This window comes from Pinus tabuliformis, chromosome 1_1 (genome assembly GCF_031772625.1).
Source record: "Pinus tabuliformis cultivar Carrire ecotype Pingquan chromosome 1_1, CPIR1, whole genome shotgun sequence".
In the NCBI taxonomy this organism is placed as follows: domain Eukaryota; kingdom Viridiplantae; phylum Streptophyta; class Pinopsida; order Pinales; family Pinaceae; genus Pinus; species Pinus tabuliformis.
Window position 1 is genome coordinate 490450583 of NC_142297.1, and position 72089 is coordinate 490522671.

At 39.2% G+C, this 72089-nt stretch overlaps 1 pseudogene; it reads right to left on the minus strand.

The window, feature by feature from the left end:
* Positions 1 to 18493: 18493 nt before the first annotated feature.
* On the minus strand, positions 18494 to 48960 carry LOC149213923 (protein DETOXIFICATION 16 pseudogene; annotated as a pseudogene).
* Between the last annotated feature and the right edge of the window lie 23129 nt (positions 48961 to 72089).

Consider the following 72089-nt stretch of genomic DNA (forward strand, 5'->3'; position numbering starts at 1 on the left):
GTTGACGTAGAGTTCAGCAGTTGACGCAAACAATGGTAGTTGATTACAGGCTCCCAAAGTAGGGTTTTGATTATTGATATGGTTGGATTCATCTCATGGATATTATTTATTTTATTTTTTTTGGATAAGTTTATGGTTGAAGATATGGATCATTGTACTCTCTCTTTGCTGAATAATTCAATGAAAATCTAATAAGAAAAATAATTTGAAAGGGTTTTCCCGATAATAAGTTTTCCCTTGGTCTCCAACCAATCCTAGTATCTCTATGTGTGAATTATTTTCTGCTATTGTTCCTTAATGTTTTTTTGCATTGATGATGATATTTTTCTTTCTACATAGTTGCATATGTTGTTGAATAATGATTTAAATCCGAATAAGGATATGATGCCATGGGGTGAATTTAGCTATGGAAATAATGAAATGAAATTATCAAAGCAAATAATAATATATCCCTAAGAAAAATTAACATGGAATCAAAGTTGACTTGAAGAAAAGTCATTGAAGATCGCCCTTAAGGAAACACCTTTGATGGAAGTAAAATAAGATGGAGGAGACCTAAGAGAATTCTAGGGTTTAAAGGAAACCCTAGGAAATTTGTGTATTAGGGTTTGATAGATATTATGAGGTTAGAATTTGAGAGAAACCCTAGTTTTTTGCAGTGACTTGAGATATGCAATCTAGAAATCCTAACATGATCAGTGTGAAGATGTTCTAACACTTATTGATGAAGTTGATGAATATATATTGAAGGAAACAAGTGTTATATGGAAAATTGATAATCACAAATCTTGAAGGTCGATTCAAGAGGGAGATGATCTCCTCTAATTAAAAGATAATTACTTTTCGATTTATGTTACTTCTTTACTTTTGTTTAGATTTATTGATTTGATCATTTATTATGCTTCTCACATGTATATTTCAGTATTTGATACTTCTAACCTCCTAATGAGATGTGATAAGAGGATCCTTATTGAGGTTCATATGAGATGTAGGAAAATATGGCTAGTGAAAAAGGAGAAGAGCTACAGTTTCCCATGACAAAGAAAATGACAAAGTGCTCCTGCTGCCAATGTCAAATAAGAAGGTGCACAGGTATCTAAATACCACAAGGTATGTATGGTGTATTTATTCAAATGAAATATTGGATGGAAAGGTAAGCCCTAAGGTATGGTGAGGATATCACTTCACAAATGGCTCATAAATTCATATGAAAGTAAGTTTGATTCATGGTACTTATGATGAGATGGTGCACTTGGTATTGGACAAGTATCTTACATTCTAGTCATGGTAAAGCTACATTGATTTTTGATATATTGGTATACTTGATATTTGGCATGCATCTTTCATTATAGACATGATGGATTTCATATAGAAGGCTAGCTCATTGATTCTTATATATGGTAGCTTGATACTATTGATAATGCTTGTGATAAGCATGACAACCTTGATGATAGAAGTGTAACAATAAGATTGATATTTAGGATCTTCTTGTTGACCTTGGTTAGCTTGGTAATTATGACATGTGGTAAAATTGGATGCCCTGACTTGATGGTTAATGATAAAGAAGTGATGAAGTGATCATAATCCTTGAAGTATGATAATACACTTGTCAGCTTCCCTAATCATATGACTCTAACCCTTGATGAAAGTTTGATGTGATGATGAAGTAGTTGATGCTGACATGCTATGACCATGATGGATATATGTTTTAGAATCTGATATAGCTTGATTTTATGATCTAACAATTTTGATACATGACAGTATTATAGACAGGTTGATGACTTGAATAATAATGGTTGAAGTAATATCATTATCATTTGAATTATATGTATACAAGATTCTTTATTATTGAAGTAATATTTTTGACATGAATAAACTAAATATCTAATGTTGATAGTCTGCAACAAGTTCTAGTATGAAAAGAGAGGTTTCCCTTAGTTTAAACCCCAACCACATGGAAGCAATCTTATTAGCTTGGCTATAAGCCTCACAACCACACAAAATAAAGCCTATGGGTGCAGTTATGCTTGCAGGTCACAAAATATGAAGCTTTATGCATAAAATCAGGAATGCACTAGGAGTATGACAATCCTATAGATATGGAACAGACAACAAAAATTTCTATGAGCAAGAAGTTTGAATGTTTGACTTACTATAATGTGAATATGTTGACTAAACTTGTGTTTGTATGTGACCGGCATATGAATATCAATATGTCATTATGATTTAACCATTGAGAATATTGTATGATAGCATATGATAGTAGTTGCAAGGGTTTAGCTAGATCTTTCTAATTGATATATATAATTATTGTTTGGAGTTTGATATGATGCTTTACAATTCATAGAGAGGCTTTAGAACTTTGATTTAATATGCTTTGGGTTATGTACTGGTTGAACTCACTATGCTAAAAAATTAGGATTTTGATTTGATAACTAATGGTTTACCTTGATGACATTGCTATGTGGGCATAATGACTTTCAGAGACTAACATTGGTATTCAATAATGATTTTGTATTGGCTTCATTATATTTTCCTCATTAATTGAAGTATACAATTGTGATTCGGTATGATAAATGGATGAAGCTTATATGACTTATCCTTGACTTATGCATTCATATTTAGTGACATAAATGATTCATGCTATGATAATAAGGATGGATTGATAAAGGTTGATTAGATAGTACTTGGTAAATAAAAGGTTGTCGTAACTTGGTATTTGGATGTAAGCTCTACTTGACATTTGGTCCAAAGAGTTTGTCACAATGATATTGGAAGAAACTATTATGACTTTGATATTAACTTTGATTTGGCATCTAAGGTTTGATAAGCTGACTTAATTGATTGATTTCATAGTATTAATTTGTGTAGGGCTAGGAATATTGGTTTTCTCAAGTGTTATGATTTCAAAAATATTTATATGAAGAAAGCTTCTCGAGCCTGGTATGTATGTATTAACAGTCATCTAGTGAAGCTAGGAAGATATGCCCATCCAAACCTCTACTTCAAAAGTGGTCCAAGGTATGACTTTGATTTTGGTTTTATGTACTAATGGTCTATTCTTGATACGTAATGAGCCTCTAATGATCAAAGTAAGAGGTAGATGGCCTATGAAGTTCAAAGTGAAGAATCATGGCATGATGAATTACATTCTGAAGTTGGGAAAATAAAAATATATATCATGAAGCTATTGAAGAGTTTTTGGAAAATGGAAATGCAAATCCTCAGACACTCTGATTGAATTTCAAGAATTTAGGAAGAGATGTTATTAAACCTAACTTGGCAACTGATAGTCGACTGAAGAATTAATGTCTTGTGTGAACACCCATCTGTATACATATGTTTAGCATAGAACAACCTGAGTGAATCCATGATTGAGTTGCTTCATACACATTGAGTTGTCTCTGAGCAAACTTCAAGATATTTGCATGGGATAATTAATTTTTGTTTTGCGATATTCTTCCTATGATATGCAACTACATGGATGTACGGATGTTGTTTGGGATCATTATTGATAAGATGAGAACATCTAGGTGTAGGCTTAATATGAGATCTGCCATGATATTTTGAAGTCCATAAAATCAAGCATCACTAAGGTTGAATACGATGATGACTGGCATGGCTAACTATGAGTCAGGTTGAAGAAGGGGATACATTGCAAAATAATGAGTGGGATCCAATTGGCAGAGAATCCCAAGATATATTTACTTGATGTTGGTGTATGATACAAGCTCAGGCTTGTGGTTGTTGCCTCTCTGAAAGGGAGGATGAATATATATTTGTTCTAATATGATATTTGATTTGATGATTTGCATGAACAAGAGATTGTTATTGAGACGTGATTATTACCAGATATGATCATGATAATATGTTTCTGAACTACAGAGAGTAGGACTTATCAAGAACATTGAGCCAACGCTTCCCCCATATCTAAGCTCCCAGGGTGAGGAATTGAGATGGAGGGTGGATGGAGGGCTCTTGGGGTTGAGGGATCTCTGGAGAATAGGATCATAGATGTTTCTTCCCTATATGTTGCCCATAGGGTTAGAGATGTTTCTCCCCTATATTGGTCTTTACATAGTATACCCCAGCTGGAATCATACCCACAAGTTGGGTTTGCTGGGAATACCACTTCCTATCTAACCAAAGTGTTGAGAGTGTACTTGAGGGTGTGCAATCCAAGTTTATTATGATGTTGATTTTCTACCACATGACTCTTAAGGGTCATTGTTAGGAAGATCAGTGGAAAATAGGATGGGTTGAGATGTGCTCCCCTATATCACCTATTGCTTGATATGGGGTTGTAGATGTTTAACTCCCCTGTGAGATTTTGGGTTGGGATGTTCTCCCCGATGTGATTTTTGGATTGATATATGGTCCCTTATATAGTTTTGGGTTGAGACTAAGCTCCCCGACATGGTTTCAAGTTGATATTGCTCCCTGATGTTTTTCTGGATCGGGCTAGGCACTTCGATGTTGATGTAGGTCATAGAATTGGTTCTTCAATGATGTTTCTCGGGTAGTAACATTAGGCTCCCCACTAGCAGTGATTCTGGGTGGTAGAAATATATAGGGTTGTAGAATGAGCTCCCCTCTAATATCAAATTATTATTCTTTTAGATTCAAGAATGTTCAGCATATGAACAGGGAAATCAAGAGATAAGTAGGAATAATCAAGAGATGAGCAAAGATGAGTAGTTATGACATTTGATGATGAGATACTTGAGATTGGATATGATTTCATGATAGGATATTTGCTATGATTACATGATGCAGTTGGAATTTCTCCCTAGATGAGAGGGAATGTTAATTTGGAAACTCAGTGAAAATTTCCAACCATGGGACAAGATTTCTCTTTTCGAGAGGACCAATTTTGACTATTGAAGAACTCAATTTGGACAAGGGGAAGTGTATTTTTGAATTAAAGCCCACATGTGCACATTTGATCATATCGGCCCTAAGGAAAATTGGACACTCTTGGAAAGCTATAAATACAAGTGACATCAACCTCATTTGGACATCATCGTGAGACATTATTCTATTCTCTTCCTTGGTTTAGCTCACATAGGTCTGAGGAAGGTTCATAGAAATTGGTTGGCACAAGTCTTAGATTATAGGATCTGAAGCTTGTGCATGTTTCTAGGGTTTTGGGTCACATTTGTATACTTGTCAAAGGCAATTTTTTACTATAGTCATAGGCTTGCAGACCCAAGGTAGCCACTGGAAGCTCTCATTCACTTGCATTCCTCTTCCTTCATGCAACTGGAATATAAAGTTTTATTTTTTTGGTTGACCGCGGAGTTTGAAAGTTGACCGCGACAATGGCAGTTGATTACAGGCTTGTGAATCAAGGTTTTGATTACTGGCATGGTTGGGTTCATCTCATGGATATTGTTTAGCTGATTTTTGCTAGATAGGTTTATGGTTGAAGATATGGATCATTATACTCTCTGTTTGTTGAATCATTCAATGAAAATCTAATAAGAAGAAGAATTTGAAAGGGTTTTCCCAATAGTGGGTTTTCCCTGGTCTCCGACCAATCCTAGTGTCTATATGTTTGAAGTTTTTTCTTCTATTGTTCCTTTATGTTCCACTGCATTGGTGATGATATTGTTCTTTCTACATAGTTGCATATCTTGGTTAATAATGATGTAAATCTGAATAAAGATATGATTCCATGGGGTGGATTTAAATATGGAAATAATGAAATGCAATTATCAAAGCAAAGAACAATATAGCCCTAAAAAAAATCAACAATAGTTTTAGGCAAACTGAAAGAATCAGGGATAATATAAAATATACTATTAAGAAATGGAGAGATAATTACACCAAGAATTAAGTGGTAAATTTCACCTGATTCCTAGTCCCTGATTTTATCATCCGAGTTGTATGGAAGGAATGGAACTAGCAAATTTTCAAAAATAAAAAGCTTCCAGCAGAATACATGGTTTCTGCTAAGCGGCCATCACCTCAATAGGTGAGAACCCTAAAATTATTTGAACTAGATAATTATAATTCGTAGATCACCTAACCAAGGATCCTTGAATCCCTCTGGGTTCACTAATTTGGATTCCTCCCCCAATGCTTCTTCAAGCTGAATTTTGATGGGGCCTCAAAAGGAAACCCTAGGAAAGGAGGTGCTAGAGGAGTTATACAAGGCTAGACATGGAAAATATGTAGGGTATACTTCATTAACTTGGGCCATGCTTCTAACAACAGAGTTGAATTCCATGCCCTAGAACAAGGGTTAGAAATTTTGGTACGGGAGATAATGGTCAATGTTACTATGGAGGGAGATTCAACGATAGCCATCCAAGCAAAGAGGAGGTCGCAATGTGGCTTGAAGTTAAGTAAGGTAATGAGACATTGCCATCTGGCACAATTAACCCTGTGCATTCAATAACACCTAGCCACTTTGATAACGATGGAATTCAACTTGGTCCAATGGACAACGAACATGGTGGCGGACAGGATGGCAAATGAAGGGGTTGCCAACTCACATATTTTTATAGATGTGGCATGGCCAGAACTCCAAGAGGGACAACTAAAGGAGGATTTACGAAAACTGGTGGAAAAGGACAACTCCACGCAGCCAACATTCAGTTTAATGCAATGGTGGGTGAGGGTGTTAGCTTGAGGGGGCTTAGACCCAAGTTCAGAGTTAGTTGTTCTAACTAACAAAAACCTACACTACCAGCCTATTGGGTTTGGAGCATGATTATCTTCTTTATTCAAAGGTATCACTGCATTGGACCCCAATTAGTAATGTGGCGACAACGCCACCCGTAATATTTGCACTGCAAGGGGGGTCCAGGGGGGGGCCAATGATCTTTAGGAGCCGCCCCCCCCCCCGGCAGGGGATCGGGGGCAGCACCCCCGAAGCTAAAAATATATCTAAAATTACGTTGTAAAATGTTGTAATTTCGTAGTCAATTTGGGCTGTTCATTAGGCGGAGATCTGATGATAGAAGTTATGTTTAATTTAGCGTTTTTTCCCTAGAAGGAAACCCCTTGCTATATATGAGGGAAATGTATTGTGTCTATGTAGATCTTTATTCTGAGTGAGAAAGAGAAAGGAGATTGTGTGAGAACGAAGAGGGAATTACAGCGGATCTGTTGTAGGTTGTATCTCTTCAGTTTGCTGGATAATATAAAAGGAAGGATTGGTTGTTTCCCATGGATGTAGCCCAAATTGGGTAAACCACATATATCTGTGCCTCTCTTGTTTTATGTGTTTATATTTCTGCAATATATTTTATTTGTTCCATTGCTCTGTGTTATATAATTTTCTAACAACTAGTATCAGAGCCGAAGGTCTATTTGGCTGATAAACATGCAGGAGATAAATGTTCCTGGTTCGAGTGGGAGCAATGGTGGAATATGGTAGGTTTAGGGTTGACAAATTTAATGGCCAAAGCTACTAGCAGTGGAATATGCAGATGGAAGATTATCTATATCAGAGAAATCTCTACCTATCATTGAGCAGAAAGACAAAGAAGCCAACGAGTATAACAAACACAGAATGGGATATTCTCGATAGAAAGGCACTCGGAACAATACGATTGTGCCTACAGGTGTTGGTAGCCTTTAATATTTCAAAGGAAATGACAAAATAGGTTTTAATGTCAGCATTAACAGAGCTATATGAAAAACCCTTGGCCTCAAATAAGGTATTTCTTATGAAGAATTTATTTAATATGAAGATTTCAGAAGGTGGATCTGTTGCTAAACATTTAAATTAATTTAATACAATTACCAGTCAATTAAGTTGTGTAGGGGTAACTTTTGATGATGAAGTTAGGGCTCTGTTATTTCTATTCTCATTGCCATAAAGTTGGAATGGTTTAGTTATGTCCATTAGTAACTCTCTCTCTAGATCTAGTACTTTAAAGTTTGATGATGTTGTCAGTGCAATCCTTAGGAAGGTGTTACACAGTAATTTGTCACTGTCTTCAATCTAGTATTCCTACTGTGTCATGTGTCCAAGTTGTACATGCTAATATTAGAAAAATGCTCTCTGATGTTGCCAAATGACCGACTTTTCCAAAGGTTTCTGCCTCATCGCGTCTGTTGGCTAAATAAATGCACTGAAGTGCACTCCAGAACAGCACATACGCGCTGTCGTCGCGGAAGTACACCTGATTCCTGCGACGGTCAGATTTTATGTGCCAGCGCAACTGTCGCTTGTAATATTCCACGATGACCTGACTAGCTGCGTTATTCAATAGCGATGTCAGCGCGGAAGGCCAGTTATGTGCCTGCGATGATCCAGATTGGGCGAATTTGTTCCAACAGTCGGCCTTCCAGATGACTCCAGACCTGGTTGTTGGCCTAGTTTATGTCGCCCTCCTTTCTCTTGTGTCGTTGTTCCATCATTTGTGCTACCTTCCTTGGAGATAATCTCATCTCTCCCACCTTTCATGGAGACTCCTTCTCCTATTTAAACTCTCACCATTGCTATGTGCTGCTAGTTTTTTTTGGAGTTCTTAGTCTTTGGAGTGGTTGCTGATAGTACTGTTAGCATTTGTGAGTTTTCTAGATAGCTGGTGTGAGTGTGACAAGTGTGGGATTGTTGATAGCTTGAGGAAGGTTTTGAAGTGCCTTTGATCTTGTGTAAAACTTGTGAGTGAGAGAGACTTGTATGTTGGGAGATCCATCTTCACAGAGTGAATGCTTGAGGAACATGCTGGTTGGATCCCTTCTGAGAAGGCTTGTGACGTCAAGACTTTGGTTGTAAGCTTACTCTTATTTTATAATTAAAGCAATCAATGATGTTTTCCTATGTCTTGTATGTAATGTACTTGATAGCTCATGACTTCTTGACTTCGTGAGTAAATAGATCATTGTTGTTCCAGTTACGTGCTTTGTTGTATTTCCTTTACATTGTTTCAGGTTTATCACTCGCTAGGAGAAGGAAGCGGAAGCTAGAGCAGCGCAATGGAACACCATCGACCACAAGTTGAGGTAGGCCTCCAACTATGACTATTTAAGGAAAGCTATTGTTGATCTGTCCTTGTTTGTGACTAGACCCACTCTAGGGCTAGAGGGGTTGCCTTTGTCCGCAGAGGGAACACTTTCCTGCATCACACAAGGAAATGCAACGGAAAAGCTCCAGTGAGACATTAGCTAATGCTTTGACTGAAGAGACTAACGGAAGAAAAATGGAAAGAGGAAAGAGCCTAGGATATCACAATAAGTCAAGGAAAGGCATATCCAAGTCCAGATCGAGATAGTGTGCTAGAAATGCGGGGAGAAAGGACAACTGAAGAAAGACTACAAGTCTCCAAAGGGAAAAGAAGGAGATGCGCAGTAAGAAAAGAATCATGAAGTGTATGTGGTAGGTGATGTGTTGCAAGATGCTTTGATTCTTTCTGTTATCACAAAACCAGTACTAGGGACTGCAACCAAGCAAGGTCTCATGTAACTGTTTCAGACCATACTTTAGATTAGGAATTAGCCTTCCTAATCAGAGAGGGCTCTCTCACGACTCTTGACAAAATCCTTCAAACACTAGAGGGCTAACTCTTCACACATTTATAAAAATATAGCTGGTTGGACATACATCAAATTGGTCTTCATTGGGCTATGGAGTCTCTCACAGTTAATAAACCAAATCACAGTCATCTCATAGAGGCCAAGGCTCTTTGCATCATCAGATGTTCAAACATAATTTACCTAAATCAAAGCCTGCTGAACATACAGGAAGTCAGAGCATTAAAAAATGAATTCTGAGTGATGTTCAAACATGCTTCACCAAAACCCACAGCTTATCAAGCACACAGGAAGTCAGAGCATATAATATGAATTCTGAGGGATTGTGCCATAACAAGGCTGTAAAAAGAACATTAAGAAACTAAACCATCATCACATTTGAACAAAAAGATGCATTGAGAATCTTGGGAAGAAAAAAAAACCCTGTTTGCCATTACTGTAACAGTCCTTTCATAAGCTCTAGAAAACTCTGTTTTTGTATATACAATCCAACCCCTTCTACATCTAACCTTGGCCCATATATAGGCAAGCATACTAAAACACCTCGAGCATCCTCCTCCAGCATGAGGGGAGCCTCGAAGGTGGTTATTAATTATTCCTACATGCTACTCACTAATGCATTAATTACAAATATGCTGAACTATAATTACACACTATCCTAATCAAAATAAAATACTAATTTCATTCTCCTCGTATGCTTGATGCTTTCTTGAATGCTTTGACAGCTGTCCTCCTCCAATTAATCTGATATGGCTGAGCTACAGGTGCAATGGATGCTGATTTAGGATGCTTAAGAGCGCTGATAGCTCATTAATTGACCAGAAGAGATGCTCCTATCTTAACGGTCTCTGTCTCCCAACATTCTCCTAAAGTATAGCAGCATGTTCCCAAATCTTTTAATAACTCTAGGTATGGAACGATGCCAGGTTTCTGATGTGCTGTAGGTGGTCTTGATAAACAGCTGTTCCTTTTCCTCAACTCCTGCTCACCGTGTCAGACTAGCTGCTCTGCGCTTTTAAAATCATCACCTACAGCAGTTTCGTAGCGCGCTACGAAACTGCTGTGTGATTCCAAAAAATACACTCTTCCTCTCTGGTTTTCTAAATAATCATCAGTGTTCATGGCTTAAGCACTTGATTGTTTTGAAAAGGTTTGCTTGCAACAAATATCTCTCCTGAGGAAAAACTTGTCTCCTCTGTTAAAGGACTCTTGGAACCTCCCACAACATCCATGTAAGGTAATTTACTGCGTACTGGACCATCCACAGAAGATGAGTAATAATGTCTTGATCCTTCTGTGGGTATAACCCTTTGCTCAAGATACTCCTCACACCTGAAGGAGATAGACCATAGATCGTTTCCAGTTTGTTTGAGTTTTCCATCCTCATACCATTTAGCGCAGCTAAGGCCTTCGACTTACTGTATACAAAATAGCCCTTTCCAACTCTAAAAATCATCTTCACCTGAAACTGTAATATGAATTTAAATAAAAAGAATCATAACTGGCGCAGAAAGGAAAACATTTAAAGAGTATACTCCGGTCACCACTATTTGGCAAAGTGCTCCAGTTTCTCTGATATAAATTGCACAGCCTCTGACTATTCGTGCAGCACCATGGCATTCGACTGCTGGATGTATGAATTCTCCCAGCAACAAGGTATTGTAAGTAACAGAGGAAATATAGTTCTTCATAGGCAAACTTATATTCTGCTTCTTGAGACTCTGTTTTTTAGGCCATGAAGCACTTGGTTAATTTAATTCTCAAATTTCAGAGCTGTGATATGAACCGGTGAATTAAGTAAAGCCGAGGATCCATCTGTTTCTTCTGGAAGCAACCTAGATCTTCTCTGTAATATATTATGAACAAATGAACTCCCTTTCTGAGAAAACACATCAGATAAAGTATTTACTGCTTGGAAGATATCATGAGGTTAGGCACGAGTTGCAAACGAACCGCCAGATGGAAATTCACTGGTTTTGTTGTCTGCTACTTAAATTCTCCGCCATCCAATTGTCTCGATTCTGTAGGCTCCGGAGAAATAAATTGTAGGCCCTTTCTTATGCGCCCCTTAACATCATTCACGGTCATGAGGATTCGATTTAGCATGATACCGAGGACGTGGACGTATATAGATCAGCCAAAAGGCTAAACCTAACTCCTTCAGCGCCATCTGTATTATGACTCACGTCGGTGCCAAACCAATGACCTAAAATTTCGTTCTTGTTTAAAAGTGCATGATGTCCACATTAAATTACATTTAACTTTTATCCTCAGATTGCTCAGATAGTTTACGAGGATAGAACGGAAGTCTTGAACGAAAAGAACCCTGTTCGGATGGCACAGGTGTATATAGTAACATCTTCATTACCTTTTTTTGAAGGTCGAATCAACGAACCATTTGAGAATTAATGCATTTACATTACCCCTTTGGAGGTTCATTCAATTGAAGAAAAAAAAACAATTAATGACCAGATCAAGTATTCAAGGATGTCACTCAATTAGCGACAACCAAATCATTGATACTATTGCGTTCATACTATTCCAGTGATCTCATGTTGCAGACATTGCACTTGGACTCTTTCAGAACTGCATTTTTCATATCTACCTTCGCCTCCTCCATATGGATATTGTCGGACAAAAAGATACAAGTAATGCAGCGGCCTTAGCTCTTGGAAATCCCATTGTCCTTCTACAACTTTTCGCTCTGTTTGCCTTTGATAACGCGAGTTCAATCCTCCATAATAGTGTAAGAGGCTCGAAAAGATATGATAAGCCAGAAGATTGGCCACTAAACCATAGACACTGTGATCATCTTCATAAACTGGTTTTTTCCACAAAAGGCTTGATAATTCGCTATGCATGGTTTTGAACAAAATCCCTTACTCCACAAAGTAGTTCAACTCTTAATAGGGGTAATCTCTGTTCACAAGTGCATACCTTGGAGTATGAATGCGAAATTTTTGAAGGCACTCATATTTAACCAAAACCTGATCAACTTCTTTTGGGTGCTCCCATATATCCTTTTCTGTGCAGCAGTGATAAATTTTTGATAAGATTTTCCTTTGTTAGCGCAATGTTCTTAGCAACAGAACAAGTGCTCAAATGCCGAAGGTCCCCTGCCGCCAGCATGCAGTGCAAAGGCTAAAATGACAGCTATAGGCATGCCAACCACATAGTATGCCCCAAGGTTTGCATAGGCACCCAACGTTTGCCATCCACATCCTCTAGCAATACCTGATAGAACACCTTGGATGGCATCCATAAATGTTGAGGGTACAAGCAGTGGCATCATGGTTGAAATGCATTCAACTACCTCTACTTCATTTCTATAAACATAGCCCCATACATTTCTGATAGAGAATAAAATATATCTTATCATAAGAGCCTCATTGACTGCCATACAAACCCCGACACACACTGATAACTGTGCAGTGCGTGAGCGTCCATCTCCTAGTTCATTGGAAACTCATGTACTTACAGCAACACCCACGCCAAAGGGGATCATATATGCAACTGCATCAGTGCTAAGACAGATGGAGAGAACTGATATCTCAAGTTCAGGCTTAGGTAACAAACCGGAGAATAGAACAAGCATTTCAAAAGACCAGTATTCCAAGCAACGCATTACTGCAGATAGAATAGTAAGCTTAAGAAAATTTGTAATGTCATATAAAGCTTCCCTTGAGAAAGATGTCCATGTCTTCTTGCATGCAGGGGAAGATTTAACATAAATTGATAGAAGTGCCACATTTAGCCAATTGGAAATGCTATTTGCAAGCGCAGCCCCTTTATTACCTAATCCAACTTTGAACACCAATACCCAACAAACGGGAACATGAACTTTATCATAAATATTTTTCAAATCTTTCAATCCATTGTGGCGCCCTGCTTTGTGAAAGAAGTTACAGATTGTGAAAAGACAATCCCAAATATCAAACACTCTATGACTTATAAAATTTAATAGATTCTTTGTCTAGAGGATTCAACACAAAATCTCCTGCAAGTCTCCCACATTAGTATGTACATCTTTCACAATCACCCATGAGCCAGAATTCAGAGATAACTCCCTTAATGTATTTGATGGCAATCCTACAATAGCTGCATCATCATAAGGTGTCTCCTTGAACATACTGCCACTGCTCTCATCAACATTCCTGAAAGAAGAACTCTGTACAATAAGCATGCTAGGATTTGGACCTTCACTGAAAACTCAAACAAATCCCCAGTTTCGTAGCACGCTACGAAACCACTCAAACAGGTAGCGCTGCGAAACTGCTAAAAAGAATTCTGGCGCTGCGAAAACACCCACTCTTTAAGCCAGGCTAAAAAAATTTTAACTACAGCATTTTCAGTGATAACAGTGGCTCCACTAGGGATAGTGTGCCCTTGTGGTGCGCTAAGAACATGCAGCTCCAGTGCCTTATCCATTCGTGACAAACAAAAATTTGCTTGACAAGCATGACTGTAGGAGAAAGAAACTACTGCTACTGAAAAATAAATGCTCAGCCAACTTTGAGCTTATTTTGCATTTACCTCTACCTACCTACCCTATCAGCTGCAAACTCCACTTGTAGCTCAAGCAACATGATATTTCCAATGTAGCCAATCATTCATCTTATCTGACATTTGAGTCCTTTGGCTGTGCTTGAAACAAAAATAAATCAGATACTGAAGTAACTGAGGCGGCATGAGGTGTAACTGTTCTTCAACATGAAAATATAACTGGAAGCCGCCTGAACAGTAAATCTTATCCATGTATTCAGCTATAGGGTCAAAAAACACATGGTTAGTTTGCTGATTCTCAAAACTTTCTGTATCTTTAGACAACTTATCTTCAGCCACACCAAATTTATTTGATATACTATCCAACTGCCTATCTGAATGATGCTCACAAACAATGTAATTTTCCTCACTACTATGATCATTATTTGAAGTAAGCTGCTGTAAGGAATTACAAAATTGAGCAAGCTTTTCCTCTGCCTGAGGGTCATAGAAAATTTCCTCCAATATCTCTTCTTGCTGGGTGCAATCAATTTCACCTTCATCATGATCTGAAGCCAGACCAATCTGCTGCATCTCTACATCAATATCAAAGGATGAAACATGGGTTTCACAACTAAACCCCTGCTGCTCCTCATGCTGTGCTTCATGGAGTATTATACCTTCTCCTTGATGCTGAAAAACATTGCTATGAAGAGCCTCTAAAATTTCTTCATCTGTAAATTCATCATCATCATAACAATCCTCCAAGTACTGAATAAGATTCAAAGAATGCCTACAGCAATCTTTGAGCAGCAACAAAGAAGGATAACATTCTTTATACATTTCACAGAACGCATCATGGAAATCAGCAAGAGAAGATAATGAATCATTTTCCAAACTTTTATACCAAGACCATGCTTCTTCTTCTAAAGTAGCCATAAACATCCTCATGAGACAATCTTCAGGGAAATGAACCTTAAGACTGCGTACATGTATGTGAAACTTAACCAAATGGAGAGCAGCATCATCCTTCTTTTCATCTTTGAATATTGGAAGATCATCCAACCAATCAACCTTTGGCATAGGATTTGGAAAACCAGGGATATGAGACCGATTCATAGGAGCATACCTGGCATTCTTTCTTGCAGTGGAATCCATCTTGAAACTTCATCAAGCTACTGATCTTCTAGCAGTGGAGTCACCTTCTAATTTGTTCTTTGATGTGTGGAGTCGCCAAGGTAGTTTTGCAGCCTTGAAAATCATTTGAACTCCTGCTACCTTCAGAAATTCAATCTTAAGCTCCCGGCAGACGCACCAAAATGTTATCACAAAACCAGTACTAGGGACTGCAACCAAGCAAGGTCTCATGTAACTGTTTCAGACCATACTTTAGATTAGGAATTAGCCTTCCTAATCAGAGAGGGCTCTCTCACGACTCTTGACAAAATCCTTCAAACACTAGAGGGCTAACTCTTCACACATTTATAAAAATATAGCTGGTTGGACATACATCAAATTGGTCTTCATTGGGCTATGGAGTCTCTCACAGTTAATAAACCAAATCACAGTCATCTCATAGAAGCCAAGGCTCTTTGCATCATCAGATGTTCAAACATAATTTACCTAAATCAAAGCCTGCTGAACATACAGGAAGTCAGAGCATTAAAAAATGAATTCTGAGTGATGTTCAAACATGCTTCACCAAAACCCACAGCTTATCAAGCACACAGGAAGTCAGAGCATATAATATGAATTCTGAGGGATTGTGCCATAACAAGGCTGTAAAAAGAACATTAAGAAACTAAACCATCATCACATTTGAACAAAAAGATGCATTGAGAATCTTGGGAAGAAAAAAAAACCCTGTTTGCCATTACTGTAACAGTCCTTTCATAAGCTCTAGAAAACTCTGTTTTTGTATATACAATCCAACCCCTTCTACATCTAACCTTGGCCCATATATAGGCAAGCATACTAAAACACCTCGAGCATCCTCCTCCAGCATGAGGGGAGCCTCGAAGGTGGTTATTAATTATTCCTACATGCTACTCACTAATGCATTAATTACAAATATGTTGAACTATAATTACACACTATCCTAATCAAAATAAAATACTAATTTCATTCTCCTCGTATGCTTGATGCTTTCTTGAATGCTTTGACAGCTGTCCTCCTCCAATTAATCTGATATGGCTGAGCTACAGGTGCAATGGATGCTGATTTAGGATGCTTAAGAGCGCTGATAGCTCATTAATTGACCAGAAGAGATGCTCCTATCTTAACGGTCTCTGTCTCCCAACATTCTCCTAAAGTATAGCAGCATGTTCCCAAATCTTTTAATAACTCTAGGTATGGAACGATGCCAGGTTTCTGATGTGCTGTAGGTGGTCTTGATAAACAGCTGTTCCTTTTCCTCAACTCCTGCTCACCGTGTCAGACTAGCTGCTCTGCGCTTTTAAAATCATCACCTACAGCAGTTTCGTAGCGCGCTACGAAACTGCTGTGTGATTCCAAAAAATACACTCTTCCTCTCTGGTTTTCTAAATAATCATCAGTGTTCATGGCTTAAGCACTTGATTGTTTTGAAAAGGTTTGCTTGCAACAAATATCTCTCCTGAGGAAAAACTTGTCTCCTCTGTTAAAGGACTCTTGGAACCTCCCACAACATCCATGTAAGGTAATTTACTGCGTACTGGACCATCCACAGAAGATGAGTAATAATGTCTTGATCCTTCTGTGGGTATAACCCTTTGCTCAAGATACTCCTCACACCTGAAGGAGATAGACCATAGATCGTTTCCAGTTTGTTTGAGTTTTCCATCCTCATACCATTTAGCGCAGCTAAGGCCTTCGACTTACTGTATACAAAATAGCCCTTTCCAACTCTAAAAATCATCTTCACCTGAAACTGTAATATGAATTTAAATAAAAAGAATCATAACTGGCGTAGAAAGGAAAACATTTAAAGAGTATACTCCGGTCACCACTATTTGGCAAAGTGCTCCAGTTTCTCTGATATAAATTGCACAGCCTCTGACTATTCGTGCAGCACCATGGCATTCGACTGCTGGATGTATGAATTCTCCCAGCAACAAGGTATTGTAAGTAACAGAGGAAATATAGTTCTTCATAGGCAAACTTATATTCTGCTTCTTGAGACTCTGTTTTTTAGGCCATGAAGCACTTGGTTAATTTAATTCTCAAATTTCAGAGCTGTGATATGAACCGGTGAATTAAGTAAAGCCGAGGATCCATCTGTTTCTTCTGGAAGCAACCTAGATCTTCTCTGTAATATATTATGAACAAATGAACTCCCTTTCTGAGAAAACACATCAGATAAAGTATTTACTGCTTGGAAGATATCATGAGGTTAGGCACGAGTTGCAAACGAACCGCCAGATGGAAATTCACTGGTTTTGTTGTCTGCTACTTAAATTCTCCGCCATCCAATTGTCTCGATTCTGTAGGCTCCGGAGAAATAAATTGTAGGCCCTTTCTTATGCGCCCCTTAACATCATTCACGGTCATGAGGATTCGATTTAGCATGATACCGAGGACGTGGACGTATATAGATCAGCCAAAAGGCTAAACCTAACTCCTTCAGCGCCATCTGTATTATGACTCACGTCGGTGCCAAACCAATGACCTAAAATTTCATTCTTGTTTAAAAGTGCATGATGTCCACATTAAATTACATTTAACTTTTATCCTCAGATTGCTCAGATAGTTTACGAGGATAGAACGGAAGTCTTGAACGAAAAGAACCCTGTTCGGATGGCGCAGGTGTATATAGTAACATCTTCATTACCTTTTTTTGAAGGTCGAATCAACGAACCATTTGAGAATTAATGCATTTACATTACCCCTTTGGAGGTTCATTCAATTGAAGAAAAAAAAACAATTAATGACCAGATCAAGTATTCAAGGATGTCACTCAATTAGCGACAACCAAATCATTGATACTATTGCATTCATACTATTCCAGTGATCTCATGTTGCAGACATTGCACTTGGACTCTTTCAGAACTGCATTTTTCATATCTGCCTTCGCCTCCTCCATATGGATATTGTCGGACAAAAAGATACAAGTAATGCAGCGGCCTTAGCTCTTGGAAATCCCATTGTCCTTCTACAACTTTTCGCTCTGTTTGCCTTTGATAACGCGAGTTCAATCCTCCATAATAGTGTAAGAGGCTCGAAAACATATGATAAGCCAGAAGATTGGCCACTAAACCATAGACACTGTGATCATCTTCATAAACTGGTTTTTTCCACAAAAGGCTTGATAATTCGCTATGCATGGTTTTGAACAAAATCCCTTACTCCACAAAGTAGTTCAACTCTTAATAGGGGTAATCTCTGTTCACAAGTGCATACCTTGGAGTATGAATGCGAAATTTTTGAAGGCGCTCATATTTAACCAAAACCTGATCAACTTCTTTTGGGTGCTCCCATATATCCTTTTCTGTGCAGCAGTGATAAATTTTTGATAAGATTTTCCTTTGTTAGCGCAATGTTCTTAGCAACAGAACAGGTGCTCAAATGCCGAAGGTCCCCTGCCGCCAGCATGCAATGCAAAGGCTAAAATGACAGCTATAGGCATGCCAACCACATAGTATGCCCCAAGGTTTGCATAGGCACCCAACGTTTGCCATCCACATCCTCTAGCAATACCTGATAGAACACCTTGGATGGCATCCATAAATGTTGAGGGTACAAGCAGTGGCATCATGGTTGAAATGCATTCAACTACCTCTACTTCATTTCTATAAACATAGCCCCATACATTTCTGATAGAGAATAAAATATATCTTATCATAAGAGCCTCATTGACTGCCATACAAACCCCGACACACACTGATAACTGTGCAGTGCGTGAGCGTCCAGCTCCTAGTTCATTGGAAACTCGTGTACTTACAGCAACACCCACGCCAAAGGGGATCATATATGCAACTGCATCAGTGCTAAGACAGATGGAGAGAACTGATATCTCAAGTTCAGGCTTAGGTAACAAACCGGAGAATAGAACAAGCATTTCAAAAGACCAGTATTCCAAGCAACGCATTACTGCAGATAGAATAGTAAGCTTAAGAAAATTTGTAATGTCATATAAAGCTTCCCTTGAGAAAGATGTCCATGTCTTCTTGCATGCAGGGGAAGATTTAACATAAATTGATAGAAGTACCACATTTAGCCAATTGGAAATGCTATTTGCAAGCGCAGCCCCTTTATTACCTAATCCAACTTTGAACACCAATACCCAACAAACGGGAACATGAACTTTATCATAAATATTTTTCAAATCTTTCAATCCATTATGGCGCCCTGCTTTGTGAAAGAAGTTACAGATTGTGAAAAGACAATCCCAAATATCAAACACTCTATGACTTATAAAATTTAATAGATTCTTTGTCTAGAGGATTCAACACAAAATCTCCTGCAAGTCTCCCACATTAGTATGTACATCTTTCACAATCACCCATGAGCCAGAATTCAGAGATAACTCCCTTAATGTATTTGATGGCAATCCTACAATAGCTGCATCATCATAAGGTGTCTCCTTGAACATACTGCCACTGCTCTCATCAACATTCCTGAAAGAAGAACTCTGTACAATAAGCATGCTAGGATTTGGACCTTCACTGAAAACTCAAACAAATCCCCAGTTTCGTAGCACGCTACGAAACCACTCAAACAGGTAGCGCTGCGAAACTGCTAAAAAGAATTCTGGCGCTGCGAAAACACCCACTCTTTAAGCCAGGCTAAAAAAATTTTAACTACAGCATTTTCAGTGATAACACTTTCATTAGAAAATAATATTGATGTCTGGGTGGTAGATTTAGGGGCCTCATTCCATGCCACACTTGATAGGAAACATTTTCATGATTATGTTCAAGGATATTTTGGACAGGTTCGATTGGGTGATGATAAACCCTATAAAATCATTGGAATGGGTACAGTTTTCATAAAACATAAGAATGGAAATCAATTTCTATTGAAGGAGGTAAGGCATGTTCCAGATCTGAAGAAAAATTTAATTTCAATAGGGCAGTTGGGAGGTGAAGGTTGTGTGACTACTTTTACAGATAAAACCTGGAAGGTCACTAAAGGATCCTTGGTAACATCAAAAGGAGGAAAGGTTGGTACAGTGTATTTATGCAATGGTATTTATAATTATGTTAATGCTTTAAATTCTACAGGAGAAGGTACAACATTGTGGCATCATAGACTAGGGTACATGAGTGAGAAGGGGATGCAGATTCTTCACTCAAGAAATTTGTTGCCAGTTTTGAAGCATGTTGATTTAAAAATTTTTGAGAATTGTGTTTATGGAAAACAGAAGAGAGTCAAATTCCTCAGAGTTGGGAAAGAAAAGAAGAGTGAAAAATTAGAGCTTGTGCATACATATGTATGGGGACCTGCTCAAGTATCATCTCTCATTGGCTCTCGTTATTATGTTACTTTTATTGATGATGCAACTAGAAAGACTGGGATTTATTGTATTCTAAATAAGTATGATGTATTTGATACTTTCAAGAAATGGAAAACTTTGGTTGAAAATGAGACAAGAAAAAGGTTGAAGTGTCTCAAATTAGACAATGGAGGTGAATATTGCAGCAAAGAGTTTGATAGGTATTTTTCAGAAATGGAATTTGTAGAGAGAAGACAGTTCCAGGAATACCACAAGAAAATGGTGTGTCAGAAAGGATGAATAGGACAATCATGGAGTGTTCAAGGTGCATGAGATTGCATGCAGGATTGCCTTTACAATTTTGGGAAGATGTTGTAGATACTATTGTTTATCTAATAAACATAGGGCCTTCAAGTTCCTTGGATGGTGGTATTCCAGTGGAGGCATGGACATGTAAAAAGGTAAACTATGCATTTTTAAATACTTTTGGTTGTGAAGCCTTTGTCCACATTAATAAAGAAAATAGAACAAAGCTTGAGGCAAAATCAAAGAAATGTACCTTTATTGGATATGGTGTTAATGATTTTGGTTATCTCTTTTATGATTATGAAAAACACAAAATCATTAGGAGCGGAGATGTCATATTCAATGAAAAGGTTTTGTATAAGGATCAACTGCAGGAAAAGAAATAGGAAAAATAAAAAAAAGAATACACAGTTCTTAATGAGATCATAGAATAAGCGCTAGTGCCTAAAAATCATAATGATCAACAACTAGAACAACAAAATCAACAAGCACCTCAAATGCCTGAAAGTGGCCTTAGAAGATCTACCAGGATAAGTAGACGCCCTGAACGATACTCTCCTTCATTATATTTGTTGGCATTATGACTCAGGTTTGGTGCTATGGCACAGGTGTTATCCTTGATGGCAACTCACTCAAGTGGAAAATCTCTATTCAGGCTCTCAAAATAATAGAAAATGTGATACCCGCAGGTGCCCTGAACACGAAGTGCAGGCATACCCGCAAGTTCTCCAAACAAAAGGTACGGACATCAAATTCACTCACTTGCATGCAGAGAAGCGTGCGCACGTGGGAATTTTTATGACTGGTCCATGGTCTCTAGTCCAACATGTGTGATCCTATGGTTTTGGTCCGTGGTATTGCATCTAAAATATTGAACCCCGGTTTTTGGGTCCCTTGTATTAGCTTTCTATGGTTTTGATCCATGGTTTGAGTAAGGGCCTGCCTATAAAAAGGAAAGGAGATCAATTGGCTAAGAACTTTTTATATGTTGAATATCTTAAGAGGAACAAGATCTGAAAAAATTATAATCGGTTGGTGAGTTAGAGTTGAACCTGAGCATGAGAAGACAGATCAATTGAGGGGTCATGATCTCTTTGGCGCATGATCAGATCTGTGGATATAACAGTCTGTGGCACATTGGAGGATTGATAACTTGGCTCTATTCGGAGGTCCATAGGCAATCCACAGCGCAGGTGCGGTGGTACACAGCTCAGCGACAAGAGCAGGTGTGGAGGTATGCAGTCCAGTAGAAGGCGCAAGTGCGGAGGTGCACAGTCCAGCAGAAGGCACAGGTGCGGAGGTGTGCAGTCCAGAAGAAGCCGCAGGTGCGAAGGTGCGCAGTCCAAAAGAAGCGGCAGGTGTGGAGGTACGCAGTCCAGTAGAAGGCGCAGGTGCGGAGGTGCGCAGTCCAGAAGAAGTCGTAGGTGCGGAGGTGTGCAGTCCAGCAGACGGATCACGTGTGGAGATCTCCAGTCCAGTGAACAGAGTAGGTGCAGAGGTGCGCAGTTCAGTAAACAGAGCAGGTGCGGAACTACGCAGGGTAGACAAAGAAGAACTACGGATATTCGCAGGTTTCTATTGGTGAAGTTGCGGACTTTTCTTGAAATATTTGTTAGATGCCTTTTGTCTATTGCTACTGAATTCTGGGTTTAGATTACTGGTATTGCTTGTCTGGTTACTGCATTCTGAGAGGCTCATTAGTTGATTGTAAAAGGATATTGGTTGATTCACATGTACTTGATGATGATTTGATGTTCATGGATCCAGTCTGAAAAATAATGAAACGTGGTCCTTGGAAGAAAAGAAGTAGGTCAGCACCTACGTACTAGTAGCTCAATTAGTACAAGAGCTAAGAGGGTTGTAGCTCCCTTCCAGGAGATACTGGAAAACGAGAGAGGGTTGTAGCTCTCTGCAGGTTGCAGCCTGCGTACCAATAAAGGACTACACCAATGCAGAATCATTGTAAAAGAAATTTCTAATTGAAAGAAGATAGAGACACATTGCGGCAGGTGGTTTTCACCCACATTGGGTTTCCACCTTATATCTGGTGTTCTTTGGTGTGATTGTCTGTTTTTCTTATTCCTGTTCATTATTATATGGTACTGACATTCAAATTAATGGTCAACATCTGAAGAATAATTTAAATTATAAATCTAGAGGGAATATTGAAAATAATTTGATAATACTGATTCACCCCCCCCCCAAGTATTATTTCTAACAATTGGTATCAGATCAGGTCCTTCAAAAGAAGCTTGATTGCTTGAAGGAAGATCTATCATCATGAGCAACTATGAGAGAGAAGCATCGATCAGGCCACCAATTTTTGATGGGACAAACTTCGTATATTGGAAGGTAAGAGTCACTGCCTATCTTCAATCTCTTGGTACAAAAGTCTGGGATATCATAGATATAGGGTACACTTTTCCGTTAGCGACACCTATAGATCCGGCGGGTAAGAAGCAATATGAAACAAATGCAAAAGCTGTTAATACTCTATTAGGATGTCTATCTCAATCAGAATTCATCAAGGTTATGCAGTATAAATCCGCAAAAGAAATATGGGACAAGATTGTTCTGAGCTATGAAGGATATGAACAGGTAAAACGAGCACGTGCGTTGTCAAGTAAACAGAGCAGGTGCGGAGCTACGCAGGGTAGACAAAGAAGAACTACGGATATTCGCAAGTTTCTATTGGTGAAGTTGCGGACTTTTCTTGAAATATTTGTTGGCTGCCTTTTGTCTATTGCTGCTGAATTCTAGGTTTAGATTACTAGTATTGCTTGTCTGGTTACTGCATTATTTCCAAAAATTGGTATCAGATCAGGTCCTTCAGAAGAAGCTTGATCGCTTGAAGGAAGATCTATCATCATGAGCAACTATGAGAGAGAAGCATCGATCAGGCCACCAATTTTTGGTGGGACAAACTTCGTATATTGGAAGGTAAGAGTCACTGCCTATCTTCAATCTCTTGGTACAAAAGTCTGGGATATCATAGATATAGGGTACACTTTTCCGTTAGCGACACCTATAGATCCGGCGGGTAAGAAGCAATATGAAACAAATGCAAAAGCTGTTAATACTCTATTATGATGTTTATCTCAATCAGAATTCGTCAAGGTTGTGCAGTATAAATCCGCAAAAGAAATATGGGACAAGATTGTTCTGAGCTATGAAGGATATGAACAGGTAAAACGAGCAAGTGCGCTATCAAGTAAATAGAGCAGGTGCAGAGCTACGCAGGGTAGACAAAGAAGAACTGCGGATATTCGCAAGTTTCTATTGGTGAAGTTGCGGACTTTTCTTGAAATATTTGTTGGCTGCCTTTTGTCTATTGCTGCTGAATTCTGGGTTTAGATTACTGGTATTGCTTGTCTGGTTACTGCATTATTTCCAACAATTGGTATCAGATCAGGTCCTTCAGAAGAAGCTTGATCGCTTGAAGGAAGATCTATCATCATGAGCAACTATGAGAGAGAAGCATCGATCAGGCCACCAATTTTTGATGGGACAAACTTCGTATATTGGAAGGTAAGAGTCACTGCCTATCTTCAATCTCTTGGTACAAAAGTCTGGGGTATCATAGATATAGGGTACACTTTTCCGTTAGCGACACCTATAGATCCGACGGGTAAGAAGCAATATGAAACAAATGCAAAAGCTGTTAATACTCTATTAGGATGTCTATCTCAATCAGAATTCGTCAAGGTTATGCAGTATAAATCCGCAAAAGAAATATGGGACAAGATTGTTCTGAGCTATGAAGGATATGAACAGGTAAAACGAGCAAAACTTCAAACCCTCAGAATTCAGTATGAAAATCTCAGAATGCGCAATGATGAAAGTGTGGCTAACTATTTCCTTCGTGTAGATGAGATTGTTAATTGTATGAAAAATTTGGGTGAAGAAGTAAAAGAGGTTGTTGTGGTTGAAAAGGTTCTAAGATCCTTGTCCCCTAAATTTGAATCTAAAGTCTCTGCAATAGAAGAAAAGGAGAATCTACAAAATCTCACTATGTCATAGTTGCATAGAATTCTGACTGCTTACGAAATGAGGAAAGGAGGACCATCAGATAGAAGAGAAGTTGCATTCAAGGCTTCAGGAAAAGGAGATTACTATGAGTCAGGACATCTATCAGAAGAAGACGAAGAATCAAATTTTTTCAAGAACCTTCAACAGGGTGCTGGAAGATTCAGAGGTAAGTTACCTTTCAAATGCTTTGCTTGTGGAAGAGTCAGTCACTATGCTGCAAAGTGTCCTCATAAAGACAAGCTTGATAAATGTAAGGAACCTATCAGATGGAACAAGAAACAGAATGTTAATAAGAAAATCCATTACACTCATGAAGACAGTGATGGACTTTCAAATAGTGACGAAGATGAACAAGGTAACAATTATAGACTCTTAATGGCCTTTGAAGATGATGATTTCATGGATGCTATAGATGAAGAAGGTTTGTATGAAGAGATTTCTAAACTCAAAATTTGTTTAGAAGAGAAAAATATGATTATTGATACTCTGCAATTCCAACTGGCTGAAAAAGAAAAACTTCATGAAAAGTTAGAATGTGAAATTTTTGGTCTTAGAAAAGAGATTGAGAAAACAAAAGCTCTTAATCTTAAATTTGTTAAAGGATCTGAAACTCTGGATGAGATTATCAATGTGCAGCATTCTCCACTAATCAAGACATGTCGGGGATATAATGAAGAATCATCTCAAGCATCGACCTCCAAAAGTTATCTTGATGCAGCAAGGAGGAGCAAGCAAAGGCCTAATAGAAATCATCAGTTACATCAGGGATAGTTTACCTCAAGAATGAACAAAGACTATCAGGTAAATTGGGGACAATCTACTTTAAGGACAAACAGAAGCTACAACCAACCTCAGGTAAAACCTTCTCAATTTGCCTCAAGAATGGATGTCAATAGAAACTACAATCATTTGGCCAGTAGATTTGATAATCATAGGAGTTTCTTCAATGGCCAATGTTTCTCTTGTCATAACTTTGTCCACAAAGCAGCTCAATGTGTTGCCTATAAGACAATCATGAATAGAGAAGCTCAAAAACAAAGGAGCATGACTGGGATCGTGAAAAGAACCTACAATAACTTTTCTACTCTTGAAAATGAAATAGAATGCTCTATTTGTAACAACTTCGGTCATGAAGATTCTGAATGCAGGAGCAGGTTTCGGCAGACAACTCAGAAGGAGCAAGCCTCAAGTGTCAAAACATGGAGAATGAAGGAACCACAACCAGAGAGATGTGGTATAGCTTTATATGCAGAAGGGCAAGAAAATCAATGGTACATTGACAGTGGCTGTTCGAAACACATGACAGGTGATAAGGAAAAACTCCAGTCATATAGTGCCTTAGAGAAGGAGAAGAAGGTCTCTTTTGGAAATGACACCCCTGCGCTCATAAAAGGTAAAGGTTCTGTTCAGTTGAAAGAAAAGGTCAAAGCTGGAAATGTTATGTATGTTGATGGGTTAAAGCATAATTTTTTCAGTGTCAGTCAGATGTGTGATCAAGGAACAGAGGTAATATTTCGATCAAATGGATGTAATGTTCGTGATCTTGATAAAGGAAAAACAATGATCAAAGGCATAAGGACTCCAAATAATTTATACATATTCAAAGAAGGACAACATCAATGCTATCTAAGTAAGAACGATGAACACTGGTTATGGCACAGAAGATTGGGGCATCTTAGCTTCTCACAGATAAGGAAAGCATGTAAATACCAGGCAGTTCGTGGTCTTGCAGACATCAGAATTCCAGACAATACAATTTGCAAATCGTTTCAGTTTGGTAAGCAAACCAGAACTAACTTTCCTAAGAAGGAAGGATCAGCTAGCAAGCCACTTGAACTTGTCCATACTGATGTATGTGGCCCATCTAGGAAAAGGTCACCTCGAGGAGAAGAATATTTCATATTATTCATTGACAACTTTTCCAGGATGTGTTGGATAGGACTTATGAAGCACAAAGACGAAGCCTTTGAAAGTTCAAATCATTCAAAGACTTGGTGGAGAACGAATCAGATCACAAAATCAAATGCCTTAGGTCTGATAGAGGTGGGGAGTTTACCTCGAATGAATTTTTCGACTTTTGTGAAGAACATGGAATAAGAAGGGAATTCTCTACAGCTAGTACTCCCCAGCAAAATGGAGTGGTGGAAAGGATGAACAGAACGGTTCAATAAATGGCTCGGGCTATGCTTGATGAGTCTGGAACTCCCGCAACCTTCTGGGGTGAAGCCGCATTTGCTGCAGTTGTTATTCTCAACAAGACAAATATTCGAGTGAACAGCACTCAAACTCCTCATGAGCTCTGGTATGGTGAGACTCCTTCGGCAAAACATTTCAAAATTTTTGGAAGCAAATGCTATATTAAAAATAATGATGAAAATCTTGGCAAGTTTGAACCTAGAGCAGATGAAGCCATTCTCATTGGTTATTCTCCTCACAGCAAAGCTTACAAATGTTATAATAAAAGGCTTGGAAGAATTGTCGACAGCATTGATGTAGTGGTGGATGAAAAAGAAAACACTCCCGTGCAGGTAAGATCTGAAGGCTTCAAAGATGATGAGGACTATCCATCAACATCAAATCAGATTCATAATGAAGAAGAAACCCATGAGGCACCAGAGGAACAGATAAGGATAGAAGAAAAGACTCCATCCAGGTATGTTCAAAAGAATCATCCAGAATCTCAAATTTTGGGGCAAAAAGAGGCAGGCATACAAACAAGAAGAACAATTGCAGAAGCTTCAAGCTATTTGGCATTACTTTCCTCCACTAGACCACAAAATGTAAGAGAGGCATGCAAAGATGAATGCTGGGTCAAGGCAATGAATGAAGAACTTGAATAGATTGAAAGGAATAACACTTGGGAATTGGTTCCAAGACCAAAAGATAAGAATGTCATAGGGACAAAGTGGATTTTCAAAAATAAACTAAATGAAAATGGAGATGTGGTTAGAAACAAGGCAAGACTTGTTTGTAAAGGATATGCGCAACAAGAGGGCATAGACTTTGAAGAAACCTTTGCACCAGTTACTAGACTTGAGGCTATAACAATGTTTCTTGCTCTCTCTAGCTTTCAAAAGTTCAAAGTATTTCAGATGGACGTAAAATCTGCCTTTCTGAATGGAGACTTGAATGAAGAAGTGTACATTGAACAACCAGATGGGTTCATCCTCGGAAATGATCCAAATCTTGTATGCAGGCTCAAAAAGGCTCTCTATGGTCTTAAATAGGCTCTTAGGGCATGGTATTATCGGTTGGATAAATATCTTCATCAAAAAGGTTTTATAAAAGGATCAACTGACAGCAATCTATATATAAAGGTTGATAACGAAAAGTTGCTAATACTTGTTGTGTATGTAGATGATATCATCTTTGGTAGCAATGAAGAAGACATGAGTCAAAATTTTGCCTTGGTGATGCAAAAGGAGTTTGAAATGTCCATGCTTGGTGAGCTCACATATTTCCTTGGTTTGCAAGTCCAACAAAACAAAGACGGTATTTTTCTATCACAAACCAGGTATCTCAAGTAGATCTTGAAGAAATATGGGATGGAGGATTTGAAACCAGTATGTACCCCTATGGTGACAGGATGCAGCCTCAGCGTGAATGATGAGTCGGCAACAGTACATCAACCAACCTATAGATCCATGATTCGAAGTCTGCTTTATTTGACAGGTACCTGACCAGACATCATGCATGCAGTGGGAATTGTTGGAAGATTTCAGGCAAATCCAAAGGAAACTCATCTTCGGGCAGTTAAGAGAATCTTTAAGTACCTTCAAGGAACTCAAAACTATGGCTTATGGTATCCTAGAGTTATAGATCTCACACTTCATGCTTATACAGATGCAGATTGGGCCGGAAGCGTGGATGACAGGAAAAGCACTAGTGGTGGTGCATTCTTCATGGGTCCTAGATTAGTATCTTGGTTCAGTAAGAAACAAAGCTCTATTGCATTACCTACAGCTGAAGCAGAATATGTAGCTACTGCATCTTGCTGCACACAACTCCTTTGGATGATGCAAATCACTTGTACTCCACCTATCTCCATCTTCTATGATAATACAAGTGCAATCAGTATTTCAAAGAATCCTGTCATTCATTCAAAGACCAAGCACATTCCAATCAACTATCATTTTCTTCGGGAACAAGTGCTTGAACAAAAGGTCAAGTTGGAATATGTTCCCTATAAGGAACAAATTGCAAATACACTCACCAAACCGCTGCCCAAGGAGACCTTTGAATACCTCAGGCAAAAGCTAGGGGTAGTTGATGCATCATCTTGCTGTTGAATCTTGTCTGTTTCATAGATTGTTGGTTGTACGCGAGTTTCATGTGAGGTATATGCGTACATTCGCTAGTTTATGGATTGGTCGAAGAACGAATGGCACAGGTTCAGGGGGAGCATATATTCTTCTAATAATGCACTGTTGGCATTATTGTAGAAGATCTTGGAGGAGCATGTACAGAAGGAGTACATATTGCTGCTAATGTTTTGTCTCTATGTCTTATACTTCTTTTGTCAAGGTCATGTAACGGCCTATGTCCGGGATGAATGATGTAATGTACTTGGTTGTCATATGTAAATTTCTGATGTAAACCCACTTGGTTCGGAGGATGGTCCCCACTTGGTTGGGTGATGAATGTATGTACAGAATCTTTTGGTGATAGGAAGGTCATTTGGTGTATGGTGGTTTATGGTTCTTCTTGAAGAGAATTTCTTTTGCAGATCTGGTCTACAGTCAGGGGGAGCACTATCAGCACAGCATGATCTTAGGGGGAGCATAACCCTTTTCCCTTGATGACAAAGGGGGAGAATGACTTTGAGGATCTTGGGGTTGCCATCAAGTCCAAAGGGGGAGATTGTTGGCATTATGACTCAGGTTTGGTGCTATGGCACAGGTGTTGTCCTTGATGGCAACTCACTCAAGTGGCAAATCTCTGTTCAGGCTCTCAAAATAATAGAAAATGTGATACCCGCAGGTGAGCCTAACAAAAGTTGCGGACCCGCAGGTGCCCTGAACAAGAAGTGTGGGCATACCTGCAGGTTCTCCGAACAAAAGGTGCGGATGTCAAATTCACTCACTTTCATGCAGAGAAGCGCGTGCACGTGGGAATTTTTATGACTGGTCCATGGTATCTAGTCCGACGTGTGTGATCCTATGGTTTTGGTCCGTGGTATTGCATCTAAAATATTGAACCCCGGTTTTTGGGTCCCTTGTATTGGCTTTCTATGGTTTTGATCCATGGTTTGAGTAAGGGCTTGCCTATAAAAAGGAAAGGAGATCAATTGGCTAAGCACTTTTTATATGTTGAATATCCTAAGAGGTACAAGATCTGAAAAAATTATAATCGATTAGTGAGTTAGAGTTGAACCAGAGCATGAGAAGACAGATCAATTGAGGGGTCGTGATCTCTTTGGCGCATGATCAGATCTGTGGATCTGATAGTCTGTGGCACATTGGAGGACTGATAATTTGGCTCTATTCGGAGGTCCGCAGGTGATCCATAGCGCAGGTGCGGTGGTATGTAGCTCAGTGACAAGAGCAGGTGCGGAGGTATGCAGTCCAGTAGAACACATAGGTGCGGAGGTGCACAGTCTAGAAGAAGGCGCAGGTGCGGAGGTACGCAGTCCAGTAGAAGGCACAGGTGTGAGGTGCGCAGTCTAGAAGAAGGCACAGGTGCAGAGGTGCACAGTCCAGAAGAAGCCGCAGGTGCGGAGGTGCGCAGTCCAGAAGAAGCCGCAGGTGTAGAGGTACGCAGTCTAGTAGAAGGCGCAGGTGTGGAGATGCGCAGTCCAGAAGAAGCCGCAGGTGCGGAGGTGCGCAGTCCAGCAGACGGATCACGTGCAGAGATCCGCAGTCCAGTGAACGGAGTAGGTGCAAAGGTGTGCAGTTCAGCAGACGGATCAGGTGCAGAGGTACGCTATCAAGTAAACGGAGTAGGTGCAGAGCTACGCAGGGTAGACAAAGAAGAACTGCGGATATTCGTAGGTTTCTATTGGTGAAGTTGCGGAATTTTCTTGAAATATTTGTTGGCTGCCTTTTGTCTATTGTTGCTAAATTCTGGGTTTAGATTAGTGGTATTGCTTGTCTGGTTACTGCATTCTGAGAGGCTCATTAGTTGATTGTAAAAGGAGATTGGTTGATTCACATGTACTTGATGATGATTTGATGTTCATGGATCCAGTCTGAAAATTAATGAAATGTGGTCCTTGGAAGAAAAGAAGTAGGTCAGCACGTACGTACTCGTAGCTCAGTTAGTACAAGAACTAAGGGGGTTGTATCTCCCTTCCAGGAGAGACTGGAAACCGAGAGAGGGTTGTAGCTCTCTACATGTTGCAGCCTGCGTATTGGTAAAGGACTGCACCAGTACAGAATCATTGTAAAAGAAGTTTCTAATTGAAAGAACATAGAGACACATTGCAGAAGGTGGTTTTCACCCACATTGAGTTTCCACCTTATATCTGGTGTTCTTTGGTGTGATTGTCTGTTTTTCTTGTTCCTTTTCATTATTATATGGTACTGACATTCAAATTAATGGTCAACATCTGAAGAATAATTTAAATTATAAATCTAGAGGGAATATTGAAAAGAATTTGATAATATTGATTCACCCCCCCCCCCCCTCTCAGTATTATTTCCAACAATATTATGTGTTGTTGACTGATTCTGGTGAACCAGAATGTTATGAAGAAGTAGTGTAGGTAGAAACTAGGAATAAGTAGGAGCAAGCCATGAAAGAAGAGATGGACTCCTTAGCACATAACCAGACTTTGGACTTAGTCAGGTTTCTTGCAGGTAAAGCAACATTGTAGAATAAATGGGTTTACAGGTTGAAGGAAGAAGATGGAGGTAGAAAAAGGTATAAAGCTAGACTTGTGGTGAAGGGGTTTGCACAGAAAAAGGGTATAGATTTTTATGAGATATTTTCTCCTCTTGTAAAAATTACCTCAATCAAAATTATTTTAAGTCTAGTAGCAACTGAAGATTTGCACCTTGAGTAGTTAGATGTAAAGACAACCTTTCTGTTGGAAATAATGCTGAGAGGGGGGGGTGAATCAGTATTATCACTTTTTCATTTTCATACTCAGATATGTATACACTACTTCAGTTAAAGGAACCTGCGTGTACACGCAACTGTGTCTAATGCAACTAGCATATATCCAGTAAACTTATGATTCAGATAATCCATTAAATGTTGATCTTTAGTTAGTGCATCAGAACTTTAGTAACCATATGAACAGTAAATAGGTGTAGTAAAATAGAATAGATCATCACACACAAGAAGCACACATGAACACCATGATGTAAGGTGGAAACCCAATGTGGGTGAAAACCACCTGCTACAATTCGTCTTCTATCTTCCTTTAATAAGAAACTTCTTTTTACAATATTTCTGTATTGGTGCAGTCTTATACCAGTATGCAGGCTTCCACCTATAGAAGGCTACTACCTTTTCTCGTTCTCCATCTTCTCTTGGAAGGGAGCTACAACCCCCTTAGCTCTTGTACTAGCCGATCCTTTTACTAGTACGTAGGCGCCGGCCTACTGAATGCTCCAACTTTCACTTGTTTTCCATCCACTACTGGAAGGGAGCTACAACCCCCTTAGCTCTTGTACTAGTTAATGTACTAGTATGTAGGTGCTGACCTACAAAAGGCTACAACCTTCTCTTTCTTCCTCTAGGTACCACGTTTCATAAATTTTTAGACTGGATACTCCTGAAGCACAAAACCATAATCTGAAGGCCATGTTTCATCCAATTTTCATACTGGACCCATCAATATCATTAAAGCACAAAAAAAATCACCACATGCATCATCAATCTCTCAATCACCAAATACTGAATCACTGAACCCTGTCAACAAAAATGCAGTCACCAGAACACAGAGCAGAACGCAAAACTCTGCAACAATGTCCAGATCCAATTGTATCATCAAAATCATGCATTAGAGTGCATACTCTACTTGGAAGAGCCGAACCAGCGTGTATACTCAACTTCACCAAAGCGAACCAGTGTATATGTCATTAATTACTTACTTATAAATTCGCTGCACTTCCTAACTTCAGACATACCCAGATCATTACATATACAAGGATACTACATGTGTTAGCAACCAGATCTAGTCCATCAGATCACATAAAGATAAGTCATTATGATTAGATAAACACTGAAGCTAAACCCATTCAACCAGTCTGAATATGCAGAATACTAACACCAGTAAACAGTCACCAGAACTCAGACTTTGCATCATCAACCAGAACCACCTGTAACTTCAAATATCATAGTTTATATGGTATACGCTATTCAGATGTATCTAACCTACATATGTACGCGCTTTTATCAGATTCAACCAGCGTGTACTTCTGTAAATATTCATTCATGATTTGCAGCTATTCCAAACTTGAGTTATACCCAGATTATAATAAGCATGGTCAAACCGTATAGAGATGATTCATTCCAAGCCATTAGATCCCAATCTATCCTTAGATCTTGTTCTCCATCAACCGCTGAGATTCCTCCTTAGCTCAGATCAAGAAAAGCATCATGAACCCATAACCTGCATACTGGATCTCATACTTCATTAGATATTCAAGATTTTATGAATGCCTTTTCCTAATGATCTTCTTCTCCTTTTATAGTCTTAGGTCTTACCTAATACCATGGTCCAAAACCATTTAGAACCAATACTAGGGACCCAATACCTGGGTTCAACACTTTGGACGCAATAAGAAGGACCAAATCCCAAAATACCATAGACCAAATACCACGAACCCAAAACTTAGTTTTCCGAAATGTACGCACCTTTCCTTGCATGAAAGTGTGTGTGTATGATATACGCGCCTTTGTATATAGTGATCCTGCGTGTATACACTACTTGGTATATAGCGAACTTGCGTATATACGCGACTTGGTATATAGTGAACCTGCATGTGTACACAACTTGGTATATAGTGAACCTGCGTATGTACGCGACTTGGTATATAGTGAACCTGCGTATATACTTTTCTTTCTTCATTCTTTGTAGTCTGATCATCAATTCTTTGCTACTGACCTACTGCACTATGATCTGTCATCTGTGAGAGTTGCCATCAACGACAACACTTGTATCATAATGCCAACAATCTCCCCCTTTGGACTTTATGGCAAAGCTAACTTGTCATACCGAGAACTATCATCTTAATGAGTTGTCATTTTTCATTACATTTGAACTGATTCCTTTGAGTTGTCCTACATCCCATGTATTTTGTCACATCTTATATATCTTCTGTAGATTCATCTATTTATATATACGTGAGTTGTTCTTCTACGTGTGGGTTTCCACTAAGTACAACACATGCATCATAATGCCAACAATCTCCCCCTTTGGACTTGATGGCAACAACACCAAATCACTCTCCCCCTTTGACATCAAGGGCAAAGGGTGGACCAAGATATTCTCTTTCCTTGATAAACATTCCGTTTTCCATACTCCCCCTGAGTACCTGCTAAAATCTCTGAATGAGCTCCCCCTTTGTATATTCCAAGGTGTACCAATCTGTCCATGCTCCCTATGAGTACATGCTGAAATCTCTGCTCTGCTAAAGTGTGATGTTCATGCTCCCCTTGACTATAAGCAAGGTCTGCAAAAAGATGTTCTACAAGAAGAACATAACTCTATCATAAATGACCTTCCTATCACCAAAGACTCATACATACATCCATCTCCCAACCCAGTGGGGATATAACAATATTGACTCATCCACCCAACCAAGTGGGGATACGCCAGATACCAAATGTCTGTACATGACTGAAATATTACATCATCCTTCCCATGCATAGTGGGGGTACAAATTACATCATATGACCAAAAGGGATTCATCAAATGACTACAATAGATAGAGACAAACTATTACATCATGAGTCATGATATGACCTTTACATGACATTTATAACAGATACCAAACATCTAAATAAGATCATGATAGTCATCAGCAACTATCATACACAATGTATGATCTGCTCCATAAGCATCTGTCAACAGCATCTAGACCAACAACTTGTATATGTTCATTAATGTATAAGTCATCAACCTATAACAAGGCATGTTTGCATCAACTCATCCTTTTGAACAGAATTCTGCATATGACATACAGAATCATTCACATTATATCATATATGAAACACACCATAGCCATCTCATCAACATCAAGATCTGTATGATCCAAGTATCATCACTTGGGAACATCTACATCAATCAACATATGTAAGTATCAACCTATCATCATATAGGTAAGAACTCATCATCATCATGTCTCCAACAATGAAACTTTGAGTAATCATCCATGTATCCAGCACTATGTATCTTGAGCTCAAGATCATTTGTCAAGACTTCTTGATATCATCAACAGCAATAATCCTCATCCACATGAGTGCCAAGAACTATAGGAATCCTACATCATAATTGTATTATATGATATTTATGCATATGACGATAGCAAAATATGAGTGACTCATCATCAAGTGATGAAGTTGTGTATTCAAACTTTGTACTTCTCCTTATCCTTATGAAGATCACCATGTAAGCACCATATATGCGTCATCACAAATCTGATCTGAACATCAACTATGTAACCCCAAGAATCATATGATATTTTTTCATGGACAACTCATAACCATATCATAGCAAGATATATCATTTAGCCATATAGGCATCATCACCAAGGACTACTAACCATAATGCCAACAATGCATTATTAAAAGCATATGCTCCCCCTGAACCTGTGCCATCTTTCTTACTGTCAGATCTGATCATGCATATATCAGCAAGAAGTATCAAGGCATCATCATCATTAATTTAGGATCAAAACACTTTTAAACATCTTACAAGTGTCAAGACATTTCCACACATCATCAGCAGATTGTAACCATTATCAAACAAAGCAAATAATGGACTGAATCATATCAGACCCTTTTTCCTGAGCCTGTCCCTACTGCTTTTCCTCAAACTAACATATACGCGACTATGCAGTAACTAACTCGCGTATATACACGACCTCCCTTTATGAAACTTGCATATGAGATTTATGACACTGAAGTTTTACACTTTCAGCTCCCTCTGAGTCTGTTATGTCTGTATATTGTGATGTGCCACATCTTTCTGACTGTACTTCCTCCTTCTTCCATATCTTCAAGTGTGATGATGTTTTCTCCTTTTGGTATGGTGCATGTACTTTGCTCCTGCATTCCTTTGTTGTATGTCCAAGAGTGTTACATGCATAACATCTTACATGTTTCATATTCCTTCTGTGGAAATCAACAGCTCTGTGACCAAACATATTGCAAGCAAAGCAATATCCCTTAAATTACCTGGAACGTGATGATCTTTCTGTGTGATGGTCTTGAATCATTCTTCTTCTGCATCTGGCTGCAACATGTCCAATATTATGACATACATAACATTCAACATTATTCATCGAAGGAGTAAAATATTTTCTTTGAAGAATTTCTATCCTTGGATGTTGATGGGGTTGTCCTCTCATCTCCTTGTTGATTATTTTAGGTTTCTCACTAGAGTTCCTTGCCTCTTCTTGTGAGCTAGATTCATCTTCAACATATTCATAAAAACCAAGGCTAGTTTTGATAGCAGGAGACCTTTGACTACTAATAATATCATCCAAGATCTTAGTACTATCTTGAAATCGTAAGAGCTTATCCTTTTCTTCTAAGTTATCTTTGAGAATATTTACCTCAACCTGATGTTGCTCCTCCTTTTCATGATACTGCTTCTTCATGTTTTCTTTAGATTTTCTTCCTTCTTCCAACTGATGTCTTAGTTCAAGAACTTTGTTTTATTGTTTTTCAAGAGCTTGGAGTAGTTCTTTATTCTGCTTATTTGATTCTTCAAGATCTTCTTTTAGCGAGAGGATCGTAGCTTCAAGACTTTCGTAGTAACTGGATCTATCTCTGAGTTTCTTGATTGTTGTGCTCCTTTCATTGACTTCATTTCTTAATGATGTCACTTCATCATGCAACTTTTGACATTGATCTTCCTTGTCCTTGAATAACTTCCTTACCTTGTTTCCTTCCTCTAGTTGAGCTTTTAGGTTGGTAGCTTCTTCTTTGAAGGCACATTCCCTTTTGTTCAATAGATCTTGTTGATCTCTAATTTTGTCTGTAAGCCTTTTAAATTCTACCTCTATTTGATATCTTTCTTGCTCACCCATAAGAGAAAATTCAGTTGTTTCTCTATCACTTTCATCATCTTCAAATGGATGGATAAATGTATCACCAGAGGGTAACAAATTCATACCTGATAGTTCTTTTGCTTGTTCATCTCCATTCTGAAGTGATTATGAATCTGAAGTGCTTCTTCCACATATTCCCCAATCGATTCTCCCACTGTCATAGCTCTTCTAAGATGTATTCTTCTTCTTAGGCACTTTCTTCTTAAGCTTCTTTCCCATTGTTCTACGGATCTCCTTCAAGCGATCAAGCTTCTACCAAAGGACCTACTCTGATACCAATTGTTGGAAATAATACTAAGAGGGGGCAGGTGAGTTAGTATTATCACTTTTTCATTTTCATACTTAGATATGTATATGCTACTTCAGTTAAGGGAACCTGCGTTTACACGCAACTGTGTCTAATGCAACTAGCGTATATCCAGTAAACTTATGATTCAGTTAATCCATTAAATGTTGATCTTTAGTTAGTGCATCAGAACTTTATTAACCATATGAACAGTAAACAGGTGCAGTAAAATAGAACAGATCATCACACACAAGAAGCACACATGAACACCATGATGTAAGGTGGAAACCCAATGTGGGTGAAAACCACCTGCTACAATTCGTCTTCTATCTTCCTTTAATAAGAAACTTATTTTTACAATATTTTTGTACTGGTGCAGTCTTATACCAGTACGCAGGCTTCTACCTGTAGAAGGCTACTACCTTCTCTCGTTCTCCAGCTTCTCCTGGAAGGGAGCTACAACCCCCTTAGCTCTTGTACTAGCCGATCCTTATACTAGTACGTAGGCGCCGGCCTACTGAATGCTCCAACTTTCACTTGTTTTCCAGCCACTACTAGAAGGTAGCTACAACCCCCTTAGCTCTTGTACTAGCTGATGTACTAGTACGTAGGTTTCGACCTACAGAAGGCTAAAACCTTCTCTTTCTTCCTCCAGGTACCACGTTTCATGAATTTTTAGACTGGATACTCCTGAAGCACAACACCATAATCTAAAGGTCATGTTTCATCCAATTTTGATACTGGACCCATCAACATCATTGAAGCACAAAAAAAATCACCACTTGCATCATCAATCTCTCAATCACCCAATACTGAATCACTGAACCCTGTCAACAAAAATGCAGTCACCAGAACTCAGAGAAGAACACAAAACTCTGAAACAATGTCCAGATCCAACTGTATCATCAAAATCATGCATCAGAGTGCATACACTACTTGGAAGATCCAAACCAGCATGTATACACAACTTCACCAAAGCGAACCAGCATATATGTCATTAATTACTTACTTATAACTTCGCTACACTTCCTGACTTCAGACATACCCAAATCATTACATATACAAGGATAATATGTGTGTTAGCAACTAGATCTAGTCCATCAGATCACATAAAGATAAGTCATTATGATTATATCAACACTGAAGCTAAACCCATTCAACCAATCTGAATATGCAGAATACTAACACCAGTGAACAGTCACCAGAACTCAAACTTTGCATCATCAACCAGAACCACCTATAACTTCAAATATCATAGTTTATATGGTATATGCTATTTAGATGTATCTAACATGTGTATGTACATGCTTTTATCAGAGTCAACCAGTGTATACTTCTGTAAATATTCATTCATGATTTGTAGCTATTCGAAACTTGAGTTATACCTAGATTATAATATTTACAGAACATTTGATCTGAATTTGAAACTACTTGTAAATGGTTTGCAAGGTATTCAATTCAGTAATATACATGTTTAACAGATGTCCATGTCTTTCAGAAAAAAAAAAAAAAAAAAAAAAAAAAAAAAAAAAAAAAAAAAAAAAAACAACAACAACAACAACAAATGAAATTTTTAGTTGTTCATGACCCATTTAATTATAGCAGATTTATTTCCTTTTAGTATTTAACACACTAAAACAAATTTGTTCTGCAAAATAAATCAACCACAGATGCAAAAGAAGTTGATAAAGCAGTTCACCCTCCTGGGCTACGTCTGCTAGGTCCAAGGCTCCCAAATGGGCCTGTCCTCGTTTTAATTAAATGCTCAAAATGAATATACAGCTGAATAAAAGTCTCTACAGGTGGAATAGACTGTAAAAACGGATTCAGAACACTTGAATCCTTCAGGATTGACTACTGGTTCACCTCCAATGGGTACCTACAACTCTATACAGCTCTCACGATACTGGGCCCTGATGGCTCCTAGAACTTCCACAACGCCAAAACCTCTGCAAATGACCTCGAATGGCTATAAAACCTGTGCCAATGGCTTCAGAAGGTCGAAGAGACCCAAAATAATAAAAAAATTCGTCCAAAACCGCCTTTCCTAGCCAAAGTTATGGCCATTTACTCCCAACTGCCAGCCGGTCCTAAAAAGACTCTAGCTAACTTTAGTTGGAGTCCAGTTAACTCCGCCAATTATGGCGGGTCCACCAAATTTGGCGGTCTGCAAGAATCCCGCCAAACAAATAGTTATGGTTTAATGCAACTGGAGTTTGGGTTAAATGCATGTGATCAGTTCGTTGGCGGTTTTAGCTACATTGGAGTCCGCGCCATGACCTTCGGGTTAACTACCCGTTAAGTGTTGATTAGCCCGCTTTAAACTGAAATGTGACCACGTATAACATCCATATGCGGTGACTGTTAAACAACAACCGCGCAGTTTCAGCGTTAAGGCCCAAGGTTTTGGGGCTGCGGTCATGTGTTATGGGGGCTGGCCCCCTTCTTTTCCCGCCCCAAATGATTTTCAAACCTTAACTATAGTTCAGTGCACCCACATAACAAGAACCACTGTTGTGACCCAACGGTAAGACGGACTGCTAATACATACGAGGTTGTGGGTTCAATCCTCCATCCTCCCACAAAATTTTGAAATGCGCCACAAATATATACTGACGTCACCCTGGGCCACGTGGTGGCCTCTGGGCTTACCACGTGGTTGCCTGCCATTGATTGCCCAAAACGGAATATTCCAATGAATATCTTGTGGAATATTCTCTTTTTAAATTTTTTTTGAAAAAATTCAAAATTTCAATGTTATTAGGCAATTCTTCTTTTTGGCATAACTTTCTCATACGGCGATCGTTTTCTGAACCGTTCATGGCGCCAGAATCAGGAATACGAGCTCTATCCTATCGTTCAATTTTGAACCATTTCTAAGCACTTTCATTTTTGAGCATTTTATGACACTTGGGACATGAGCACTTGATCAACATTACATGCGTCAGTATACAGATCTAGAATAAGCATGATCAAACCGTATAGAGATGATTCATTCCAAGCCATTAGATCCCAATCTATCCTTAGATCTTGTTCTCCATCAACTGTTGAGATTCCTCCTTAGCTCAGATCAAGCAAAGCATCATGAACCCATAACCTGCATACTGGATCTCATACTTCAACAGATATTCAAGATTTTCTTAATGCCTTTGCCTAATGATCTTCTTCTCCTTTTATAGCCTTAGGCCTTACTTAATACCATGGTCCAGTACCATTTAGAACCAATACTAGGGACCCAATACCTGGGTTCAACACTTTGGATGCAATACCAAGGACCAAATCCCAAAATACCATGGACCAAATACCACGGACCCAAAACTTAGTTTTCTGACATGTACGTACCTTTCCTTGCATGAAAGTGCATGTATACGATATACGCACCTTTGTATATAGTGATCCTGCGTGTATACACTACTTGGTATATAGCGAACCTGTGTATATACGTGACTTAGTATATAGTGAACCTGCGTGTGTACACAACTTGGTATATAGTGAACCTGCATATGTACGTGACCATGTATATAGTGAACCTACGTATATACTTTTCTTTCTTCATTCTTTGTAGTCTGATCATCAATTCTTTTCTACTGACCTGCTGCACTATGATCTGTCATCTGTGAGAGTTGCCATGAAGGACAACACTTGTATCATAATGCCAACAATCTCCCCCTTTAAACTTGATGGAAAAGCTAACTTGTCATACTGAGAACTGTCATCTTAATGAGTTTTCATTGTTCATTACATCTGAACTGATTCCTTTGAGCTGTCCTGCATCCCATGTATTCTATCACATCTGATATCTCTTCTGTAGATTCATCTAGTTATATATAAGTGAGTTGTTCTTCTACGAGTGGGTTGCCATCAAGTACAACACATGCATCATAATGCCAACACTTCCCCAGAGGGATTTGGAGGAAGAGAAATATTTGTAGTAGCCACAAGGATATGTGGTAAAGAGAAGGAAAAAATAGTGTGTAGGTTGAAGAAGAGCTTGTATGGCTTAAAAAAGCTCCAAGGCAGTGGTATCTAAAATTTTACAGGTTTATGTCTGAACAAGATTATACTAGATGTCACTCCGGTCATTATGTTTATTTCAAAAGGCAAAATGACGGCAGTTATATTATATTGTTATTGTATGTAATTGACATGCTTGTTGAAGGTTCTAACATGCAGGAAATAAATGTGCTCAAAAGAAAATTGGTGAACTCATTTGCAATGAAGGATTTGGGTGCTACAAAGCAAATCCTTGGTATGATAATAACTAGAGACAAGAAGAATAAAAAATTAACATTGTCTCAGAGTGAGTACATAGAAAAGGTGTTGAAAAGATTTAATATCCAGAATGAAAAACTAGTTAGTATACCCTTGGCTAGCCATTTCAAACTAAGTAAGGAGGTGTCTCCCAAGACTCAGGAAGAAATGGTTTATATGTCTAAAGTTCCATATGCATCAACAATTGGAAGCTTAATGTATGCAATGGTTTGCACAAGGCCTGATATTGCACATGAAGTGGGAGTTATCGGTAGGTACATGTACAATCCAGGGAAAGAACATTGGATGGCGGTGAAGTGGATTCTCAGGTATTTGAGAGGTAGCACAAATCAAGCATTATGCTTTGGTGGTTCAGACATTTCTCTACGGGGATATGTTGATGCAGATATGGCGGGTGATAGAGATAACATGAGGAGCACAACAGGGTATGTGTTTACTATAGGTGGAACAACTATCAGTTGGGTTTCAAAACTACAAAGTGTATTGTTGCACTCTCAATAATAGAAGCAGAGTATGTTGCTACTACAGAGGCTAGTAAAGAAATGATTTGGTTACAAAGGTTTCTAGATGAATTGGGTAAGAAGCAGGAGTTGGGAAGGTTATATAGTGACAGCCAGAGTGCCACACATCTTGCAAAGAACTCTTCATTTCATTCCAAGACAAAACATATACAAATCAAGTATCATTTCATACGATTAGTGTTGGAAGAGGGACAGTTGAAGTTGGAAAAGATACACACTAGCCAAAATCCTACAAATATGTTAACAAAAGTTGTAACCAGGGAGAAACTGAGATTTTTCTCGGTTTCAGTTGGTCTTCAAGTATCATGATGAAGATGAGAAATAGCCAGGTCCAAAGTGGAGTCATTGTCCAGCAAATGAAACAGCGATGTTGTTGCTATAATTAGCCTCCAAGTGGGAGATTGTTGGGTGTGGAGCCTGATTATCTTCTTTATTCATAGGTATCACCACATTCAACCCCAGTTCGTTATGTGGCGACAACGTTGTCTATAATATTTGCGCTACAAGGGACGTCCAGGGGGGCGACAATGATCTTTAGGAGCCCCCCTGGTGGGGGACCAGGGGCGGCAACGACCTTTAGGATCCCCCCCTGGCAGGGGATCAGGGGTAGCACCCCCAAAACTAAAAATAGATGTAAAATTGCCTTGTAAAATGTTGTAATTTCATAGTCAATCATGGTCATTCATTAGGTGGAGATTTGACGATAGAAGGCAACCCCTCGCTATATATGAGGGAATTGCATTGCGTCTATGCAGATCTATATTCTGACTAAGAAAGAGAGAGGAGATTGTGTGAGAGCGAAGAGGGAATTACAACGGATCTGTTGTAGGTTGTATCTCTTAAGTTTGTTGGATAATATAAAAGGAACGATTGGTTGTTTCCCATGGACGTAGCCCAAATTGGGTGACCAACGTATATCTGTGTCTCTCTTGTTTTATGTGTTTTCTGTGTTTATATTTCTGCAATATAATTAATGTGTTCCATTGCTCTGTAATATATAATTTTCTAACACAACCCTTTCAGCAACAACCCACATAGCGCAAGCTGCAGTCTCACCTGAGGCAGTGTTGGGGGATGCTAGAACCAGGCTTTTGCATCCAAAGGACTATGTGATGTGTTTCTATTAGATTTAGGGCTTTTCCTAACCTTCGTAAACCCTAACCCTTAAAACCTGGAACTTACAGTAACTAACAGATAACAGATTCAAACGCCTTGTCAAATTTTCTAAACATCCATAACATCCAATAAATAAATAGATCTACTCCTTTCGTGCATCTATTAAGTAATTTTCATGATAAATTGCATAAATATATCAATAATACAGTAAATTCAGAGATACGCAATAATACACAAATATGCAAATAATGCTCCAAAACAACCTTTATTATGCTTAGATCTTCAATTACAGAATCTTTCAACCCTGCGCACACAACTGTAGGGGCTCGCACACTTAGTTGCGCACTTACCAAGGTCTTCATGCACACAGCTGCAAGAGCCTTCCCCTTCGCCTAAGTATAGAATAGACAAAACAGACCCAAAACTTGCCTATCTATTCTCTTCACTATCTCCTTATGACTCTTATATGGCTTCTTTTTATGATACTTCATTACAATACCATGGTCCGTGAACCATGGGAGGGTCACAAAATAGCTTAACTCTTAACAAACTAAGGGGCTTTGACCTTCCTAAAGCCCCTTTTGACTCCTATCGACCTTCGCTCTCCGCTCAAAATGTGAATACTCTACAATTTAACAAAATGTTTATAAAATTTAACCCCAGGGGACCTTGTCCCAACAGGCCCCCAACACAAATCCGTGACTCGTCCTAAATCACTCTGCTAGTGTTTCCTCGATCTTTGCCAGAAAACCACTGTATTTTGTCTAAAATTCTTGAAGATATGTTGTTCCCTACGTGGCGGCCTAATGAACCTCCTCAACCAGTTTCTCTGTAGTTGGACCTTCGACTGCAAAACCCATGGTTCTCTATGTCTGTTACATAGCCATCATCTTCCTCTGCACCGTCTTTGTCAACTAGATTGCCTCATCCACCCAGGACTGCGTCCTTGAGGATATCATGGATGATTTCTGATGCAGCTCATCAATCTAGGTCTGGATGAACTTTCCCTCCTGCAGTCTGGTGAACCTTTGCACTGGTGCTAAGGTCCACGTTGTTGTTAAAAATAGCAACAAGAAATGATAAAAATAGAATCCAAAAATTCCAATTTTAATTTGTTCTCGAATTAACATTGAATTTAGTCTCAACGGCTGCTTGGAAATAATTAATTAATTCATTATGGATTAATTAGTTGGAGAAATTCAAGTTAGAAGTCTTTCTGAATTCATGCAAGAGTTATCCCTTAAATTAAGTAGATTATCCCTTAATTAAGGATATAAGATTGAGTTATATTTGAGTTGCAATTAGTTAGCTCAGTTTAATGAGTTAAGTCCAGTTAAATTAGTTCCAAACTGTTTAGGGAACTAATTGTGAGTTATCAGTCAGTTGATGCATGCATGCACTCAACCAGTGTACTTGAGATAACTGAAGATTCCCTCATCAAAAATTCATGCATGTCTATTCTGAGAAAGACCTGGTTGAGTTAAATGTCAAGGACAGTGTACTATTAGTTGCATGTGTTTTCCTATAAAGGAAACTCATGCATGCAGTCAAGGTAAGGTTCCTTGAGGATTGCAGAGTTCTGACAGGGTGTAGGATCAGTGTGGGTGATCAGTCTTCCACTTGGTAACATGAGGATCACCCAGGAGAAACTGCGCAAGGAAATAGGAGCTTGGAGGGCAGAGGAGAAGGCTTGTGAGAAGCTTTGATTACCTATGAGCATCCAGGAGGATTGTACTAAGACTTGGCTAGCTATGAGAGCTAGGGCTTTGTATAATCTCTATGTATTTCCACCTTGTATGATAATACAGATAGTGGGGTTTTTAGCCGAGGCTTTCCCCTGAGTATTTTTTATGTTTCATGTGCATTGATTCTTCTTCTTCTGGTTATATGTGTTCAACTCGATCTTGCTCAATCTTTAAGCTTCCACAAATTGATAGTAGAAGTAGATTATAGTATTTTGCTTTAGTTATATTGCATTATTGGGTTAATCTACAATCAGATTTTCTACATGATCTTAGAGGTAGATTTGTAGAGAATTTGCAGGAAATTTTTACATGGTATCAGAGCCAAGTTTATCGGAGCTGTGAACAGTATACGGAGAAGAGAACTTGAAGTTTGAAGTTTGGGGTTGCAGGTGCAAATCGAATTCATATCATACTTTGAAAAAAAAAAATCGAGATGGGACATTATGCGACTAATTTCCCATCAAAGAAGTCCAAGAAGGGATCCTCGGAAGGATTGGAAGGTGAGGCATTAGCCTCTCAGTTCGAAATGGACTTCACCCTCATCGCATGCATAGTGTCATCGATGATGGGTTATGGTTGGTATCTTGACAGTGGAGCCTCATTCCACATGACCAGCGATAAAAGTTTATTTAGTTCCTTGGAGGAGAAAGACCTCAAGATGTACATAGAGATGGGTGACGAAGAAAGGTTTAGTGTTTCAGGAGTGGGCACTGTTGGTTTTCAGAGGGAGCATGGAGATTCTATCACCTTGACAGATGTGAAGTATGTGCCTGGACTAAAGAAGAACTTGGTATCGGTCGTGATGTTGGAGGACAAAGGCTACGATGTTGTCTTCAGTAAGGGAAAGGTTTTCCTTAGACACATCACCACAAGACAAGTGAAATAGATCGGTTCACAAGTTAAGAACCTGTATGCTCTTGAGGTTCAAGATGCATGCAAAGCCTTGAGGAGAAAGGCAAATGTTAGAGACTTGGTGGTTGAGAGGGAGAGTAAATTGCCTCTCAACATGCAGCCCTAGAAGAAATACTAGACAATTGTGGAGGAGCCACAATTGGAGAAGTGGGCAGAGGGATCACATGCAGCCATACCTCCAGGTTTGAGCTAGGGCAATGTGAAGTGATAGTCCCAAGAAGGTTGAAATTGGGCAGGGTCCATTGAGAATTTTTATCTCACGGATCGTACCTTGCTACGGGAGCCCAAAGTACATAGTAGCGAGAGGAATCAATTGGATTGATGTAGTCAGAGATCAAAGTGACAGAGGCTAGAGTAGTCAAATACTGAAGAGCGCAGAGAAGGATTGACAACAGTGCAAAAAGACAAAGTCAGCCAAAGCACAAATTTTTTAGTTGACAGAGGCAATAGCAGTGAAAGACTTTGATAACAAATGCATCATATTGATTTAGGTTGGATGTTTTTTTGTTTCTGGAGTTGCTGGAGCAACAACACTAGAGAGAAGTGTTGCATGCATAACATTCCAAAGGTTCATGATCAAGATCGAGTGGAATTCCTTTCTTGTTGAGAGGAAGTGTTAAAAATAGCAACAAGAAATGATAAAAATAGAATCCAGAAATTCCAATTTTAAATTTTCCTTGAATTAAAATTGAATTTAGTGTCACCAACCACTTGGAAATAATTAATTAATTCATTATGGATTAGTTAGTTGGAGAAATTCAAGTTAGAAGTCTTTCTGAAGTCATGCAATAGTTATCCCTTAAATTGAGGAGATTATCCCTTAATTGAGAAGATTATCCCTTAATTGAGAAGATTATCCCTTAATTAAGGAGATAAGCTTGAGTTATATTTGAGTTCTAATTAGTTATCTCAGTTTAATGAGTTAAGTCCAATTAAATTAGTTCCAAACTATTTGAGGAACTAATTGTGAGTTGTCAGTCAGTTGACGCATGTATGCACTCAACTAGTGTACTCCAGATAACTGAAGATTCCCTCATCAGAAATTCATGCATGTCTATTTTGAGAAAGACCCACTTGAGCTAAATGTCAAGGATAGTGTACTATTAGTTTCATGTGTTTTCCTATAAAGGAAACTCATGCATGCAGTCAAGGTAAGGTTCCTTGAGGTTTTCACAGTTCTGACAGGGTGTAGGATCAGTGTGAGTGATCAGTCTTCCAGTTGGTAATAGGAGGATCACCCAGGAGAAACTGCGCAAGGAAATAGGAGCTTAGAGGGCAAAGGATAAGGCTTGTGAGAAGCTTTGATTGCCTATGAGCATCCAGGAGGATTGTACTGAGAGATGGCTAGCTGTGAGAGCTAAGGCTTTGTATAATCTCTATGTATTTCCACCTTGTATGATAATACAAATAGTGAGGATTTTAGATGAGGCTTTCCCCTGAGTATTTTCTGTGTTTCATGTACATTGATTCTTCTTCTTTTGTTTATATGTGTTCATCTCGATCTTGCTCAATCTTTAAGCTTCCGTAAATTGATAGCAGAAGTAGATTATAGTATTTTTCTTTAGTTATATTGCATTATTGGGTTAATCTACAGTCATATTTTCTAATCTTAGAGGTAGATTTGTAGATAATTTTCAGGAAATTCTATAGTTGTAGCCCTAATCTCATTGAACTGCACCAGTTTTTCTCAGAGGTCACCTTCAATTTTCTATAAGTGTGGATCCTCCTACAATGAGGTCCACATCTCCATGGTTTGCTCAAACAATTGGCTGAAATCCTTGTCTACAGCCTCTAGTGTAATCATGTCTTCTTTAATAGAAGCCTCGTGCTGCTCTTTGACTTGCGTAGGAGTAGTTGGTTGCATCTTAAGTTGAAGCTCGGAGATCTACAGCTACAACTCAAAGCGAACCTTGCCAATTTCCCCCTTTGACTCTTTTACCATAGCAACTAACTTCTTTATTTTCTTTGCGAATGGTGCTTCTACTGGAATCTGGAGCTCAGGAAGCTCACTCCAGGCCTTCGTTATTGTTGCTTCCAGCTGTTGACTACGTGCAATGACTTCTTCTCATTCCTTGAATGCCTGCGCCTTTTCCTCAAACATTTCGTGGTTGTTGGTTTTGACTCCATTGATAACCAGTAATGCTCATTGTTCACAAACTCTGAGCTCATCTGAGACGCTTTGATGCAACTCATGCAATGTTTGAATGGGGAGCGCTGCAAGGTTAAGGCTCAAATTCTTCAGATGCAATAGGTGCTCCCTGTCCTCTAAAGTCTCAAAGTGCAAAGATCCCTTTGGTAACTGTACTGCATAGAGGTCTATGGTGATCTCTGTTGTTGAAGCTATCGTGCTCACTTACTTCAGGCTCACTTGAGTTAGGCTCGCTTGTCCTACGCTCACTTGAATTACCCCTATCTATACCTGCAATTCCCTCAAGCCCTATTGTACCTTATCCAATTCCTGATAGTATTGGTCTTCAATGTGGTTCCAAATAGTCGTCGTTGCATTACAGGAAACATCACTGATCTCGTCCAGGTCCCCCTCCATGAGGACCAATGGTGTCACGCTCACAGACTTGTCGGGCTTCTGCTTCTTGCACGGTCCCATGGAGTTGCGCTTCTACCTCCTCTTGAGTATGAAGGGGGACTCCAAGTTTGTGCCCCCTTCCTCTTCATCCTGAGTCTCGAACTCCACATCTATGCGCTCTAGTTCTTTGAGGTCAATAGTGGCCTGTGAGGTTGATGATTTTTCCTTTGGCACATCCGTCTCTTTTGCAGAGACTTTTTCTTTTGCTACTTCTCTCTCCTTTGTAGAGGCCTCTTTCTACTACATGGCATTTTCTTTTTCCTCAGCCTTTTCTTTCACAGAAGCCTTCTATGCTTCTTTCTTCTTGTCTTTCTCTGTTGCTTTCGTAGTTGTGCCTTCAGCAACTTTACTAGTTCCTATACTTGTGTCAGATGGGGTGAGCCAGTCACTCAGCCATTTACTGACGACCCCCATACTATCATCTTCGGTGACATAGTATTCCAAATTATGCCACGTGGCCGTGGCATCTTTCTTCACATGGATAGACAAATTATCAAAATCTGCCTTGAAATGAGAAATGTTATCATATTTTGCATGCAATCTTGGTGATAATTGTGGTTGTTGGTTAATCACCATCCTCAACTCAGCTTCAAATAGGACCCAAAATATCTTTGTCTCTATGATGCGCTCAGGGTCCTTTCTCACCCATAGCGAGGCGAATTTTGCAACCTCCAATAGGTTTGGATCATGTTGTGGGAACTGGCTTTCCTCCGATGTCCTCCATGCTACCAGCACGATCAACAAAAGTAGCCATACGAAGTGGAATGCCTTGTCACTATACTAGGCGTCTTTAAAATCCTCCTAGAACTCATGACATAGATACTGAGCCCAAGTATATTAGACTCCTTCAGCGCACTGCAGAGCCAAATATAATATTGGTGTCGACACTCCATCAATATTACACTTCCTCATGATCTTCCCAGCCAATATTTATGTAGAAAAATTTACAACACCATCTGATATGGAGCTAATCGCATAGTTGTGCAACTTCTTCACCAGCGCAAAGTCGCTCTTCATCTGGTCTACCAAATTCTTCTCCTGCATTTTCCCCACAAAATGATCTGTAGGGTCTACTCCTTAATAAGGCAACGATGTTATCCGATGAATTAGCATATCAGTAATTGGAATGGGCCCTCCCAACAAAAGGCACCCATCATGAACCAGCGTCAATAATTGACGCACACAGATAGTGTTAATGGTGTTGCGACTAAAATGTGGCACCCACAACATATTTAGCAACCTCGCATGCTCAAATCCAACTACCCACTTCTTTGGATTGAATCGTGTAACATTCGACTCCTCATCGTATACTTTCTTCAGGTATTTGCTTAGTTCCAACTGTGGGAACTTCGCGTGATACCCTAGGTCCCATTCTTCCATCTTCAAAAATGGTATTCGAGCCAGCAGATTGCCCTCAAAAGGTACATTCTCCAATAGCAATGGTGTGGAGACTTGAAACTTCACCAAATCCATGTATTTAGTAACTTTGGTCGTGGATTTCCTAGGTGGTACATAAGGCGGTAGCCGAGTAATCAGCACGGCTTCATCTGCATCAATCTCTTCAATCCCCATAGATAGCTCTTCCTTATCTAAGTCTAAGGGTTCCCTCAGCTGCTTTTTTCTATCTGTCTTACCCTTATGTCTGATCTTTGTTGGATTCTTGTGCGGCGATTTGCCATACCAGCGCTTGTTGGGGCTTCTCTTGCTTATTTTCTCCTACCGTGGAGGTAGTGGGTTGAGCCTCGGTGACCTAGGCACTGTGGTAGGTGCAGGTTGGGTCGGTTTGGGTCAGGTTGCAGTCATTATCTCCCATAATATTTCATGCTACCACTTAGGTAAAGTCTCCTCCCACCCAAATCCTTGTTGTGAAAACTTCTCTTGATTTTCTTTCCAATCCCCTCTAGACATGCATCAATTATCTTAGCGCAAACTAAATTGCAAAATCTCAAGGAAATTTCTCATGAAGCAAAGTGCTTGAATGTGGAGTGGGATGTAGTATTTATAGCGCACTTTGAATTCAAATCCATCTATTCCCTCCACATCTCCGTCATTAATGCACTTTTGGCAGGCATATTTCCAAATATGTGCTCCTTAAATGCTCTCCCCCCTCTCCCTTTAACGAAAAAATCACCATCCAATCATCTACAGTGCTTCCAATGGTCACTTTTTGGCTAGGTTTTGTGGGACCCACCATTCTAGCACAGTTCCTTCATTGCAATTCTCCTCTGCACCTTTGTTCCAATCGTCACATAGCCCCTTTGCTTCACTAAACTATCCTTCTGGAAGCATAGTCTATAGTCCCTTACTTCTTTGCAACTTCCTGAAGTACTAAGCCTGTCCTGCATCCATATAGTCATATCGCAAGGGTGGGATCTCCCCTATACAACTTCATCTGGCTTCCATTGATTTTCCCTGGAAACATTTCCCCATTCAACTTCGCGAGTTGAACTACACCTCCATCCATAATGTCCTTGACAAAATAGGGTCCCAACTAATGCATATGAGACTTTCCTAGAAACTTTTTGAACTTACTATCATACAATAATACTAAATCTCCACTTTTAAAGGTGTGCTTCTTAATGTGGTGATCATGCCATGCCTTTTCGCGAGCCTTCTGCACCTACTGATGAAAAATGGCCAAGAAGTGATGAAAACAAGGCGTTCTTCCATGGTATCTCGATTTGCCATCTCTGTGACTACAACAATCCTTAAATTAGGCACAATATACTCCATTAGCATCACTGCTCTTATCCATAAATCAGCCTAAACGAAGTTTGTCTGATCAATTTCTTACACGTAGTTCTATAGGCCCAAAGAACAGTTGGTATGCGTACATCCCAACCATTCCTATTTTCATTGCAAATCTTTGTCAAAGAAAATTCTAGGATTTTATTAAAGGAATCCACTGTACCATTCTCTTGAGGATGATATGGCATACTTTTCTAATGATACATCTAGAATTGTTCAAGCAGGGCAGCAATTGTTTCATTCAGGAAGTGTGAACCCCTATCACTCATCAAAATCTTAGGGTAGCCAAATCGAGATAGAATATATTCAAATATGAACTTCACAGTTGCAGCCACACTGCAATCCTTCATGGACTACGCCTCATCCCATCTAGTTAAGTATTCGGTTGCAGTGATGATGTATCATGCTCCTGTCTTCTTTCCTAGTGGTTGAATCAGTCCCACAAAGTCTATTGGCCATTTATCGAATGCCTGTAATGATACTTGTGGGTTTAGAAGAAATCCATCCCTTTGCAAAACCTCCCCATCCTCTGATAGACATCACATTCCCTACAATATTCCTTGTAATCCTTGTGCATAGTTGGCCAACATAACCCCACTCGTAGTATCTTCTGCGCAGTTTCTCTTCCAGCATAATTCCCTCCAGCAACTCATCCATGTACTTCAGTGAGGATACTTTATCTTTTATAATCTGGTACATATCTACATAGAACTTCATTTGATCCCATTTTATATAAGTGCCCTACAATGACAGAAAAATCCACATCCTTGACCACCAATTCTTTCTTCTGTTACGTCATACACCCTTCAGGAGCTGTACTCGTTGAAAAAAATGGATGATATCAAAAAAGTGTTCATCTACAATGCGCATAGCAAAGAGATGTGCATCATACAATTCTTCATCAATACTTTTAGGTTCTTCATTGTTCTCAATTAGTGAAAGGTGATCTAGTCCATCATTTAATCTTCTTGGCTTCACAACTACCTCAAAGTCGTACTCCTGAAATAGCAATGACCACCTATAGATTTTCCCCCCCAATACAAGCTTGTTGACCAAATACTTCAAAATGGAATGATCTGCGTACATTTTGAAGTGTGCACCCAACAAATAATGCCTAAAATTCGGGAGCGCATACACTATCACCATCCTTTGCGCTCTGTGGTTGAATAATTCTTTTTTGCCTTAGACAACTTCCTACTCGCGAATGCAATCGGATGGGTGATATCACCTATGCCTGGTTGGGTTAACGCTACTCCTAATGCTATGCAAGATGCATCTACAAGTACATGTAACTCTTTCTTCCAATCGGAGGACACCAGAATAGGAGTTGTGACCATATTTTCCTTCAATACATCCAATTTTTTCTCACAATCATCATCCCAGAAAAATGTTGCATCATTCTTCAATAATTTTTCCATGGACGCAATGATTTGCACATACGCCTTGATGAATTTCCTATAGTATCCAATATGGCCCAACGTTGTGCGCAATTTTTTGACATTCCTTGGAGGCTCCAAATTGATAATCCCTACAATTTTGGCAAGGTCCACCATCAACCCCTACTTACAAACAACATGGCCTAAGAGTATCCCATAAGGTACGAAAAATATGTACTTCTTTAGGTGAAGGGATATCTGATACTTCTGATAGGTATCCAGCATTAGGCAAACACTTGCAACGTGCTTTTTCACTAACCCAAACATCATCCATTCATCAAAGTAAACCTCCAAAAACTTATGAATAAATTATTTAAAAGATGCGACTACCACCCTAGAAAATATCATAGGGGCATTCTTAAGTCCAAAGGGAATGACTATATACTGAAAACATCCCCATTATGTGGCGAAGGTAGTCTTACTTCGATCTTCTAGCGTGATCTTGATCTAGTGATACCCTGAGAATCCATCTTTAAATGAGTAGGCTTCTTGACCACCAATGTTCTCTAGTACTTCATCTGTGAACAATGTAGGGAATGGATCATGTACACAAGCATCATTCAATTTCCTTAGGTCTATGTAGATCTAGATTTTTCCTTTCATCGTATTCTCCTAGAACACCATAGGACTCACCGAGTCCGATTCTTCTACAGGCTCAATAATCCCTTCTGCATGCATCTTATCTAATTCTTCGCACACCTTTTCCTTATACTTAGGATTCAACTGGTATGGGCATTACTTTACCAGCTTTGCATCTGGCCTCAAATTGATCTTCATAACACCCAAATCACCTACTATCCCCTTCAAATTAGAAAACTTCGTTGAAAACAAGTCATGATATTCTCATAATAACTTCGTGACTTTTTCAAATGTGCCCTCATTCCAGTAGTCACCTATATTTGTGAACTTCGGCTGTGCTTCCATCCCAATGTTCACTTGCTTGGTTTTCAATGGTTTTGAGATGTCAAGAACTTCTGCCTTAGGCCACACGATTTTGCGTTGTCCCTGAGACTCACAAATACTAATATTTCTGGGATATTCCTCGCATTCTTCAGTGGTCACATTGTAGAATTCCAGAGCATGGCACAACTTTGTACTCCAGTCTGGTTATACCCATGTGACAGGTTCTTCTGGAATCCTGAATATCGTAGCCTTAATTTTCTGTAATGCTTCGTCAATAATTCAAACCCATCCTCAAAACTGAAAGCTAACAGAAAACTTTCCATTTCACAGCTTTGTTTCTAGATACTAGTTCATTGGGATAGTATCCAAAGAGTGTTAGAATATGTGAACCCATTCAAGATGTGGTTCCTCTCCCCATGCTTTCATCCACCGAGCTAGATTCTCACACGAATCATCCTTCCTTGTATATTTTTTAGTCATGCGGGTATTGGCATATCCAAACCATAGCTTCAACATCCTACAATATTCCTTTCAGTCGATAAAGTTGTTCTTATGTGTACCCCACCATTTGGCAGGCGTAGCTCTCAACATGATATCTAGTGCCTAGAACTGATGAAATTCTGGTACACCCCTTTCAAATTTATCTAGAAATAATTTTACATCATCTAAGCCATCATAATACGGTAAATTGTGTACCTCAGTAGATATACACCGGAGTGACTTAGTAAGCCTATTGCATGGCAGGGTTGATACTTCATGCAATCGATTATGTTAATGTTTGAGCTCCTCATCCGAATCTGAGTTGTAGGAGCTGCCCTTTTCCCACGTAATTTGCCTATCCTCCGTAGGGTTGATCCAATCCTCATCCTACATAGTAAGATTATAGATCTATTCAATATCATCATCCTCATAGTAATCTTGGACGGGTTCAGTATACCGCACACCCTCGGCTGGATCCAATGGAACAATGACCTGCAGTTCCTTCTTTTCAAACGTCATGTTGTGCTTCTTCAAGTTAATGACCGCATTCATATCAAATTCCAAATCAACTCCAAGTAATGTTGGTAGGGATTACTGTCATCCACTATTTCGATCACTTCAAAATAAACTATAGCACATGCTCCTTCAATATCTATAGTTACTCCATGTAAATGCCCCATCGGAATAATCTTTTGTTGGTTCACCATTTGTAGTTGAATTGGGGACCATTGTAGTGTCGTCTTTTCCATTCTTTCCTAGGTTTGTTTAGGAAAAACATTCGCATCAGATCCTAAATATAGGATCACCTAGTCCATTTTGAATTCTCTGATCTATGCATACAATCTTATCTCTTGACCCGTCCTTTTCTTACCCTTGTCCATTTTTTGCATTGCGCGATGCTCAAGCAGTGGCTCACCCTTTCCAGCACAGTTGTCTATAAACTCTTGCAATCCCTCTACTACTTTCTAGTCCCTTAAGAGCTTCATGCAGGTCTATAAGAAATATGCTAACAAGGAAGGATCGATTTCCTATGCAGCACTGACCTCTTCAGGCTTCTCCATTTCTGCACCCTTAGTTTTTAATGAGGACGCTCCTGAATCCATAAATCTCTTTTTCACCTACATAAAATTTTCCTTTACCTTATGCAGATCAAATCCACCATCCTTGTCAACAACCTTGCACACCCATATACTTTCTTATGGTTGTTTCCCTTTATCTTCCCCGGTAGCTATACTACTTCGCGTGATGATATTAACATTGGGCCCATCTTCACGTAGTTCTGATGTCATCATCTGGATATTCTGAGTAGGTTGTTGGTTCTTCTTCTCTTGTATCTTCACGATCAGCATTAGACAATCTTCTATAACATTCTCAAACTGTCAGAAATATTGAAAAGAGGGGTGTGTCAGGTTCTTACAATCATGTACAACGTGGCCTGGTTCCCGATAATTGTAACAAATGATTTGTTTGTGACCTCTTCCAGATCCTCCTACTGCTCCTCTTCCTCGTCCAAGGAACCCTCCACATGCTGCAGGTGTGCATTGATCCTGCTAAGGACGTGTCTTAGCCTGTACTCTATATGTCGAATTTTTGTCCATCATTAACTCATAGCAATTGCGCTCATCATGGCCTACATATTTACAAAAATTGAAAATTAGTTGTTGGGGAGTATGCAAAAAATTCTGTAACAAGTGGAAATTGTCTGTCATATGTTTTGTTGTGATCTAGCAGATAGCGCATCATGGTACTACACTGGTACTCGAGCCAGCGGTATTTGTTGGCTTCACGGGGATACGAGGTTCCCCCAATGAGATAATTCTAATACACCGGGCAATGATCCTTGTCATGACCATGGCCTTTTCATTTTAAGCACCATACTTCTGTGCGGGTCTCACTTTGGACCCCTTTCGCCTTTTTAAGATCCTGCAACTCCATATGCAGGCTAGCAAAATAGGACTGAATCTGCTGCACTCCAAGATTTGTATCCAGAATAGGCAACGCCTCCAACTTCATAGCAATCTCTAGAGTTTTCTCTTGTGTTTCAAGCTTTGTTGTGACAATTGAAATCTTAATTGAGGTAATAGTGAGGCAATATACCAATTTTTATGTTGCTCATCTGAGATCTGCAGATTAGCCTATTATAGCAGACATTCCAACCTTTGATCAAAATCCCATGCAGATTCATTTACCCTTTGCTTGATATATTTGACCTCCATTACAGACTGAGCTTATGACTTAGGCTTCTTGAATTCATTGTTCAGTGCAACTTTTGTGTCTTTTAACATCATAGCTAGATGAGCCATACTATACTTAATATACCAGCTCAGGTCCCTATCTTGCGGTGTTGTGACTAGCTACGCTTTCTTTAGGTCATCATCCAAGATCTTTTGTGACTTCCACACAGCATCTGCTACAAACCAAAAAATTTCAGTGTCTTCTGCCCCCGGACCATTGAATATAGGCATATTCATAGCATTCGCCATATTGAATAGTGGAGGTGGAGGTGGAGGTGGAGGCGTAGGTGTAGGCGTAGGTTTGTGAGGTGGGGGTGATGGTGGAGGTGGAGTGGTTGGATGTGGTATTCCTGCAATACCATGATTTACCACCTGCAACATACCTTGAGGTGTCTTCAGATTATCACTTTTGTCGTCGCTATCAGACGCTTCCAACAAAGGATTGTATTTTGCACTTGAATCTAGATCTCTTCTGAATGGTTTCCCACTTCGCATAACTCCTGTCAAGTCTCGTATAAACATAAAATCAGTGGCATAACCCTTTTCTCACACAATATAATTTTAATCCAAATTTTTATGGACTCCAGATACTTACCTCTTTGTCCTTTGAAAAATCGACATTCAGCTTCACTTTAACTGACAAACGTGTCAATCGCAAACTCAATAATGAATCCACCCAAAATACTATCATTCCAATAATCAACAACCCTCACGATCTTTTTTTCTTAACCTTCTAGACACCTTACTAACTCTGGAGTCCACACGATAGGGTTATCCAACTTCCAAATACCTTGACCATCCACCAATTTAGACAACCATTCATACAATTCGTACGGAAAAGAGTAGAATAAATTTTAGTGTTATTTTGTATATAGTTATCTATTCAACCACTCTTCTTTCAACAAGTGTAGATTCCTATGTTCTTGGGCTGCAAAATCATGCAGCTTCCAATCTATCCACTTTTAAAACTTCTTTTTAGTTAGTATCCACTTATTCCACAACACACATTCCTTAGATAGATCCCATTCCTGGCAATGGAACCATTTGTTACCTTGAGGGGGCTTGGACCCAAGTTTAGAGTTAGCTTCGCTAACCAACAAAACCCTACCCTACCGACCCTTTGGTAACAACCCGCATAGCGCAGGCTACAGTCTCTCTCAAGGCAGTATTGGGGGATGCTAGAACCAAGCTTCTACATCCATACAACTATGTGATGTGTTTCTGTTAGATTTAGGGCTTTATCCGACCTTCACGAACCCTAACCCTTCAAACCTGGAACTTACAGCAACTAACTGGAAAACAGATTCAAACCCTTCATTGATTTTTCTAAACATTCATAACGTCCGATAAATAAACATATATACTCCTTTCGTGCATCTATTAAGTACTTTTCATGATAAATTGCATAAACAGATCAATAATACCATAAATTCATAGATACACAATAGTACACAGATATGTAAATAATGCTCCAAAAAAACCTTTATTATGCTTAGATATTCAATTACAGACTCGTCCAACCCTACGCACACAGCTACAGGAGCCTTCCCCTTCACCTAAGTACAGAATAGACAAAATAGACCCAAAACTTGCCCATCTATGCTCTTCTCTCTCTCCTTATGACTCTTCTATGACTTCTTTTTATATGATACTTCATTACAATACCATGGTCCTCAAACCACAAGCGGGTCACAAAACAGCTTAACTCTTAACAAACTAAGGGGCTTTGACCTTCCAAAAGTCCCTTTTGACTCCTATCGACCTTCGTGCTCTACTCCTCAAAATAAAGAGACTTTGAAATATTAACGAAATGTTTACAAAATTTAACCTAAGGGACCCTGTCCCAACAGAGGGATTGGGCAGGGCCCAACCTACTCACACTATTGATTAAATTTTATATTATGGAAGAGAGTGTAATAGTTAATTGGGGCAAGGGAATGGACGCGTGGGAGAATTGCATGGAGAAGGTGGCAGCTAAAGAAGGTGAAGTTATGAGCACCTTAATCAAGGTTTTTCATGTACGGTAGTTCATAAAGGATAAGGAGGAGAACGAGAAGTGGGTTGGTACAATAAATACAAAGGATATGTATGAGAAGCAACAAATGGTTATGATGAGCCTTTCAAATTCACTTAGATATGAGAATCGTTGGGACACAGTCCCCTGGGGTTAATTCTGTAAACATTTTTTTTATTACTGTAAAGTCTCCACATTTGAGGAGCGGAGCGCAAAGGTCGTTAGGAGTCAAAGCGGCTTTAGGGAGGTCAAAGCCCCTTAGTTTGTTAGAAGTTAAGTTGTTTTATGACCCACCCAAGGTTTGTGAACCATGGTATTGTAATAGAAGATGATATAAAAAGGATTCATACAGAGTCATAAGAAGGAAGTGAATCAAGCAATTAATGATCTAAGTAAGAGAAGTCTATTTATGTACTTAAGCAGAGGGGAAGGCTCCTACAGCTGTGTGTGCAGAGACCTTGATAATGTTGGAAATAATACTGAGAGGGGGGGGTGAATCAGTATTATCACATCAATAAAACTTTTTCATTTCCATATTCAGATTCATATATGCTACTTCCACAACTTCTTATGATTCAGTTAGTTGATCCTTAATGAGTGCATTAGAACATCATCAACCATATTAACAGTAAACAGGTGCAGTAAAATAGAACAGATCATCACACATAAGCCACACACATGAACACCATGATATAAGGTGGAAACCCAATGTGGGAGAAAACCACCTGCTGCAATATGTCTCTATCTTCTTTCAATTAGAAATTCCTTTTACAATGATTTTGTACTGGTGCAGTCCTTTACCAGTACGCAGGCTACAACCTGCAGAGAGCTACAACCCTCTTTCATTCTCCAGCTTCTCCTGGAAGGGAGCTACAACCCCCTTAGCTCTTGTACAAGCCAAGATACTAGTACGTATGCGCCGAACTACAATCTTCTCTCCTCCAGGTACCACGTTTCATACATTTTCTGACTGGATACACCTGAAGCACAATACATAATCTGAAGGGCCACGTTTCATCCAATTTTCATACTGGACCCATAAATATCATTGAAGCACATAATCAATCAATCTTCTGAATCACCCAATCACCAGATCAATACATATACAAGGATAATATGAGTGTTAGCAACCCGATCTAGTCCATTAGATCCATTACTAGATCTCATCCATCAACACAATCAATCAAACTGAATATGTAGAATACTGACACCATTAAACAGTCATCAGAACACATCAACAACCTGAACCACCTGTAACATTAAACATCATAGCTCAAATGGTATATGCTACTACAATGAACCAAACCTGCGTACATACGTGCTTTCACCAAAGCCAACCCGTGTACAGATCTATAATTATTCAATCATGACTTGCAACGATTTCAAACTTAAGTTATACCCAGTTTAGATCATTACAAGCGTCAGTATACAGATCTAGAATAAGCATAATCAACTATATAGAGATAGTTCATTTCAAACCATTTGATCCCGATCTATCCTTGGATCTTGTTTTCCATCAACTGGTGAGATCCCTCTTTAGCTCAGATCTAGATCTGCACCATAACCCAATCACAGTATTCCAGATCTAGCACTTTATGAGATATTCAATAATTCAGATGATACCTTGCCAAATGATCTCCTTCCTCTTTTATAGCCTTAGTCCTTTCTCAATACCACGGTCCAAAACCATAGGATCAAAAAACTGTTGGACTAATACCATGAACCAACCATGAAAGTGCGTGAGATCAACACTTTTGGATGCAATACCACGGGCCAAAACCATAGGATCAAAAAATGTCGGACTAATACCATTAACCAACCATGAAAGTGCGTGAGATCAACACTTTTGGTTGCAATACCACGGACCAAAACCATAATAAACCAATACCACGAACCCAATACTTGGGATCAACACTTCTGACGAGGTACCATGGTCCAAAACCATAGGTTCAAATACCAAGGACTAACTACCATGGACCAAAGGTAAGTTCTCCAACATATACGCACTTTTCCTTGCATGAACAACCCAATACTTGGGATCAACACTTCTGACAAGGTACCATGGTCCAAAACCATAGGTTCAAATACCAAGGACTAACTACCATGGACCAAAGGTAAGTTCTCCAACATATACGCGCTTTTCCTTGCATGAACAACCCAATACTTGGGATCAACACTTCTGACGAGGTACCATGGTCCAAAACCATAGGTTCAAATACCAAGGACTAACTACCATGGACCAAAGGTAAGTTCTCCAACATATATGCGCTTTTCCTTGCATGAAAGTGCGTGAACTTTTTCTCTACATGAAATAAACTTTTCTCTGCATAAAATTGCATGAACTTTTCTCTACATGAAATAAACTTTTCTCTGCATAAAAGTGCGTGAAATTTTCTCTACATGAGATAAACTTTTCTCTGCATAAAAGTGCGTGAACTTTTCTCTACATGAAATAAACTTTTCTCTGCATAAAAGTGCGTGAACTTTTCTCTACATGGAATAAACTTTTCTCTGCATATAAGTGCGTGAACTTTTCTGCACTATAATTTATCATCTGAGATGAGTGGGTTGCCATCAAGTACAACATATGTATCATAATGCCAACAATCTCCCCCTTTGGACTTGATGGCAACAACAACCAATCACTCTCCCCCTTTGACATCAAGGGCAAAGGGTTAACCAAGATATTCTCTTTCCTAAATAAACATTCCGTTGTCCATACTCCCCCTGAGTACCTGCTGAAATCTCTGAATGAGCTCCCCCTTTGTATATGCCAAGGTGTACCAATCTGTTCATGCTACATGCTGAAAGCTCTGCTCTTTCTGAATTGTGTTGTTCATGCTCCCCCTGACTGTAGGAAAGATCTGCAAAAGATGTTCTTCAAGAAGAACCAAGACTTATACATCATGAAAGAGATAGAGACGTATTGCAGCAATATTCAGACCAGCATCCATGATCTCCTTCTGTACTTCCTCCATAATGCCAACAATGCATGATATGCTCCCCCTGTCTGTAAGCAAAGTCTGCAAAAAGGTGTTCTACAAGAACATGACTCTATACATCATACGTGACCTTCCTAGCACCAAATACTCATACATACATCCATCTCCCAACCAAGTGGGGATATACCAGAAAATGACAACCAAGTACATTACATCATTCATCCCAGGCATAGTGGGGAAACCAATATAGGCCGTTACATGACCTGAAGAGATCTCATCAAATGACTACAATAAATAGAGACACACTATTACATCATGAGTCTTGATATGACCTTTACATCGAATGATATACATGACATTTATAACAAAGACCAAACACCTAAATAAGATCATGATAAACATCAGCAACAACATTGTATGATCTGCTCCATAGCATCTGTCATCAGCAACTAGACCAACAACTTGTATTAGTGCATGAATCATCAAGGTATGTCCGTATCAACTCATCCTTTTGAACAGAATTCTGTATATACAGAATCATTCACATTCTATCATATGTGAGAAACACCATAGCCATCCAGATCTGCATGAACCAAGTATCATCAATTGGGAATATCTGCATCAATCAACATATGAAACAACCTATCATCATATAGGTAAGAACTCATCATCATCATGTCTCCAACAATGTAACTTTGAATAATCATCCATGTATCCAGCCAACAATCCTCATCCATATATGTGCTAAGAACAATAGGAATCCTGCATCATAACTGTAGTATATGATCTTTATGCATATGACAACAATAGCATATGAGTGACTCATCATCAAGTAAAGAAGATGTGAATTATGTACTGCTCCTTATCCTTATGAAGATCACCATGTAAGCACCATCATAAATCTGATCTAAATATCAACTATGTAACCCCAAGAATCATCTGAACAACTCATAACCATATCATAGCAAGATGAATTATTTATCCATATAAGCATCATCACCAAGGACTATTAACCATAATGCCAACAATGCATTAAGAGCATATGCTCCCCCTAAACCTGTGCCATCTGTCAGATCTGATCATGCATATTAATAAGTATCAAGACATCAGCAATATCAAGTTAGAACCAAAATACTTCTAACCATCATATGCAACCATTATCAATTGGAGCAAAACTGATCCTTTTCTTGAATCTGTCCCTACTGCCTTTCTTCAACCAATCATATACGCGACTGTGCAGTAACAAATTCGCGTATATATATGCAACTTCCCTTTATCAAGCTTGCGTAGGAGATTGAAGTTTTACACTTCCGGCTCCCTCTGTTATGTCTGTATAATGTGTTGTGCCGCCACTTTCTGACTGAACTTCCTTTTTCTTCCATATCTTCAAGTATGATGATGTTTTCTCCTTTTGGTGTGATGTCTGTGCTTTATTCCTGCATTCCTTTGTTATATGTCCAAGCTTGTTACATGCATAACATCTTACATGTTTCATATTCCTTTTGTAGCAATCAACAGCTTTGTGACCAAACATATTGCAAGCAAAGCAATATCCATTAAAGTACCTTGACTGAGATGATCTGTTTGTTTGATGATCTTGAACCCTTCTTCTTCAACATCTGGCTGCAGCATGTCCAAGGTTATGACATACATAACATTCAACATTATTCATAGGAGGAGTAAAATATTTTCTTTGAAGAATTTCTTTCCTTGGTTGATGATGAGATTGACCTTTCATCTCTCTTATCTCCTTGTTGATCATTTTAGATTTCTCTTTAGAGTTCCTTGCCTCACCTTGTGAACTAGATTCACCTTCAACAGATTCATGAAAGCCAAGACCAGTTTTGATAGCAGGAGATCTTTGACTATTAAGAATATCATCCAAGACTTTAGTACTATCTTGAAAACGTAAGAGCTTATCCTTTTCTTCTAATTTACTTTTCAAGATATTTACCTCAACCTGAAGTTGTTCTTCTTTTTCTAGATATTGCTTCTTCATGTCTTCTTTAGCTTTCCTTTCTTCTTCCAACTGATGCTTTAGCTTGAGAATCTCCTTTTCTTGTTCTTCATTCAGATCCTGTTGCATTTGACGAATTCTGAAGGCACATTCTAGCTGAGATTTTAAGCTGATAACTTCGTTTCCCTGTTTTTCAATATCTTGGACTAGATCTTTATTCTGCTTCTTTGATTCTTCAAGATTTTCCTTTAGAGAGCGGATCGTGGCTTCAAGACTTTCATAGTAACTGGATCTATCTCTGAGTTTCTTGATGGTTTTGTTCTTTTCATTGAATTCATTTCTTAGAGATGTTGCTTCAACCTGCAACTTTTGATATTTCTCCTTGAATAACTCTCGTTGAGCCTTTTGTCTAGTAACAGCTTCTTTGAGGGCACCACTCTTTATGTTCAGAAGTCTTTCTTGTTCACTAATTTTGTTTGTCAGCCTGTTAAATTCTGCTTCTATTTGATATCCTTCTTCCTCACCCATAAGAGCACATTCAATTGTTTCGTTATCACTTCCATCTTTTCCAAATGGATAGATAGCTGGAACATCAGAGGATAGCAAATTCATACCTGATAGTTCATCTTCATTCTGAAATGATTCCGAATATGAATCTGAATCTGAAGAGCTTCTTATACCTAATCCCCAATCGATTCTCCCACTGTCATAGTTCTTCTGAGATGTCTTCTTCTTCTTATGAGCTTTCTTCTTAAGCTTCTTTCCTATTGTTCCACGGATCTCCTTCAAGCAATCAAGCTTCTACCAAAGGACCTGCTCTGATACCAATTGTTGGAAATAATACTGAGAGGGGGGGGTGAATCAGTATTATCACATCAATAAAACTTTTTCATTTCCATATTCAGATTCATATATGCTACTTCCACAACTTCTTATGATTCAGTTAGTTGATCCTTAATGAGTGCATTAGAACATCATCAACCATATTAACAGTAAATAGGTGCAGTAAAATAGAACAGATCATCACACATAAACCACACACATGAACACCATGATATAAGGTGGAAACCCAATGTGGGAGAAAACCACCTGCTGCAATATGTCTCTATCTTCTTTCAATTAGAAATTCCTTTTACAATGATTTTGTACTGGTGCAGTCCTTTACCAGTACGCAGGCTACAACCTGCAGAGAGCTACAACCCTCTTTCATTCTCCAGCTTCTCCTGGAAGGGGGCTACAACCCCCTTAGCTCTTGTACAAGCCAAGATACTAGTACGTAGGCGCCGGCCTACAATCTTCTCTCCTCCAGGTACCACGTTTCATACATTTTCTGACTGGATACACCTGAAGCACAATACATAATCTGAAGGGCCACGTTTCATCCAATTTTCATACTGGACCCATAAATATCATTGAAGCACATAATCAATCAATCTTCTGAATCACCCAATCACCAGATCAATACATATACAAGGATAATATGAGTGTTAGCAACCCGATCTAGTCCATTAGATCCATTACTAGATCTCATCCATCAACACAATCAATCAAACTGAATATGTAGAATACTGACACCATTAAACAGTCATCAGAACACATCAACAACCTGAACCACCTATAACATTAAACATCATAGCTCAAATGGTATATGCTACTACAATGAACCAAACCTACGTACATATGTGCTTTCACTAAAGCCAACCCGTGTACAGATCTATAATTATTCAATCATGACTTGCAACGATTTCAAACTTAAGTTATACCCAGTTCAGATCATTACAAGCGTCAGTATACAGATCTAGAATAAGCATAATCAACTATATAGAGATAGTTCATTTCAAACCATTTGATCCCGATCTATCCTTGGATCTTGTTTTCCATCAACTGGTGAGATCCCTCTTTAGCTCAGATCTAGATCTGCACCATAACCCAATCACAGTATTCCAGATCTAGCACTTTATGAGATATTCAATAATTCAGATGATACCTTGCCAAATGATCTCCTTCCTCTTTTATAGCCTTAGTCCTTTCTCAATACCACGGTCCAAAACCATAGGATCAAAAAACTGTTGGACTAATACCATGAACCAACCATGAAAGTGCGTGAGATCAACACTTTTGGATGCAATACCACGGGCCAAAACCATAGGATCAAAAACTGTCGGACTAATACCATGAACCAACCATGAAAGTGTGTGAGATCAACACTTTTGGATGCAATACCATGGACCAAAACCATAATAAACCAATACCACGAACCCAATACTTGGGATCAACACTTCTGACGAGGTACCATGGTCCAAAACCATAGGTTCAAATACCAAGGACTAACTACCATGGACCAAAGGTAAGTTCTCCAACATATACGCGCTTTTCCTTGAATGAACATCCCAATACTTGGGATCAACACTTCTGACGAGGTACCATGGTCCAAAACCATAGGTTCAAATACCAAGGACTAACTACCATGGACCAATGGTAAGTTATCCAACATATACATGCTTTTCCTTGCATGAACAACCCAATACTTGGGATCAACACTTCTGACGAGGTACCATGGTCCAAAACCATAGGTTCAAATACCAAGGACTAACTACCATGGACCAAAGGTAAGTTCTCCAACATATACGCGCTTTTCCTTGCATGAAATTGCGTGAACTTTTTCTCTACATGAAATAAACTTTTCTCTGCATAAAAGTGCGTGAACTTTTCTCTACATGAAATAAACTTTTCTCTGCATAAAAGTGTGTGAACGTTTCTCTACATGAGATAAACTTTTCTCTGCATAAAATAGTGTGAACTTTTCTCTACATGAAATAAACTTTTCTCTGCATAAAAGTGCGTGAACTTTTCTCTACATGGAATAAACTTTTCTCTGCATATAAGTGCGTGAACTTTTCTGCACTATAATTTATCATCTAAGATGAGTGGGTTGCCATCAAGTACAACATATGTATCATAATGCCAACAGATAAGTCTACAGCTGAGTGCATAGGCCCCTGCAACTGCGTGCATAGGGTAGAAAGAGTCTGTAATTGGAGATCTGAGCATAATAAAGGCTATTTTGGAGCATTACTTGTGTAACTGTGTGTTATTCTTTACTTCCACATTTACTATCTATTCACTCTGTTTATTGAATTTATCATGAAAAGTACTTAATAGATGCGCAAAAGTGGTAGATCTATTTAATTACATGATGTTATGAATGTTCAGAGAAATTAGCAAAGGGTTTAGATCTATTAATTGTAAGTTACTATAATTTCCAAGTTTTAAGGGTTAGGGTTTGCAAAGATCATAATAAAGCCTTAAAAGTAACAGAAACACATCACATAGTCCTTTGGATGTAGAAACTTGGTTCTTGCATCCCCTAATACTGCCTTAGGTGAGACTGCAGCCTGCCCTACGTGGGTTGTTTCCAAAAGGGCCAGTAGTGTAGGGTTTTGTTGGTTAGCGCAGCTACCTCTGAACCTGGGTCAAAGACCCCTCATTGTCAAAAAAAGGCAGAAGTGGATCTCCACAGGACCGCGCAAGAAGCAGAAGTCTGACAAGTCTGTAAGTGCGACCCCTTTGGTCCTCATGGAAGGGGCCTAGATGAGATTGGTGATGTGGTTCGCGATGCAATGAAGAAAATTTGGAGTCACACTGAGGACCAATACCATCAAACATTGGACAAGGTGCAGTAGGGCCTGGGGGAATTGCAAGTCCAAACAGGGATTATTCAAGTGAGCATGGGATAGGTGAGCCTCAATCAAGTGAGCTTGAAACAAGACAGAGGGTCATCCCTAGTAGCAGATATCACCATAGACCTCCACACAGTGCAGTTCCCAAAGGGGTCACTGCACGAGACATCAGAAGACAGGGCGTGCCTCTTACATATGAAGGATTTGAGTCCAAACCTTGATGTGCTCCCTCTTCAGACACTACACGAGCTACATCAAGGAGTATCATATGAGCTTAGATTTTAGGAAAAACGTGCACTACTCATCATTAAAAAAGTAAAAACCAACAACCAACAGATGTTTGAGGAAAAGGTTCAGGCCCTCAAGGAAAGGGAGGAAGTCATTGTGCGAAGTCAGCAGCTAGAAGTAGCAATAGTGCAGGCCTGTAGTGAGCTTCCTGAGCTCCAGATTCCAGTAGAAGCGGCCTCCACAAAAAAGATACAGAAGTTATCTATCGCAGTGAAAGGGTCGAAGGAGGAAATTAGTAAGGTTCATTTTGAGTTGTAGCTACAGATATTTGAACTCCAACTTAAGTTACAACCAACCACTCCCCTAGAATTCAAAGTGCAGGGAAAGGCTGCTATTAAAGAAGAGATGGCTACATTAGAAGTTGCATTCAAGGGTTGCACCCAGTTGTTTGAACAAGCCATGGAACTATGGACCTCACTGCAGGAGGATCCAACTTTGCAGAAAATCCAAGCAAATATATGAGACAAGCAGAGGGAGTTTGATGAGATCATATCTACAAAGTGGACCTTAGAACCAGTGCAAAGGTTCACTAGTGCACAAAAGGGAAAGCTCATCCAGAAAGGGATTGATGAGCTGCGTCGGAAGGAATCCATCATATCTTCAAGGACGTAGCCATGGGAAGATGAAGCAAGTTAGTTGATGCAGTCGGTGCAGAGCAAGATGAAGGCCATGCAGCAGACACAAAGAACCACGGGCCTTGTAGTAGAAGGTTTGACTACTAAAAATTTGGTTGAGGAAGTTCGTCAAGCCACTGTGCAGGGGATAGCAGATCTTCAAGTATTGAAGACAAAACTCAATGGTCTACAGGCAAAGAGCGAGGCAACATCAGCAGAGTGACTCAAGGAGGAGTCACGACTTTGTGGTTGAGGCCTGTTGGGGCAGGGTCCCTTGGGGTCAATTCTGTAAACAATTTTGTTATTATTGTAAAGTCTCTGCATTTTGAGGAGCGGAGCACGAAGGTAATTAGGATTCAAAGGGGCTTTAGGAAGGTCAAATCCCCTTAGTTTTAAAAGTTAAGTTGTTTTATGACCCACCCATCATTTGCGAACCACGGTATTGTAATAGAATATGATATAAAAAGGAGTCATAGAGAGTCATAAGAAGGAAGTGAATCAAGCAGTGAATGATATAAGTAATAGAAGTATGTTTTCTGTACTTAGATGGAGGGAAAGGCTCCTACAGCTATGTGCGGAGAGACCTTGATAAGTCCACAACTAAGAATGCAGGCCCCCGCAGCTGTGTGTGTAGGGTAGAAAGAGTCTGTAATTGGAGATCTGATCATAATAAAGGTTATTTTGGAGCATTACTTGTGTATCTGTGTGTTATTCTTTACTTCCGCATTTATGGTCTATTCACTCTGTTTACTTAATTTATCATGAAAAGTAATTAATAGATGTGCGAATGTGGTAGATCTAGTTAATTACATTATGTTATGGATATTCAGAGCAATTAATGAAGTGTTTAGATATGTTAATTATAAGTTACTGTAATTTCTGGGTTTTAAGCGTTAGGGTTCGTGAAGGTAAGAATAAATCCTTAAAAGTAACAGAAACACATCACATAGTCCTTTGGATGCATAATCCTGGTTATGGAATCCCCCAATACTGCCTCGGGTGAGACTGCAGCCTAGGCTATGCGGGTTGTTTCTGAAAGGGCCAGTAGTGCAGCGTTTTGTTGGTTAGAGTAGCTACCTCTGAACCTGGGTCCAAACCCCCTCAAGACAACAAGAATGAAAGGAATGTAAGCATAAGGCTCATATGGGAGGACAATCCTATCATAGGTAGATCGAAGGTTGAGAAGATTGCGATGGTAAGTGCCAAAAAGCATGTTGAGAAAGGCAGTTTAGCTATTAAGTCTTTAAATTCTTGGTTGGATTATGTCTCTTTTGACTTATGCTTGGTAATTGAGCATTGTTGGTATCATAGCGAGCTGATAAGAATTGATTACAAGTTGGAAAGGGTGGCCAAGTTGAGAATGGGAAGATTCATATATTGTGTGGGTAGGCCAAGGGGGATACCCAGTGCGGAGGCTTAGGGTGAGGGTTGAAATAAACACACCCACATGGAAATGGCCACAAGGGTAGCAGTGAAGTCATTTCATTCTACTGTCCCGCCGAAAGGAAAAGAAGTGGTGGAGATTTGGTAAAATGAAGTCTTCCCACAAAGGAGGGATATTCTTGATAGCCAATTTGAAGATGAGGTCAACTAAATCATTAATAATGGTGAAACCAGGACCTGCGCAACCCTCTATCATAAAACCTTCGAAACCGCTTGCCATGTGAAGTCTTTGATAGGAAATTTGTAGGCAGAAAGCTCGGAAGGAAGGGCGAGAGGCCAAGATGATACCCTGAGTCAACTGAAGGCCATCAACTAGTGACTTGGAGTGATTGAATATATTCTAAAGATGTTGGTAAATATTGAGAAGTTATGGGATGGTCGTATCAGTTACTTGAACAACATGTTCACTAGTTACCTGAAGTATATACATAACATTGACATTACTTTGGGGGCAGCGAAAGGAGAACCAATGTGCCTCAGGAAGTACAAGGCAAGAGAGGTAGGAGGCTCTAGTGGTCCCATGGTTGTGACTCCAACGATTTCTCTACAAGTGATCCAACTGGTGAGGTTCCTGTAGAATGAGGTTTAGGAAAGTGGCAACTATGTCTATCTGGTTTACTATGATAATGGATTACTTAGGTAGTAGTTGTAGTATGCAATTTAGTAGTCTTTTTGTTAATTTTAGGTATCGAAATTAGAGATACTTGCTAGGCATACCTAATAGTGAGTATAATCATAATAGTAAGTTTTTTAAAGGTAACAAGAGACAAAATAACTTAATGGTTCTCTTGGATAGAGGTTGTATCAAGACAGCTTATTTTTGCAGCTGGTCTAATTTCCAATCTGGCAGACCAACTATTATTTTGTATTGTGATTTTGTCGAAGTAATATAAAGCCTTTCTGGTGACTTATAAAAAAAACAAATTGTTTTTTCTTTGTACCTGATAAAGTACGTGTAGGCATCTAATTATTAAAAAACACACACACAAAATTGATGAAATTACATAATATGGATTACATCAGAATTATTATTCGAGAATGTAAAATATCTATTATGAATGTGAAATTTTAGGTATATTCCAAAAAAACTTACCTAAAAGTGTCCATTATTATGCTAAAATGATTGTCTCCTCACCTCAATTACCTTTCGTTGTTCCCCTTTGCAATTTCCTCTAACAATTTCAATTGTTTCATTTGACTTATTGATCCAGATTGGTCTGGGTTTAAATAGGAACACAAAAAATTACAAATATAACCATACATATAGAGATGCAGTAGAAATAATACTTCATTTCATTACAGTAAAATACTGAAATATGCTTACAAACATAAATGGAAATAAACTAGCTAGGGCGATGGTAGCTTATCTCTAAGAAGATATGTGGCGGCTACATGCCTCTGAACTATGTTACAATGAGGCTCGAAGGCCTATTTATTGTTGAGAAATAATGGAAAACCCTAAACATCCAAAAGCATAACCCTAGAAGATGAAACACCAAACTGTGGACCCCATTTGGGTAAATTGGTGCATCAACTTCCCAGGTCATAACTTTGGCATACGATCTCCATTTGACGTGCACAATATCTCGTTAGAAAGATATATTTGAGAACTACAACTTTGGGAATAGAAACATTGGGCCATGGACCCATGTGGCTCTCAGTTTCCCCAAACAACATTGTTTAGGGACTCAAAACGGCTCTGGAAGTTCAAGACCCGAAAAACTGCTAAAAATAGTAAATTGTGCTACAATTAAGGAAACTGAAAGGTTAAAAGAAACAATGGTGGGGGTCCAAGTGGACTTGGCAGGTGGCCAACAATATCCACTTGGATCATTCCTCCCCCCTAGGAATTAATGGTCCCCAATGGGTTGAGTTCCTCCGTGAGATGAGGAAACTTCTGCTGAACTTGGTCCTTGGTGAGCCACTTGCCTTGGTGAAGGAGTTGGCCTACTTTGACAACTCGATACAGTTGGATATTCTACTAGCGAGTGTGCTTGATCTATGTGTCCATGATCCGATCAATTGCAGCTTGTTCCATGCAATCTGGATTTACCTTTGTGGGTGTGAGCTGTTCTGCAATGTCAGATGTGTCTAGTAATGGTGGAAAGTATGGCCGAAGGCAATCCACATTGGACACTAGGTGCAGGCCAAGGAATGGGGGAATGATGAGCTCAAATGTATTGTCTCCCACAGCCTTGGTAATGGTGTAAGGACCATATTAGAGTGGTCCGATTTTCTGATAGGCTCTAGTAAGGTGTTCCTTTTGCAAATGCAACCAGACTTTGTCACCCACCTAAAACTTGTGTGGTACCTGATGTTGATCATGTCACTGCTTGTACTTGGCATTTGATTTCTCAAGAATGTCGTGGACCTACTGGCGAATATGTTGGATGTGCTCAATGAAGCTATTTGCCTTATCTGTTCCAAACTGGACATGAGCCAAATCTACATGAGTAGCGGCAAATGGCATAGCCACATCAATGGGACATAGTGGTTGGAATGTCGAGCCCACCTAAAAAGAGTTGTGTCCAGCGGAGCTATGGAGAGCCCGGTTGTAGCTGTGTTGAACATAGGGAAGGCTCTCATCCCATGTGCGTGGATTCATTGAGTTGCATATGCGTAGAATGTGTACGATCATCCTATTAACAACCTCTATCTGGCCATCAATTTGAGGATGGAAGGATGTGGAGTTAGTGAGTTTGGTGTCCAACATCGACCAGAGACCAGACCAAAAAGTACTGAGGAACCTGTTGTCTCGATCTAAGATGATAGAATGTAGGATCCCAAAGTGTACCCACACTCGTTCAAAGAATAGTTTAGCAGTGGCTTCTGCTGTGATATTCTTCTTGCAGGCCACCATAATGGCCATCTTTGAGAACCTGTCAATGACTAGGGGTAGGCAGTAGGGTATAGAGGCCTTGCTTCTTGATGGTTGATTTGGCAATGGCACAGGAAGTGCATGATCT